The sequence below is a fragment of the Pseudophryne corroboree genome, chromosome 9 (genome assembly GCF_028390025.1).
Source record: "Pseudophryne corroboree isolate aPseCor3 chromosome 9, aPseCor3.hap2, whole genome shotgun sequence".
NCBI classification, from domain to species: Eukaryota; Metazoa; Chordata; class Amphibia; order Anura; family Myobatrachidae; genus Pseudophryne; species Pseudophryne corroboree.
In genome coordinates this window covers 185,270,692-185,342,780 of record NC_086452.1, presented here as the reverse complement: position 1 = coordinate 185,342,780, position 72,089 = coordinate 185,270,692, and positions in this window count along the sequence as shown.

The following is a 72,089-nucleotide window of genomic DNA, read 5'->3' as shown; positions in this document are numbered from 1 at the left end:
GATGACGCACCGTGACCAGCCAGTCAGCTCCTAACTCTCATTTTTCAAATCCATAATGATTGGCTGGTGCGTTATCACCTTCCACTTATCACTTCTTTATCCCTTCTCCAGGTTAATATACATCTGCCCAAATGTTTGAAAAAATGACAGGAGCTGGTTGTTGGGTACTTTATCTCCATCCAATTTATCTCTCTCCAATACATAGACTCCCTAAGTGTTTCTTTTGTTACTTTCCCCAGAGCCCTGCACTTTAGTTTAATTTGAACTGTAACAAACACATCTACAGCTACTGTACATCAACATGACAGATTTTCAATCAAAGCAAAGAGATAAAATGTACAGTACCTTTGTACCTACCACTAAGTGGAATGATGTTTAGTTTCTGGTTATGCCATACAAGTGTACCCCCCTCTGCCTTAACAAATTTGTTAGTGAGGGAGTTATGGAGGAGGGCTGGTTTGTCAGCAGACTTTGTGACATGAGCAGCTTAATGCAAAAACAATTACAAGTCCTGATAGCTTCTGCTGTTAGGTATGAAAAAACATTCGTGTATGACAAGATCAGGAGATAGATTGGTGCTTACAAGCCACTGAAAATACTTGAAACAAAGCTGTTGGAAAGAAGGAAACCAGTAGTTCATAAATAGGAAACTCTGAACATTGGGCGCAAGCTTTTGAGGTATCTCGTCAACCCTCACCCAGCTTTGAAAGGGATCAAAGCTGCAGAGATGACTGATGTTTAAGTAATCTATTAAAATTCCACTCATAAATCAAAGGACCTAAGTCTATTTGTGTGGGAGAAGACCAGCCAGTCGGTGGTGTTTCATCCTTAAAACCTAAAGAGGCTGAGCAGTTTGTCCCTGAGTCCAAGCCATCCTGGGGAGTCTAGGGGAGCATACCTTACTTCCGTACATATGGTGTCACAGAAGCCATAGTACAGATACTGAAAGAAAACACATGAAGGAGACACCAGTGATGTACAGTGAGGTGAAAGGTTCACAAGGGATTTATTCCAAAATATAATGTTAACAAAAATTAAAAAAACCTACTGGTCCTGAGTTTGTTCTGACGTATACCCCCAGGAAACGTGAAAAATCACTTCATGAGTCTCCAATGGGGATAAATAAATAAGAACAACTTACAGACCGGGGTCAAGGTCAAAAACAAATACCAATGCGTTTCGGATCTATCATCCTTCCTCAGGGGTTACATCCCGCATGGTGAGGAGGTCAGTCTAGAGGTGCGAACCTATATTCGAAGGAGGAGTCCTAGAGTTTTGAGAAAATCCCTACCCCAATAGAGGCATTGTTTGGGAAGACTCATAATCTGGACTTTTTAACTTTTAGTAGCACTTGTGGACTACTCTATTTTCCTTTGTATATCTGTGTCTTCTCTTACTGCTGCTAATTGAGCTCTGACTACAGTGCACTTCCTGGTCACATGACACATCCAAGTGTCCATCAGTGCACATGTGTTCCCCCCCAATTTGGGAAGCATGCCTCTATTAGCTCCCTATCTGTGCAGCTTTACTGCATGTGGTGTGGCCCTGCCCCCAGCACTGCAAAACAGTGTCTGACTGTAGAACCGAAGCAGAGCTGTTGCTGCCTCATCTCTCATCTTCCTGCTGTTCCAGGGATCTCCACAAATCTGGTGAGTGTTAGCTATAAAAATGATTACAATGAACATAGCACATACTGGGGCAGATGTATTAACCTGGAGAAGGCATAAGGAAGTTATAAACCAGTGATATGTGCAAGGTGATAAACCCACCAGCCAATCAGGTCCAATATTTAAATTAACAGTTGGGATCTGATTGGCTGCTGCCTTTATCACCTTGCACATATCACTGGTTTATCACTTCCTTATGCCTTCTCCAGGTTAATACATCTGCCCCACTGTATGTACTAGCATGCAGTTTAAAAGTAGAAGGCTCATAACGTATTCACATGTATTACAGGGAGACTTTAATTGGGACACATTTATCCGCTAATAGTTGTAAGAACCACACAGTGAGAGACTCTTGTTTATGACAAACCATAGCCAGTTTATTGAGAGACTGTCCTACAGTATAATGATCACAAATATCACACTACGAATGTAGGCATTAAGATTAGAGTACTGGCCCATTTAATAAGAAAAAGTGTTTGCAAAATCTAAAATAATCTCTAAGGATATATATATATATATATGTGTGTGTATCTATCTATCTATCTATCTATCTATCTATCTATCTATCTATCTATCTTGTAACAGTATTGTTGGGATTGTACTAAAATAACAATACTGACACCAAGGTATATCGTGAAAACAAAACAGTTTTACTAAACCACAGGGTCTTTTGTACATAAAACAAAACCAAGTTGTTCACATCACACCTTGGAGTAACAACAATCTCCCTGGCTGTTTAACATCACACAGCCGCTAGGTGGTTATGGACACAGCATACAGTCTACAAAAGAATGAATCCAGCAGTGTAAAGCTTTTTGCCAACAGCACTACTTATAAACATACACAAGACAGTGTCCTGGGTTATAGTCAACAGTGCGTGCAGCGTCCCGCTTCCATGGAAATGCATCCTGACAGGAACCACTGATACCGAAGTCCCTTCAGGCATACACAGTCTTCCAGACCCCTGACACTATCCCCCCTTACAGGCCCTAGCTTCTTGCGGCTAGTCAGCATCAGAGGTCCTGCACCTGTGAAACCTTCAGCCCTATGTAGGTATCCTACAGGTGCACAATTACTCAGCCATCCTGGCTGCAGAACCCACAAGACCTGTACTGACCTTTGTGGATGGGACCCGCCCTCTTCTCCCATCCACCCCCAGGGACCCATACTTGCTTTCTACAAATCCAAACTACAGGAGCTAAAATAGTTCCTGCTGTCTCCCTGGGGTTTTTCTAAAATCTGCTGTAGGCATTTTCCAGGTCGTCGCAAAATATGGAACGGATCCCATTTCCTTTTTGTGAGGCTCCTTTCGACTGGTCTGGCACTCCACTTCAGACCATCTGGTGTCTCTCTCATCACAAACCCTCCCCCTACGCTTTTCCTTACTAGGGAAAGGGACTTTACTTCCAGGGAATATACGGTCTCGTAGTGCCTGGACAAAGCGACAGCATTTTTGTGACTGGTTCCAGGTCTATGTTCTACCTTGAACTTGAATTGATGAAGTGCCAAAAACCAACGTGTTACTTTAGCACTGACTTCCTTATTCAACTGCATCCAACAAAGCAGAGTGTGGTCTGTTACCAGGATGAATTCTCGGCCCAGAAGATAATACTTAAGAGACTCAACTGCCCATTTAATGGCGAGACACTCCAACTTGACAATGGCAGTTCTGTAAAGGGTAAGGCTCGGGCAGCAAAGTTTTCTATGAAGCGCCTATAGTACCCGACCAGTTCCTGAAATGTTTGCACTTTCTATTTGGTGGTAGGTTTAGGACACGTTCTCACGGCTTCCACTTTACTTCCTTGGCGTCTGACTTCTCCTTGACCTATGATGTACCCAAGGTAATTGACCTCAGTCAGTGCCAACTTGCATTTAGCTGGGTTGGCAGTTAAACCATGTTCACTTAGAGAGGTTAGGACTGCCTGCACTTTTTCCAGGTGGGTATCCCACGTATTTGTAAAGATGACTCATCGAGATATGCCGCCGCATACCCCCGCTGTGGTTTCAATAGTCGGTCCATGGCTTGTTGGAACATGGAGCCCAAACAGAAGCATCTTATACTGAAATAGTCCATCTGGAGTGGCAAAAGCAGTTTTCTCTAGCGCAGCTTTCGCTAAGGGAATTTGTCAATACCCTTTTGTTAAGTCTAGCGTAGTATGGTACCGACTGCCCACAAGGTTAACTCGTCGACTCGCGGCATAGGATATGCGTCAAAACATGATACTTGATTAAGTTTTCGGAAGTCATTGCAAAACCGAATTGTCCCATTTGGTTTTGGTACCAATACTATGGGACTGGACCAATTACTTTGCGATTCCTCAATCACACCCAGGTCCAGCATTTCTTGGACTTCTGTGGCGACAGCTTCCCGTCTTGCCTCTGGTATCCGATATGGTTTTTGGCTTCCGATAACTACCGGTGGTGTATAAATTTCATGCTCGGTCAGAGTTGTTCTTCCAGGCTTGTATGAGAAAACATCTTGATTCCGAACAACCAGAGCTCTCGCCTCCGCTTCCTGTTGTCAAGTTAGAGTTTCTCCTACAGGCACTTCGGCCACCTCTGGTTAAGAAGCAGCCACAGCTGATGTGGATTCCTCTTCTAACCAGGGTTTAAGTAAGTTGACGTGATAGACCTGTTCTGGGTGTCTTCTCCAAGGTTGTTTGACCTTGTAATTAACTGGACCCACAGCCTCTATGATTCCATAGGGTCCATGCCAATGAGCATACAACTTACTCTCCAGAGTTGGAACCAGGACTAGCACCATATTTCCCGGGTGGAACTGCCTCGCTTTGGCAGTAGCATCATAATATCGTTTCTGGCGGGTTTGGGCTTCAATAAGGTTTTCCCGGACGATAGGAGCAATCATGTGAAGTCTCTCATAGAGCCGGGCTACAAATTGTATCACACTGGGTTTTTCTGGGTGTTGTCTTTCCCAACTTTCCTTTATTACATCCAGTACGCCTCTAGGCTGTCTCCCGAAGAGTAGCTCAAACGGGCTGAACCCTGTGGAGGCCTGCGGGACTTCTCAGATGGCAAACATTAGGAACGACAGTACTTCATCCCATTCTCACTAACAGCTCGTCTTATCATATTCTTCATGGTTCTATTGAACCGTTCCACAAGACCATCCATTTGCAGGTGTAGACTGAGGTATGCAGCCTTTTGATTTGTAGTTTCTGGCACAAACTCTTTGAGAATTTGGGACATATATGGGGTGCCCTGGTCCGTAAGGATCTCTATAGGAAAGCCAACCCTGGTAAATAGCAACAGTAGTTCCTTAGCAATGGTTGCAGTTTTTGTGTTACAAAGAGGAAAGGCTTCAGGGTACCGCATTGTATAATCGAGAATTACCAAGACATGTTGGTTTCCTTTTTTCATTTTTACCAGTGGACCTACTAAGTCCATCGCTATCCTCTCAAAGGGAACCTATACAATAGGTATAGGTATCAAGGGAGCCCGCAAGTGGGGTTTTGGACTGGTCCGTTGGCATGTTGGACACCGCTGGCAGTACACCTTTACATCTGCGTATATTCCTGGCCAATAGAAACAGAGTAATATTCTCTCTTTTTTTTTTTCTTTGCCTAGATGTCCACCCCAAAGATGTGTGTGTGCAGTGGTAAGCACCAGTAGTACATGTTTTCAGGGTACTAATAACTGCTCTAGTTCACTCCCTTGGTTAATAATCACCCGATATAGTAAGTCTTTTCTCAGAATGAAATAAGGAGACCCGTCAGGCGGATAGGGTATATTAACCCTCCCATTGACATCGACCACCTTGTCCTTTATATTATCTATAGCGGCATCATTCTTTTGATTCCTTTTGTTTCAGGTCCACTTGCTGTAAGTTTTGGGCCCACTCTGGAAGATGAACTGGGTGCTCTGGCACTTCCTTTGGGGAAGTCTGCTCATCACCACCTTTGCCCACAGCAACCACCTCAGATGATGCAGTAAGAGAGTGCTATGGAGGGTCATCAGATTTGTCCTCTGTCGGAGCAATAAGTTTACTAAAGCCTGGGAAATCCCGTCCCAGGATTAACGGATAGGGCAGTTTAGGTCCAACTGCCACTGCAACATAATAAATCTGGCCATGTACTATGATAGGTAGTATGACACGGTGATACTTCTCCATAGTCCCATGCACACACAGGAGATTGGCTGATACCGACAGTTGCTCCACGTTCTTTGGCACGACGGCCGCTGAGACCAATGTTAATTCAATGCCGGAGTCCACCAAGGCCATCAATTTCCATCCTCCAATTTGCACTGGCTCCCATATCAGAGGGGCTCGCCCTTGTGAAGACAACATAGGGCAGAACACCATGTTCTCTTCTGTGCCTTTTGCAACACTACAATTCATGGGCTCTTTTCTTCTGGGACACATGCGTCTGTAGTGGCCAGTTAAACCACATTCATAGCATAATGGGGAGGGGCTCTCCTCAGGAGAGAATCCATTATTTCTAGATGCAGGGACAGTAGGGGAGGACCCCCGTGGTCGCAGTCCTGTCCCCAGTCTGGGAGAACAAGTCGTAGGTATTGCCTTCACTAGCCGCCCAGCCAGTGACTTCTGATCAGGGCATTTAGCCATTTCGCCAGCTGTCTCATATCTCTCTAGGGTGATTGCCAACGCCTCCACATTTTGAGGGGCATCATGGATTACCCATATTTGGGTGTTGTGATCCAGGGTGCAGATACACTGGTCCACAATTACCATCTCTACTATCTGGTGAGAACTGTTCGCTTCAGGCTGTAGCCATCTGCAGCCATAACTCTGCCAATTGTATCCTGACAGGGATCCAGACTGAAAAGTCCACTCCTTGAAGTGCTGTGCTTTACTCGCGGCGGTTAGGCCCAGCTGGGCTAAGATAGCAGCCTTTACTACTCCATAGTGTTTCGTTTGTTCCATAGACAAGTCGGCATATGCCTATTGTGATATTCTGGTCAGATATGGTTCTAACCGGTCCGCCCACGTATCTAACTCCCATTTTAAATGCTGAGCTTTTTTTTGAATATTAGAAGGTAGGCTTCTGGATCATCTGAGGTGGTCATTTTATATCGGCTTATTTTCAGGCACCCGATCCATCAACAACTGTGCCATCTGCTCTTGGGTCTTTTGCTATGCCACCTCAGCAGTGGTCAGTGTACGCAACAGCTCCTCCATATTGATGTTAGAGGGGTAGAACGCAGGGCGTGTTTGTGACGTCAAATCCGGAACTGAATGGTCTGAAGGGATCGTAAGCGCTGAGTAGGTCTGAAGCTACTCTAAAACTGCACAAAATTATTTTGCAGCCGTTATGCGATGCATTCGTTCGCACTTCTGCTAAGCTAAAATACACTCCCAGAGGGTGGCGGCTTAGCGTTTGCACGGCTGCTAAAAACAGCTAGCGAGCGATCAACTCGGAATGACCCCCACAGGCAATAGTAACTCTGGAGATTGGTCTGGAAACCAATAGCAATAGATTCACACAGTCTGTATATATGCACAAGACCACAAAGCCAAGCAAGGCCAAAGCAGGAGACAGTTTGTAAATTGCAAGCTGGTTGTTTTAAGTGCCAGATGGATTAGCACAGTGCTGAACGCAGATAAACAACACACAGCCTGTAGTTCCATGGAGACACTGGAGCAAGGAAATCACTGGAGACAGGAGACTGGAGCCAGGAGACGCTGTACACTGGATGTGACGCATTGTTCAAGGCGATGAGACTGAGCCGATGTTCTGGATTTATACCCCCTGGTCAGCAGGCATTGGATGCTTGAATCATGTGTGCAGACACAGCGCAAAATCGGGTGTATGCAGGTCGTCTGACCGCAAGTGTCATGGTGGCGCCCATGCTGCACAGATGGTGGGTACACACTAGAAGGACTTCAGGGTTAAAAAATGACAATGGGCACAATGCCCGCGGACAGAGCATTCATGCACCCAAATACTGGGGCCATGACCTCCGGAGGCCTGCACACCAGCGCGCTGGTAAGTGAGATGCCACTGAACACCGATTCCTGACAGTACCCCCCTTTATGGGTGGGCAAGGAATACCCATAAAGGGGGGTACCCATGAGGCTTGGAAGGAAAAAAGTCTAGGAAAAGCTTGAACTAACCGTGGAGCATGTACATCAGTTGCATTAATCCAATTCCTCTCTTCAGGACCATACCCAGACAAGTCAATCAATCAGATACTGTAGACAACCATACCGATGTCGGGAATCCAAGATCTTCTCAACCTCGTCCTCTACACCCCAATGAGTTTGAACTTTTAGAGCCGGTGGAAGAGCTTTCTGGAAATGGTTAAGAATCAAAGGTCTGAGGAGAGATATATGAAATGAGTTCAGGATTTTTAAATAAGGAGGTAACCAGCTTGTATGCCACTGGATTGATGACACATTCAACAGGAAATGGACAAATGAACCGTGGAGCAAACTTCATAGAAGGAACTCTGAGATGGAGGTTACGCCTGGATAACCAGACTTTATCACCTGGCTTTAAACTTGGAACTTCTCGCCTTTTCCGATCTGCAAAGACTGGTTAGATGCTTTCTTAGGGAGAAAAGGTGAATCTTTTTCCAAATCTGAGAGAACTGCTGAACTGAAGAAGCAGCGGGTACATTAACAACAAGAAGATCTTGAAAATCTGGAATTCTGGGATGTTGACCATAAACTGCAAAGAAAGGAGTAGTATCGGTGGCTGAATGATAACTGAAGTTGTGAGCAAATTCAGCCCAGGGCAACAAATCCAACCAGTCATCTTGCAAAGAAGAGATGTAGAGTCTTAGAAAGGTCTCAAGCTCCTGGTTTACTCTCTCTGTCTGCCCATTCGTTTGCAGATGATATGCTGTGGAAAATTTGAGTTTGACTTGTAAGGCGGAACATAAGGCCCTCCAGAATCTTGCCACAAATTGAACTCCATGGTCGAAAATAATCTCGGTTGGAAGTCCATGTAATCTAAAGATTTCACGTAAAAATAATTGTGCAAGTTTTGGAGCAGAGGGCAAGCCAATGAGAGGAACTAAGTGGGCCATCTTAGAGAACCTGTCGACCACTACCCAGATGGTATCGTACCCCTAGGAGGCAGGTAGATCTGAAATAAAATCAATTGACAGATGAGACCAGGGATGACTTGGTATGGACAGTTGACCAGCAGCAGCTTGACGAGGAATTTTATGCTGGGCGCATTTGGGACATGAAGCTACAAATTCCTAGATATCGGTTTTCATATGCAGCCACCAATAGGGTAGCGATAAGAACTTATAAGTTTTGAGGATTCCAGGATGACCAGTGAACTTGGAAGCGTGAGCCCAGAAGATTTGGACGAAGCTCATGTGAAATGAACATCTTGCCAGGAGGCGGAGCTGGAGACACATTAGTGGAAGCAAAAAACACAGGATTGAGAACTGTTCGAGAAACTTGTTCTGAAGATTCTTCATTAGCGCTCATGGAGCGTGATAAGGCGTCCGCTTTGACATTCTGAGAGCCAGGATGAAACTGCAACTTAAAATTAAAATGGGAAAAGAATAAGGCCCACCTTGCTTGTCGAGGATTCAGACACTGTGCTGCCTTCAGGAAATTGAGGTTTTTGTGGTCTGTATAGATGGTGATGGGAAACTTGGCGCCCTCTAACAGATACCTCCATTCTTCGAGGGCCAGTATAATTGCTAGCAGGTCCTGGTCTCCAATGGAGTGGTTCATCTTGGCGGGTGAGAATCTATGGGAGAAGAACCCACAAGGGTGAGTCTTACCATCAGCGCCTGCTTGGGACAAGACTGTGCCAACGCCAACTGTCGAGGCATCCAACTCTAAAACGAAAGCCCTGTTGACATCTTGCTGCTGTAGCACAAGAGCTGAAACAAAAGTTTGTTTAATTTTTTGAAAGACAGACAGTGCTTCTCCAGACCACTGGGAAGGACTCGCCCCTTTCCGAGTGAGGCAAGTAATGGGAGCTATCAATGTGAGGAATCCTTTGATAATTTTTCTATAATAGTTGGCAAAGCCAATGAAACGCTGAATTGACTTGAGTGTAGTGGGAAGAGACGAGTTCTCTATGGCTTCCAACTTGGCTGGATACATTTGAAGATCAGAACCGGAAATTATGTACCCTTGGAAGGGCACTGAAGAAGTTTCAAAAGTACATTTGGACAGTTTCCCATAAAGATGATTCTGTCGAAGAACCTCTATCAGTTGTTGGCGATGGGAGACCAAGTCATGGGAGAAGATCAGGATGTCATTGAGGTAGACTACCACATAATTGTACAATATGTCTTGGAATATTTCATTGACAAGTTCTTTAATACCGCCGGGGCATTACTTAGGCTAAAGAGCATCACTAGATATTCGTAGTGGCCATCGCAAGTGTTGAAGGCGGTTTTCCACTTATTGTCACTTCGGATCCTGATGAGATTATAAGCCCCACAGAGATCCAGCTTGGTAAAGATACTGGCACCTGACTCTGTCGAATAGTTCCATGATTTATGGCAGAGGGTAGCTGTTCTTAATAGTAATATCATTTAAACCTCGGTAATCGATGCAGGGGCGTAATCCTTCATCTTTTTTCTTGATGAAGAAAAACCCTGCCCCTGCTGGAGATGAGGAAGGACGGATGAACCCTTTCTGCAGATTTTCTCTTATGTACTCACACATAGCGAGGGTCTCAGGAACGGAGAGAGGATATGTGCGTCCTTTGGGTGGGTTTTACCCCAGGAGGAGATCAATGGGACAATCCCATTCTCGATGGGGAGGCAGAACAGCAGCGGCCTTTTCACTGAAGACGTCAGCAAAATCCTTGTGGGCCTCAGGAAGTCCAGACTGGGGTTTTAACCCTGAAGATCTCACAGGACAGATTTGAGCCAAACAGGAATGGAAACAATAAGGACTCCATGCTGTGAGCTGTAGTGTGGACCAGTAGATTTTTGGGTTGTGTATTTGAAGCCAGGGCATGCCCAGTATGATCTCATGAGTGGCTTTAGGGATGATCAAAAGTTCAATGAACTCGGAATGGAGGATGCCCACTCCCAGGACAACTGGCTTAGTCTGCTGGTTTATGGAACCCTCGGCTATATGACTACCATCCACGGCAGTGAGGTAGACTGGGCAAGACAACTTTAAAACAGGTAGATGGATCTTATCAACTGCAGCTTGTGTAATAAAGTTCCCAGCATCACCACAATCTACTAAAGCAGAAAAGGTATGTAATCCATTCTGTGTTTCCAATGTTACAGGGAGGATAAGGTCTCGAGAAGAAGGAGCTTTGGTTGAAATTCCTAACTTGACTCCTCCTTTGCAAGTTAGGATCTGGTGTTTTCCAAACAAGAAGGACAGTATCCAATCATGTGACCAGCAGCAGCACAATTCTTCTTATTATTATTATTATTACTCTTGTGGGTGACCCCAATTAACTTTGCGGTCTACCGCAGACCACAAAGTTCCCATCATTGGTTACAATGGAGCTGCGCTAAGCTACATTCTAACCAGTGCGCTCCTCCTGATTGACAGGGCAGGAGCGCACAGCCAACCAGGAGAGCGCCATGACATGGTGCTCCCTGATTGGCTGGCGGGACCTTCATTGACAGAAGTCACGGGGGGTCCCGCCATTCGGGAAAAGTGGTTCCATGTGTAAACATGGAACCCCTTTAGTAGCGTGGCACGAGTTTTTCGGTTTGTTTTTTTTAACAAGTCCATGGATTACGTCAAGAAAGAAGAGGACAGATCTACACTGGATTGGTTGTAAGTATAATTTTATTTTTACAGGTAAACCGTGGATTCTACTGGACAAGTGGACGTGAATCACAGCATTGGAGGTAGGTAAGTATGTGAGTGTCTAAGTGTGTGTTATTAAAATTGTACTTTCACGGTGTCTGTGTAGTGTTTATTTGGGGGGTATTTTTTTGTAGTAGAACTACAGGTACCAGCGGGCCCATTATTTTCCCGCATGCTGGTACTTGTGGTTCTCCAAGTACCAGCTTGCAGGGAAGGCTTGCTGGGACTTGTAGTTCTTCTACAAAAAAACAATATTCTTTATTTTTACACAAATGCTATCAGCCTCCCATCCACCGCCCATGGATGGGAGGGACAGCCTCAAGCTTCACCCCTGGTCATTGGGTGCCTGGAGGGGGGAACCCCTTGATTTAAAGGGTCTCCACTCCTCCATGGAACCCCGGCCAGGAGTGACTAGTTGGGAGGTAATGCCACGGACGCAGAGACCTATATAAAAGTGTCCCCGGATGTGGCATTCTCTCTCTGGCTAGTGGAGCCCGGTGCTGGTTTAAAAATACGGGGGACCTCTACATCTTTTGTCCCCCGTATGTTTTGAACCAGGACTGGATGCAGAGCCCGGTGCTGGTTGTTTAAATATGGGGGGACCCTATGCATTTTTCCCCCTGTATTTTTACAACCAGGCCCGGTTTAAAGAGCCTGATGCTGGTTATGCTTAGGAGGTGGGACCCCACGCAATTTTTTTCTTTGATTTTTCACACTTTCACACCCCTACCCACAGATAAGCATGCACGGATCTCACTGATCCGTGCATGCCTATAAGAATACGGATAAAAAAAAGCAGGTCTATTTTAAAACTACTTTTTTTTAAATGAATTCTATGATTTACCGGCAGTGTTTGGCTATTGCCAGCAGTGATTGTGAATACGAATTCTTAGTAAATTACCGATTTGTATAAAATAACAGGCGTATTTGACCGATGGTGTATTCATTCGGATTTGTGAACTCTGCCGTTAAAACAAATACAAATGCCCTCATCACTGCCGAGAGCTGTGTTTAGTAAATTCCCGAGATGACTCTTTGGAAAAAAAAAAAAAACTCGGCAAAAATCGGGACCTTAGTGAATATATACCCCACAGAATCTCTGTTAGAGTGTGGCCTCCATTGTGAACGATTTAATGCCTGATTTTGCACATAGTTCATTGACACCCCCTGAGACACTACCATATTACGCCCATCTCCATCCATCTGAATAGCCACCTACCAGTCATTACCAAAGAACGCCCAGCACATTTCACACACTGTGGGTGATATTCAATTGTTTGAAAAGTCAGTTGAGTGTCTGTTTTTTCCTGTCTAATGGATAGGAAAAAACAGACACCCAACTGACTTTTCAAACAATTGAATACCCCCCTGTCTCAGTCACTACTGTACATACACACAGCATAACTTATGCACTGTACAAGTTTTTAGGGATTCTTGTCCATAAGCAATAAATTAATTTATAATGTATATATGTAGATCAAAATCTTTTCCTGCATCTGATATATAAATGATATCCCTTTGAACATAAAAACATAATTTGACGGCAGATAAGAACCAATTGATCCATCTAGTCTACCCCTTTTTTAACCTTATTGTTACAGTACCTCAAACCCTATTTGAACATATTTCTTTATAAGGATATCCTTATAGCTATCCCATGCATCTCTAAATTGATCTATTGTCTTAGCCTCTACCACCACTGTTCGGAGGCCATTCCAATTGTCCATTACCTTTTCTGTGAAATAATTTTCCCCAAAATTTCCCCTGAACCTACCTCCCTACAGTTTCAGTGCATTTCATTGTGTTCTAATACTTCTCTTCCTTTGAAGAATCTCCCTCCTGTACTTTGTTAAAACCATTGGTATATTTATTTGAAATTTTCTAGCATATTCCCCCTTTACCTTCTCTGCTCAACACTATAAATATTAAGATCCTTTAGTTTTTCCAGGTAAGTTTTGTGGTGTAGACCTTGTATCATTTTAGTTTCCCTTCTTTGTCTCTAATGTGTGTGTACATATATATATATATATATATATATATGATTTAGGTGGCACCTCGATGTACGGGATGCTGGCGGTCAGGATACTGGCACTGTCTGTGCCTGGGCGCGCCCCCCTAGGCACGCCTATTGCCATGTCTGGGGCATGTGCGTTTGGGACACGCACGTGCCCCATTAACTTTAACGGGAGCACCTCTGTGCACACTCATAGCGGTGCTAGGCGCCAGATCACCTAGTGCCGTCGGGAGTGCACGCCTGCGATGGAGCCGCACTAGATGGGTGCGGCTCCATCTGTATCTGGGGGAGGTTATGCCTTGGCTGAGGGGGAAAGTTTAGGGTTAGGCTGCTGGGGGAGAGTTAGGGTAAGGTTGCAGGGAGGGAGGGTTATGGTCAGGGGGAGGATTAGAGTTAGCTTCTGTTCTTACCCCTGTCAGGATTTTGCCAGTCGGGATGCTGAGGTCTGTATTTTGACCACCGGCATCCTACCTGCTGGTCTCATGAACCCAACCCCCATGACTTTGTCTCTCAAAATATATATGCCTGTAACTGAGTCCATGATATTGATGGATCATGCACTAGTATGGTATGAAACAGGTGGAATCAATATCCTGTTTGACTTAAAATAGTACAAATGTCATTTACACATATCCAAAAAATTCTGGAAAGAGCATGGAGGGATTATGAAATAATTAATTAAAAACATTTAGAGTCTCTGGAACACAACTAAAGGAAGTTTGAGAGGAAAAATGATTTCACATGCTAGTAGGCATTATAAATTCAGACAGTCAAGGAATTTAAAAGATTTAAAAATAATTATTAACCACTGCTTTTAAAAACAGGAAAACTCATCCTATTCCCGAATGTAAAAAAAATATCTCAACACCAAAAAAATCTTTGTTTGACAAGATATTATCCAAGTGTAATCTATATCTGTGAATGCAATTAAATGCATGCTACTTAGATCATGCTTACCGACTTTCTGGCTGTCCCATGCGGGAGGAGGCAGCCAGGTCAGTAAAACAGGGAGCGTAGCCTCATCAGGGGTGGGTGGCATGGGGGCGTGGATGCACAATCTGGCATTGAATATCGGGGGGCAGGACTATGATGACGCAATTCAGAGCGAATTGCGTCATTTGCCTTCACAGAACGCCCACTGAGGGGTGGGGTGTGGGAGGCTGCGGGTGGGGGGAAGGTGGTTGGGGGGAGGCCAGCCTCCAGGAGACTACCTCCTTTCTGGGTGGCTGGGAGTGCCACATGATTTTCGAGAACCTCCCAGCAATTATGACTCAGGTGCTGAATTAATATAGGGTTTCTGCTCTGGCTGACTAAGAGGACATATAGAACTTAGGTATAAAAATGGTCACCAGGATGTAGAAAATTTGCAAATGTTATAAAATGTTTTCAGTCAGAATCCACATATGAGGACACCTAACAGTAAATTGCACTACGTACGTAAAGCCTCTGAGCATAAGATTTGGTCATCTCTAATCCAGTCACTAAAGTGGTGGTCTTAACAGTTATAAAAATACATAAAATCCTCAAGTCACCTGGATCAGAAGGATTCATTGGATCATTGTTACGCTTATGGAAATATATGGTTCAGCATTTACAGGATTTCTTTAATGATAACTTGGAGTCCCAAAATATTCTGAGATAATGTAATTGAGCACAATGTAGCCACATTATAAATACATAGTAGATTGTTGTAAATAATGTATGTATATAAATTAATATGTAAAATTAATATATACAGTATATATAAGTGTGTGTGTAACAAGAGTTAATTTGCGTATGTAACTACATAGATTGTACTGGAATATATACTGCTCAAAAAAATAAAGGGAACACTAAAATAACACATCCTAGATCTGAATGACTTAACTCTGCCATCTATCCTGGATCCTACATCTTTTCTGCTCACTGGGATAAACAGCTTACCAGTACCATGAGTTTCCTGAGTGCTGAGTTCTCTGCCTGGAAGGTGAGAGTTAACGAGCTGTTGATTAACCTTCTGTGAATCTGAATTCAGCAAGTCTATGCTGTGCCTACACAACAATCATTGTTGTCATTATACTACAAGCCTCTCTGACTCCAGTGGTCACCAGATACATTCTCCACTGTGCTCAGCAATCTGGAGTTTAGGCCTAAATGCCAGCATCCTCTGTTCATTTGTAGAAGTTCAGGCTTCAGTGTTTTTTCGGCCTGCAAGGCCTCACTCCACATCAGAGCCTAACCTGAAGTACTGACGTGACAGGGTCTGATCACCTGATCCGGAGCTATCCAATCCTGTGCCAGCCTGAGACTCTATGAATAACCTGACTCTGTTCACCAATCACCAAGGACCAGGAAGTATAAGTAAAGAGACTTGTGTTACAGAATCTGCCAGTTCCTTGTGTTACACAACTCTGTGTGAACATCGCAGCTGAGCTCCCTAAAAGGTAACACTTTTACTTTGGTTCCTGTAAAACTCTGCTCTTTTGCTACCCAGTCTGGATTAGAGTTGTGTTACCATCCAGTATCAGTCTCATCTTAAAGCCACAGCCGCAGTATTCTTCAGTCTTGTCTTAAGGCCAGAGCTTCAGTATTCTTCAGTCTTGTCTTAAAGCCGCAGTATTCTTCAGTCTCATCTTAAAGACACAGCCGCAGTATTCTTCAGTCTTGTCTTAAAGACACAGCCTCAGTATTCTTCAGTCTCATCTTAAAGACACAGCTACAGTCTTCAGTTCTTCAGCCTCATCTTAAAGTCACAGCTACAGTCTTGAGTTCTTCTTCAGCTTTGTCTTAAAGTCACAGCCACAGTCATTGCTCTACTTACAGTTGCGTTTCCAGTTATATCCAGTACCAGCCCGCATTACAGTTGTGTTCCAGTATACCGGTAAACAGCCTGGTTCACAGTGCGGTTCTCAGTCTCACTAGTAACCAGTCCGGTTCAACGTCTTCAGCTCTCCTCCCAGTTCTAAGCCACTCCAGAGAACCTATTTCATAGTAACCTTGAGTACACAAACATCTACTCCTGTGACAGTATTTCCAGTTCATTCTCCCCAATACATTCACCATCCTGCTATCAACACCAATTCCCTGGTGATCCAGTGGTCAGGATATGGCTCCATCTGCCGAGGCCCGTGTTCGACCCCCGGTCAGGGATGGCTCCTTACTACTTCATCTTACTGAATCCCATAGACAAGAAAAATATACACATAGTCCTCCAGTTATCTGCACAGACTTCACATACACGCTGTTTTTACAATAAAAAACACCAGTCATGACAGTAGGAACAGGCCCCATGAACCCGGCCGAAAGTGTTTGTCTGACGTGGCACCTCCTAAGCAATATTGCAGGATGCTTGGAGGGTTTCGGAGTTGACTCAGCATCAATTTGGCACAGTGTCTACAGATGAACTCCTCCAGAGATTCTCGAACTCTCTGTACTCATACTCCTGACCAGCTGTGGATTCTCTACCAGATGTTAATACAGTTACAAGAACTTTTGACTAGTATTCTTTCTGTGATGCCTAAACTCATCAGGAATACCACCAACGCTGTTGATCCTGTTTTGTCCCATCCAGTTACTAAAGTCTCTTCCTCTGTGCAAGGATAAGTTGTTCATCAGAGCTATCCACGGCCCAAGCTCTCTGAAGCTAAACATCAGCGGCGTAGGGAGCTACACCTCTGTTTTTACTGGGGAAATTCTGGTAATTTTGTTAAGGATTGTATTCTTTGCAAGCCAGGAAATGGTGACAAATCTCAGTATCATAGCACTCATGTCTACAAGTCATCTTTAGTAGCTGGTCCTGCTACTGCTGATGGGGGTGTCAAGAAGGCTCATCAAAAAGAGACTCAAATTTATGACTGGGGTCCTGTGATTAAAAGACCCTATTCCAAGTTGGGTGTCCATAAAAGAATGTTCAAGCCATTTAAAGTCACAGGGGCGTCTGTCTCCGTAGCCCAAGGAGGGGCGTCTGTCTCCGCAGCCCAAGGAGGGGCGTCTGTCTCTGCAGCCCAAGGAGGGGCATCTGTCTCCGCAGCCCAAGGAGGGGCGTCTGTCTCCACAGCCCAAGGAGGGGCGTCTGTCTCTGCAGCCCAAGGACGGGCATCCGTCTCCGTAGCCCAAGGAGGGGTATTCAATGTTCAAGATCTAGTGGGGGCATATGAGTCTTCTCAAAAAGGAGTTTCTGATCTGTCAACTCCAGGAGGGGTGCTGGAAATAACAACCCTGAGAGAGGTGTCTGATTCGTCAACCCCAGGATGGGTCACCAGAGTTTCAGCCCCAAGGGAAGTATCCAGAGGCAAGTTACCAGATGGAAATCTTTGTGCTACAGATGCAGTTATGAACTCCTGTTTGCCATCTTCAGAGAGCACCACCATGTTGGCATCCAGCATGGTTAAGGTCCAGGATGGGCCATCTGAACACTTGGATTCTACTCACTCTGGTTCCAGCCAGAATCTGCCTCCTTCGATCCCAACTGATTCAAATTGCTCTGGACTCAATCTGGTTCCATCCTTGGGTCCAGGGATTCCTCCAGTCCCAGCAGGTTCAAGTTCGTCTGGACTCAATCTGGTCTCATCCATGTGTCTGGTTCAGTCTCCTCCAGTTCCATCCGGTCCAGCAATACCCCAGACCCAGCCTGGTCAGTAACTCCTGGTTCTAGCCGGCTCAGCAATACTCCAGGCCCAGCCTGGTCAGTCCGTCCCAGTTCCAGTCGGTCCAGCAGCAATACTCCAGGTCCAGCCTGGTCACTCTTCTTTGGTTCCAGCCAATTCAAGTATCCTAGGATCCAATCCAGTCCTACTCGTCCATCCAAAGACTTCTCCAGTTTCAGCCACTCCAAGTAAAAATGATTCATTCAGTAACTGTTGAGCATTCTAGTGCTACAGAGCTGGACACCAATTTGTGTACAGCTTTCTCAGCTTTGTCCCTAATCTTTCTGCTGATCTGGATAAAGGACTTCAGGCTAATGTTGCTGAGAGAGACACTGATGTTGCTTCCTCAATCCAGTCACCAAAGTTGTTTGCCTCAGTCGCAGATGCAAGTGTTGCAGCTTCAGGGAGAATTACTAGAGTCTCCACCCTGAAGGACATTTCAAGTTATTTCTCAGTTGAGGATTTCAGCCAGACAACTTCAGAAAGGATATTTTTTCATCAGTCTGATGTCCCTCAAACTAACTCCAATCCAGCTTCTGAGAGTGCGTCATCAGTTTCAGCCTTTAAGCTTTCGTCCGATTGTTTTAGCACCTATTTACTTTGATGGTGATTTATTGCAATATGCTGCTCTAGTTGATCGATTTCTCTCTGATGTAGTCAGATCCTTCGGGTGCAGTAACTCCATCCAACGTTACTAGATATCTGTTCCTGGCATTCAGAGGAAGAGCTTTGGAGTGGGCTAACACGCTTTTTGAGAGTAATGATCCTGTGATCCATGATTTACAGACCTTTAGTAATGCAGTGATTAAATAATTTAGTCCTAAACCTTCAGAGTCTGACTTAGTTAAAAAATCATGCTCCAAAAATAATTCAAGTTCTTCTTCAGTCAAACTACAACAGTCTGATACTAAAGGTAAAACAATACTGTCTATAAAGATAAACAATTCAGAGAGCGCATGGATGCAAAGAAAAAGAATAACAATTTAATATAGAATGAATCAATTAAAATGCAATATTCCTATATATTAGAAACATGTATCATAAAAACCGCACTAGTGGAGACCTCTGAACTAATAGTAGGAAATGTTTATAATTCCAGATAAATCCGATGAGGGAAGAAGTCCTCAATTGAAATAGTGAAGCAAAGTTCAATGTCCCACCAATCAGGTGATAATGCTTAAATGACACAATAGAACCGTAGCAGGTCCACTTAATTCCTCTTAAACGGAGATGGTGAAGTTCTTTAATTTAAACATGCAGAATGGAACTGATGCTTCCCACAGCCTGTGGTAAGGCTGCAAACCCCCCACCGCTATCCGACAAAGATGGTATCTCACCGGAGCAGATGTATTGCCCTGCCGCTTCCAGAAACCCTGGGCAAATGCGGCTGTGTAGATGAGACAGTCAGAAGCGGAGAGTCCTGATGGATAGGGGAAGAGGAGGGGAGAACCTTGAACCACGGCCAGGTACTGAGTGCTCCGTGTGTAAAAACCAGCGCTGCGGCTGTTTGCTATAGTTGTCTGGGCTCCAACAAGTGCGGTTAAAATCCCTGAACCTTAACGCGTTTCTCCGACATAGGGCAAGTCGGTTTCATCAGAAGGTAGGTAACAAGCTCAAAAGTTGCACTATTTAAAGTGATTGGTAACCAATCAACATTCTCCACATCATACTTGTAATTAAAATAACAGGTGTATAGGTGCACAGCACTTTCAAATTACTCCAAAGACACAAAAAATATTTACCGCTAAAACAGCTCAATTAGAGTCTCTGGCTATCCTATTAAATAGTCACTTAACATATAGCTAAATAGCTATCATAAATGAAGAATAAAAATGAAATGAAATAAGGCATCACAGAGAGAAAAAAATTATTTGAATAGACAAAATAAAACAAAACATAACAAAAATGGATGTGAAATATACCATCCAACTAACTACCAATAATGACAGATTGTGTGGCTCACCACACTAATACCAAATACAGCAAAGAGCAGTGACCCGGGTTCGAGTCCCACTCCACAACCAAATATTTTTCAAAAAATGTTTTGCTTAAGATAAAAATAAGAATGAATAATAATAATAATAATGATGTATCATTATTTATTTATAATGTGCTAAGCACACATTAGAATCTAAAAAGAATAATGAGACGGAATAATGAACATAGACCTGTACATATACACATGTATACATACATGCATATACACACACAACCTAAATAGGTAAAACATGGGTCTACTAACCAAGGAACAGTTATAAAAGACATTAATTAGATATGGATCATTAACTATAACCTAATTCGAGTAGCATTCATCAATAGTACACCTATCTAAAATGTTAACATATGCTTTGATAACCAAACATATGAATACATCTAGGACTAAACTGTATAGATATACATACAAATATAGAGAACAGGGATCCTAATAAAGAGATATTCCATATGCTCATTCACCATGATAGATCCAATAAAGTATAGCAGAGGAATAATAGTCCAAATAAGTAAATTGGTGTATATTCTAGATATTATTCATCTCTATACAGTCATTAAGACCTCTAGGGAATAAGGTACCCAAGGTATATATCCAAAAAGCCTCCCGTTTACATAATTGGTTGTATCTATCTTCTCCTCTGGTAGTGGGCTTGATTTGTTCTATGCCTTGTATTCTGATACATTTGATGTCCCCACCATGTTCTTGTCTCACATGCCTCACAAGACTATGTTGGCTTGTACCCCTCCGTATATTATTTTTGTGTTCTAGAAATCGTATATGTAGCATACGTGTGGTACGTCCCACATATTGAATGTCACACGTACAACTGATGACATATATAACATAACTAGTGCGACAATCAATCGCACTCTGTAGATCAAAGAACGTCCCATAGGTTGAGGAATAAACCTTAGTGGCTTTATCCATAATAAAATCACATGTAATGCACCTCTTTTTTCTACATTTAAAACATCCCTTCATTCCCTCCCCTTTATTTTTAATATTAATATTCTCTGGATTTTCCTGTAGCGAGGAGAAATGACTAGGTGCTAGAAAGGTCTGTAAACTAGAAGCTTTCTTAAAAACAACACACGGATCATCATCCAATACAGTGGATAGGATCCTGTCCGTTTTTAAAATAGGGACATTTTTTCGAATAATATTTTTAAGTATACTTCTAGTTTACAGAAATGTCCCTATTTTAAAAACGGACAGGATCCTATCCACTGTATTGGATGATGATCCGTGTGTTGTTTTTAAGAAAGCTTCTAGTTTACAGACCTTTCTAGCACCTAGTCATTTCTCCTCGCTACAGGAAAATCCAGAGAATATTAATATTAAAAATAAAGGGGAGGGAATGAAGGGATGTTTTAAATGTAGAAAAAAGAGGTGCATTACATGTGATTTTATTATGGATAAAGCCACTAAGGTGTATTCATCAACCTATGGGACGTTCTTTGATCTACGGAGTGCGATTGATTGTCGCACTAGTTATGTTATATATGTCATCAGTTGTACGTGTGACATTCAATATGTGGGACGTACCACACGTATGCTACATATACGATTTCTAGAACACAAAAATAATATACGGAGGGGTACAAGCCAACATAGTCTTGTGAGGCATGTGAGACAAGAACATGGTGGGGACATCAAATGTATCAGAATACAAGGCATAGAACAAATCAAGCCCACTACCAGAGGAGGAGATAGATACAACCAATTATGTAAACGGGAGGCTTTTTGGATATATACCTTGGGTACCTTGTTCCCTAGAGGTCTTAATGACTGTATAGAGATGAATAATATCTAGAATATACACCAATTTACTTATTTGGACTATTATTCCTCTGCTATACTTTATTGGATCTATCATGGTGAATGAGCATATGGAATATCTCTTTATTAGGATCCCTGTTCTCTATATTTGTATGTATATCTATACAGTTTAGTCCTAGATGTATTCATATGTTTGGTTATCAAAGCATATGTTAACATTTTAGATAGGTGTACTATTGATGAATGCTACTCGAATTAGGTTATAGTTAATGCTCCATATCTTATTAATGTTTTTTATAACTGTTCCTTGGTTTGTAGACCCATGTTTTACCTATTTAGGTTGTGTGTGTATATGCATGTATGTATACATGTGTATATGTACAGGTCTATGTTCATTATTCCGTCTCATTATTCTTTTTAGATTCTAATGTGTGCTTAGCACATTATAAATAAATAATGATACATCATTATTATTATTATTATTATTATTTTTTATTCTTATTTTTATCTTAAGCAAAACATTTTTGAAAAATATTTGGTTGTGGAGTGGGACTCAAACCCGGGTCACTGCTCTTTGCTGTATTTGGTATTAGTGTGGCGAGCCACACAATCTGTCATTATTAGTAGTTAGTTGGGTGGTATATTTCACATCCATTTTTGTTTTGTTTTGTTTTATTTTGTCTATTCAAATAATTTTTTTCTCTCTGTGATGCCTTATTTCATTTCATTTTAATTCTTAATTTATGATAGCTATTTAGCTATATGTTAAGTGACTATTTAATAGGATAGCCAGAGACTCTAATTGAGCTGTTTTAGTGGTAAATATTTTTTGTGTTTTTGGAGTAATTTGAAAGTGCTGTGCACCTATACACCTGTTATTTTAATTACAAGTATGATGTGGAGAATGTTGATTGGTTATCAATCACTTTAAATAGTGCAACTTTTGAGCTTGTTACCTACCTTCTGATGAAACCGACTTGCCCTATGTCGGAGAAACGCGTTAAGGTTCAGGGATTTTAACCGCACTTTTGGAGCCCAGACAACTATAGCAAACAGCCGCAGCGCTGGTTTTTACACACGGAGCACTCAGCACCTGGCCGTGGTTCAAGGTTCCCCCCTCCTCTTCCCCTATCCATCGGGACTCTCCGCTTCTGACTGTCTCATCTACACAGCCGCATTTGCCCAGGGTTTCTGGAAGCGGCAGGGCAATACATCTGCTCCGGTGAGATACCATCTTTGTCGGATAGCGGTGGGGGGTTTGCAGCCTAACCACAGGCTGTGGGAAGCATCAGTTCTATTCTGCATGTTTAAATTAAAGAACTTCACCATCTCCGTTTAAGAGGAATTAAGTGGACCTGCTACGGTTCTATTGTGTCATTTAAGCATTATCACCTGATTGGTGGGACATTGAACTTTGCTTCACTATTTCAATTGAGGACTTCTTCCCTCATCGGATTTATCTGGAATTATAAACATTTCCTACTATTAGTTCAGAGGTCTCCACTAGTGCGGTTTTTATGATAGATGTTTCTAATATATAGCAATATTGCATTTTAATTTATTCATTCTATATTAAATTGTTATTCTTTTTCTTTGCATCCATGCACTCTCTGAATTCTTTATCTTTATAGACAGTATTGTTTTGTGTTTTTTGGTGTTCAGAACACCTTATGAGAGCAGCTGCTACTAAAAATACATGTGTACGAGATAATTTGAGTTTAATTAATGTTTAGGAGCGCCTGATACGTCCTTTTTGATTGAGGATTTTTTTGATACTAAAGGCAGATTGTGCTGTCCTTCCAAGGATAATCCAAGTATCTGCTCCCGTAAGAATCTGGTCATTAAAACTGGTTATCTAGCGGTCACTCCTATCCCGATACCAAGTTCTCTGCCACAGCCACAGTATTCTTCATCCTTGTCTTAAAGACACAGCTACAGTCTTCAGTTCTTCAGCCTCGTCTTAAAGTCACAGCTACAGTCTTCAGTTCTTCTTTAGCCTTGTCTTAAAGTCACAGCCACAGTCATCGTTCTACTTACAGTTGCATTTCCAGTTATATTGGGTACCAGCCGCATTACAGTTGCGTTCCAGTATACCGGTTCACAGTGCGGTTCTCAGTCTCACTGGTAACCAGTCCGGTTCAACGTCTTCAGCTCTCCTTCCAGTTCTACGCAACTCCAGAGAACCAATTTCATAGTAACCTTGAGTACACAAACACCTACTCCTGTGACAGTATTTCCAGTTCATTTTCACCAATATATTCACCATCCTGCTATCAACACCAAGTCCCTGGTTATCCAGTGGTCAGGATACAGCTCCCTCTGCCAAGGCCCGTGTTCGACCCCGGTCAGGGATTGCTCTTTACTACTTCATCTCACTGATTCCCATAGACCAGCTCCAGTTACCTGCACAGACTTCACATACATGCCGGGTTCACAACAAAAACCACAGTCATGACAGTAAGCTTCAAGAGTATCCATGCACACAGCTGATAGAGACCCTCATGTGGCAGTTGACATTTGTAGTAAGGGCGTGGTCAGCTCAGTAGGTATATAAAGAGTTCCTACAGCGGCAGTTGGCAGTCTGCAGATCCCCCTGACGAGCACACCTCAGCACCACTTGCCACTGCTAACAGGGAGTGGCCACTGCACATGTGTATCTGAGAGCTAGGACCAGGAAAAACAGATGAGGCAACCAGTGTATAGAGCCGTAGGAGTGTTGACATCAAAACTATGCATTACACACTGCCTCTCCCAATCCCAGCACAGAGATTAGCATAGAGCAGCCCAATGGCGGTTTCTGAAACCCAGCTTTCAGCTTAATTACATAACCTAGCAATGCTGATCTAAAGTGAACAGGGGAGCAGTGACAGTTATAGCCAATATAGAGAGACTGTAAACAGCGCTCTGTATTGCAGGTGGATAGATTAAAAGACTTGTACCTAGTAATACCAGTACAGATTTATCCTGCCACTAGTGGTTCATATATAATATAAAGGGACATACAGCCATGTTCAAAAGTTTTAAGAATGACACTTTGACTTTGACACTTTGAGAATGACAAGTATTGGTTTTCACAAAGTTTGCTGCTTCAGTGTTTTTAGACCTTTTTTGTCAGATGTTACTATGACATACTGAAATAAAATTACAAGCATTTCATAAGTGTCAAATGCTTTTACTGACAATTACATTAAGTTTATGCAAGCATCTAAACCCGACTAAAGTAATGGGTGTGATCGTGAAGAGACCTCCGATGGAAGTGAGCTGAAATTAAGTTGTTGCGCCCATGAGCAGTAACATTAGAATACCGCCAGCCGGTGCGATAGGGGGTGGGAGAGATGGAGGAACATTTGAATCTTGCCCATAGATTTAATATTTGTAGTGTTGACTCTTCTTTTTCAAGACCTCTGTAATTCACCCTGGCATGGTGTCAATCAACTTCTGGGCATATTGACTGATGGCCACCCATTCTTGCCTAATCAATGCTTGGAGTTTGTCAGAAATTGTGAGTTTTTGCTTGTCCACCCGCCTCTTGAGGATTGACCACAAGTTCTTGAATGGTTGGTAGAAGTTGCTCTTGGAGGATGTTTTGGTACCATTCTTTATTCATGGCTGTATTCTTAGGCAAAATTGTGAGTGAGCCCACTCCCTTGGCTGAGAAGCAACCCCACACATGATTGGTCTCAGGATGCTTTACTGTTGGCATGACACATGATGGATGGTAGAGCTCACGTTTCCTTCTCCAGACAAGTGTTTTTCCAGATGCCCCAAACAATCTGAAAGGCGATACATCAGATAAAATGACTTTATCCCAGTCCTCAGCAGTCCAATCCCTGTACCTTTTGCAGAATATCAGTCTGTCCCTGATGTTTTCCTGGAAAAAAGTGGTTTCTTTCCTGCCCTTCTTGACACCAGGCCATCCTTCAAAAGTCTTTGCCTCACTCTGCATGTAATTGCACTCACAACTGCCTGCTGTCATTCCTGAGCAAGATCCGCACTGGTGGTGCCCCGATCCCCCAGCTGAATCAACTTTCGGAAGCCCTGGTGCTTGCTGGATGTTTTTCATGACATTCTGGAGTATATGCAAATTGTGATCATAAAAACTGAGACAGCAGACTTTGTGAAAATTAATATTTGCATCATTGTCAAAACTTTTGCCCATGGCTATAGTCTGGTGAATACTTACTATTTAACAATGAGTTATGAAGGAAGTTTTATAGAAAGTCATTAAGGCATAGGCTGAATTAGAAGCATAACTCTAAAGGTGGCCATACACTTATTTGACTTCCCCAAGGGAAAAGTCGCATAAGATTTCCCTGGAACCGCACGGCAGTTTCCCGGACAGCAGGATCGCATACGATACATCGTATGCTGTCCTTTTGCATACAATGTATTTTATGCAATCCCAGCCATGCCTGCGAGATGCGATTTATCTATAGTGCAGTATTTGTGATCTCCGGCTCCAATCTGATGCACACGGGGCCGTGCATCGGATCGGAGGTAAACACATGCGATTTGCCAGTTTTCATCTGATATATCGGCCCGAAACATCGGAATCGGGCAAAATCGTACTAGTGTATGAGCACCTTAAGACTGAGCAGATCTGAAACTAAAGAAGTATTTATATTTGACTGACAGCTAGAAAAAAACAACAGCAGCAATTACGAGAGCATAGTATATAAACTGTATGAGTAAGTAACAATTTATATTTTTAACCCAAATTCAGTTGCTACTGAAGTTTCAACTGGAGAGTGCAGGATTATAACTTTGTTTCATAGTAAACCTTGCCCTAAATATAAAAGATCTTGGTAACAGTGCCATCGTTTGGACATTTAAGGATTGCCATCCAAGTGCATATCCATTAGAGCCTTTTATGAGGACTATAAAAGGAAAAGACACATATTGTAGTGGGGAATTCAAATGTTTGAAAAGTCAGTTGGGTGTCTGATTTTTCCTGTCTATTAGATTTGAAAAAACAGACACCAAACTGACTTTTCAAACAATTGAATTACACTCAGTAAGTCTGAAAATATCAGAGGCAAGTTTGTTTATAATACTCAGAGAGGAACCCCAGGACTGAAGGGGATACTATATATATATATATATATATATATATATATATATATATACATACACATACATAGTTACATACATACATATATATATACACACACACACACACACACACACACACACACACACACACACACACACACAGTGGACAAAAAAGCAGCAGCACTCCAGGCTTTGATAACAGTGACAAAAACTTGTATTATAAAAAACATCACATACTGTACAGACGTTTTGGGGCCCGTAGCTTCTTTGTCAAGGTGTGAACAAAGTGTAATACAGCCTGCTTACCTTTTAAAGACCGTGAGACCCCACATGTGAAGAGGTTTTTAAAAGTTACACTTTGTTCACGCCTTGACAAAGGGGCTACAGGCGGGTGGTGAGTTCAGGTGTGCACCCCATTTCTGGGTATGGCAAGTGCAGTGGTTTCCTGTATATGTATATATGTGGTTAATTTTTAATTAACCTTTTCTGTGATCATATCTTTCTCATGCACCACTTCTAAACTCATTTACTCTTAAGCTGTGTAAGCTACTTCCCTAGTGGTCATTTGTAAGCTGTGTAGGTGACTGACACTTTTAAAAGCCACAAGTTAGTTGGCAGGTGAGCTGTAATCCTAGAAGCACAATTTTTATTTGTCTCTGATGTGATAACAACGGCCAGGTTTTAAAAGTCAAGGTGATAGAGTAGGACTTGCAGTGAGATGGAGTCCCATGAAGTTGGGCTGCAAGCTTAAATGCATTGTACAATCCATGAACTGAAACCCCATTATTTATTTATGTTCTGATGTATACAGGTGAATGAACTTACTAAGGTGAGTGCTGGGCTCCCAATGCAATATATATATATATATATATATATACAGGTTGAGTATCCCATATCCAAATATTCTGAAATACGGAATATTCCGAAATACGTACTTTTTTGAGTGAGAGTGAGATAGTGACACCTTTGTTTTTGATGGCTCAATGTACACAAACTTTGTTTAATACTAAAAGTTACTAAAAATATTGTATTAAATGACCTTCAGGCTGTGTGTATAAGGTGTATATGAAACATAAATGAATTGTGTGAATGTAGACACACTTTGTTTAATGCACAAAGTTACAAAAAATATTGGCTAAAATGACCTTCAGGCTGTGTGTATAAGGTGTATATGTAACATAAAGGTATTCTGTGCTTAGACTTGGGTCCCATCACCATGTTATCTCATTATGGTATGCAATTATTCCAAAATACGGAAAAATCCCATATCCAAAATACCTCTGGTCCCAAGCGTTAAGGGATACTCAACCTGTATATATACACACACACACACACACATAGATACATACCTCCCAACTTTTCCCTTCTGTAAAGAGGGACACACGCGTGGTGAAGCAGCGCGCGCTCCCGGAAAGGGGGTGTGGCCTATGAAAAGGGGCATGGCTTCTCGGGAGGACCTGCGATCGCGAACCACGCCCCCATTTTCGTCACTGAAGGGGCATGCCCAGCGCTCTGTGAGCTGCTGGCATGCCCCCTCTCCCTCTGTCTCCAATGAATAGACGCTGTGCGCATGCGCACAGCGTCTATTCACTGCTGCTCAGCTAAGCACGGCAGTGAGAGACAGAGCCTCCCAACTGCCCCCCCCCACCACCACCACCGCGGGACACTGCGGCCCGCGGGTGGGACAGCGGGACAGTCCCCAAAAAACGGGACTGTCCCGCGAAAATCGGGACAGTTGGGAGGTATGTAGATATATATATATATATATACACACATACACACATCATAGATTGTTAACTACAACTACATACAATAATTAACCACTTAACTTACAATTAAAAAAAAATGCTCAGAAATTGTCATTTATTTATGATTAATTAGGTGTAGAACGTGTATTTAACCTTATCCAAAATGATTTTAGTGAAACAAAAAAAAGTTTTTTTCCTTTTTATTTGTAACAAAAAATAATTCTCCCCAAAAACATCAGAAACATCGGTCTGCACCATTGGAACATCAAAAACATCCTGACCATTGTGCCATTCATTTTGACAGCCTGGACAGCCACCAGGTACACAGAAAGATTGGGGGGGGGGGGAGGGGGGGTGTAAAGGCCCATATAGACGGGCCGATGCAGGTGAGATGTGTGCTGAGCGAACCGCTCAGCACACATCTCTCCCGCCGCTCAGCACAGCGCGATCTGTGCTGAGCGTGCGGGGGGAGACGGGGGCAGGGGCAAACGCAAGATTTTCAGGGGGGGTTCTATATATACGTTTATTCTGTACTTTCAGACACAGTGGATGTGTAGTGTGCACTTTGTATATAGTTTTGTCCACACGTGGGGTGATGTCTGTACTTGAGGAACTGCCGGGATTTTGCATTACAGTACTCCAGAAGGTGAAACCCTCACTCATACTGATACAGAAGTGGAATCCATTCTGTTTAAAAAAGATCTTCTTACCATAGCGGGAGCAGAATCACCTGACCAGTTAATTGCACAACTCTGTAAACTCAAAAAAAGAGAAGTCGACTATTTGTTACATGGGGTTACTCTGATTATTTCAGAGCTAAACGTATATCCCGAGGTTTCAGGATCAGAAACATTCCGACCCTAGGTCACCATAATCCTGATTTCTGTAGAAAATGGGCGGCTGTTCTGAATCATTGCTCGTTTGATTTAATGCTATTGGTTATAGCAGAATCAAGACGAGAACTGACCATTACAAAAGAGAAAATAGAGGCGTTTGAAAAGGTCAACTTGCTACAAATACAAACAACTGCACCGCCTGATTGGCTAGAACAGCTGACTGCTCAGGTTGACAAATATCAAGCAGACCTGATTACGTTCAAAAAATCCAAAAGAGTGACGGTAGATAGGGATTACGCCTCAAATCAGGTGTATAACTGGGTTTTCCAGAAAGGCACAGGGCCCTCCAGGAATCAAAGGTTCCGACGTAAACCCAGAAAATTCCCTTTGGAAACAGAACAGTCCAGCACCGCTTTGTCATCTAGTGACACAGAACGTGCTTCTACATCTGCTACCAAGCATTCTGCCACAGGAGTGAATACTCGCTCAAAAAACGAGCACACAAAAGAGCCCGCACGCGCAGGGAGGGCCAAAACCGCAGGGAAGCCATAAAAAAGGCTTCAAAGAAAACATAGTTTTCAACTTATCATCGAGGCAACTCACCAGTGAGGAAATGCGTGTACTGAACCGAGGCTTGTCATTTGTCCCTACGCATACACCCGATGAATTTACCAATAAAGTGGACTTGTTCAAATTAAACAGATGCATGAAATTAAAAGAATATTTTGCATATAAAACGACCACAGTTGATTCGATCCCAGTCTACAAGAAATCTACCTTTAATCCAACATCAAACAGCAAAAGTATCAAAACATTTACCAACTGCCTTGAGAGCTATATTGAAGATAAATCCTTTAATTCCTACAAAGGTCCGCGTAACCTTACCACGCAGGAGCATGCAGCACTAATGAACCTGGGCAGCTATAAAGATATTACAATCCGCCCTGCAGATAATGGGGGAGGGATTGTAATTCAGGACTTGTCAATCTATAAAAATGAGGTATACCGCCAACTGAATGACCAAGGAGTCTATGAATTATTACCAGAGGATCCAACACCACAATATAAGATTGAGCTAGATGGAATTCTAAGTCAAGCAGTACAGGATAAGACTATCACTATTCAAATCAAGGATTCGTTGTGTGAACTTTGTCCGACAACTCCAGTTTTCTATACCATACCTAAATTGCATAAAAACCCGGTTGATCCGCCAGGACGCCCTATCATTGCCGCCAAAAATTCTTTATATTACAACCTTTCCAGATATTTGGATTTTTATTTACAGCCATTGAGTCAAGGCCTTCCTTTGTGTCTTAAAGACACCACCACTCTCATCCGCACTTTACAATCGATATCACCATTACCGACAAGCCATCTGCTGTGCACGATAGATGTCGTGAATTTATATACCAGTATCCCGCACGACAGAGGACTACAGGCCATGGACAGATTTTTGAACAGTCGTTCAGACTATACCGGTCCGGACATCAAATTCTTCTTAAAGTTACTGGAATTAACACTTGGAAGAAATTACTTCCTATTTGACAAAAAGATATTTCGCCAGCGAACTGGGTGCGCCATGGGATCATGTGTGGCACCCAGTTTCGCCAATGTCTTCATGAGCGATCTGGAAAAACATTTGTTTTTCGAAGAAGAATTTGCACGTAAGATAACACTATTCCGCAGGTACATAGACGACATTCTAGTGGTCTGGTCGGGTATAGAACTTGAGTTTAGAGAGATGATGCGGATTGTTAATTTAAAGGACCCTGCCATTAAATTTACCTTTGACTGCAGCAATGAATTAGTCCACTATTTAGATGTCGCCATTTCCCAGGCCGTAGATGGTTCGATTAACACCAGTATCTACATTAAGCCGACTGATAGAAACACCTTTTTAAGTGCAAGTAGTCATCACCCTGAACCCTCCAAATGGAGTCTGCCATATTCTCAATTCTTGAGGATCATCCGCATCTGTAACAATCTGGATGATGCTAAACAACAAATTCAAGATATGGCTCAAAAATTTCTATCTAGAGGATACTCTTCTGAGACTTTGGATAAGGCTAAACAAAAGGCATTAGCCACCCCCAGGGAAGTGGCCCTTTCCCCAAAGGTTCCTAAGGAACAACAAGACTGGATGATTTGGACACAGGAATTTACCACAGCAAGTCCTTGCTTGTCCCAACAAGCTAAACGCATCTGGCCAGTAGTCTCCAGGGATAAAGATCTTGGTTGCTTCCAGAATACATCCCTGAGGACCTCCTACAAACGGGGGCGTAACATAAAGGACATCATAGTCCACAATGATATCTCTGACTTTGGTCCTACCCGACCACTGCATTTCCTGACACGCAAACCAGGGAACTTCAGGTGCACAGGGTGTACCACCTGTAGTTGCCTGGAGGTCGGGGATACTTTCTTGCATGCTAGGTCAGGAAAAACCTATTTGATTAAACATGCCCTGACCTGTACCAGCAAATTCATAGTTTATTACATCAAATGCCCGTGTGGCTTATTGTATGTTGGTAAAAGCATTAGGCAATTTAAGGAACGTATTGCCTTACATAGATCCAGTATTTGCGCTGCTCTTGAGGACATAGGCAGTGATTTACCGGACGCCAGACACTTTAAAAACAATAATCATAGTCTGGCCACAATTAGGTACAAAATGATTGACCACGTCCCGGCCAATAGAAGGGGAGGTGATCGGGGTAAGATTCTGCTACAAAAGGAGGCCTGGTGGATACATAAGTTACAAACTGTGCATCCCCAGGGCCTCAATGAATCTTTAAGCTTTAACTGCTTTTTATAATCAAGTTTAGCTTTCTGCTAGCTAGTTATGCAAATGGGTTAGGTTTTCTGTATTTTGCATGGGCTATATTAGCATAATATGTAGTACTCGCGCTTTAGCATTTTCATCAAGCATAGCTCATGTCGTATTGCAATTATAGACACATCGTATATAGCGCTACGGTTGTCATCATTTGTATGGTCAGGAGCGTATTACTAGCGGTGATGTTCCTCATTATCTGTATAACTGTCTTTGTGTGTTATTTTTTATTGATGTGCACAACTTGTTTGTTTAGGTTGCCTGGCAACCGCACTCTGACACGGGCTAGCTGCGCCCCCTACCCGACTAACAATGATTCCCGGTGCTTAGTCGCGCAGGTGACGTCATCGCAACTCGGCAGGACGCGGCGGCCTGAGATCCACGACGGGTGTTTGGCGAGTCATGTTCTTGTATATATATTTGTCTTTTTGTATATGCTGGTCGTGTCTTGATAAAAGGGATCCGTCCCTGAAACGTCGACCTATCCAGCGGTGTGTCGTCTTTTTCTTTCTGAGTGCCTCCATTGGTTCCTTTTCTGCATGTTCTGCGAGAGGTTGTGCACCAGAACAAGCTGTTTGAAGTTGGTTAGTGAGTGCCGGACAAAGGGTATCTATATATCTATTAGTGATGTGCACCGGATATTTTTCGGGTTTTGTGTTTTGGTTTTGGGTTCGGTTCCGCGGCCGTGTTTTGGATTCGGACGCGTTTTGGCAAAACCTCACCGAAAATTTTTTGTCGGATTCGGGTGTGTTTTGGATTCGGGTGTTTTTTTCAAAAAACCCTAAAAAACAGCTTATATCATAGAATTTGGGGGTCATTTTGATCCCAAAGTATTATTAACCTTAATAACCATAATTTCCACTCATTTTCAGTCTATTCTGAACACCTCACAATATTATTTTTAGTCCTAAAATTTGCACCGAGGTAGCTGTGTGACTAAGCTAAGCGACCCAAGTGGCCGACACAAACACCTGGCCCATCTAGGAGTGGCACTGCAGTGTCAGACAGGATGGCACTTGAAAAAAATACTCCCCAAACAGCACATGACCCAAAGAAAAAAAGAGGCGCAATGAGGTAGCTGTGTGACTAAGATAAGCGACCCAAGTGGCCGACACAAACACCTGGCCCATCTAGGAGTGTCACTGCAGTGTCACGCAGGATGGCCCTTCAAAAAAATACTCCCCAAACAGCACATGACGCAAAGAAAAAAAGAGGCGCAATGAGGTAGCTGTGTGACTAAGATAAGCGACCCAAGTGGCCGACACAAACACCTGGCCCATCTAGGAGTGGCACTGCAGTGTCACGCAGGATGGCCCTTCAAAAAAATACTCCCCAAACAGCACATGACGCAAAGAAAAATGAAAGAAAAAAGAGGTGCAAGATGGAATTGTCCTTGGGCCCTCCCACCCACCCTTATGTTGTATAAACAGGACATGCACACTTTAACGAACCCATCATTTCAGCGACAGGGTCTGCCACACGACTGTGACTGAAATGACTGGTTGGTTTGGGTCCCCACCAAAAAAGAAGCAATCAATCTCTCCTTGCACAAACTGGCTCTACAGAGGCAAGATGTCCACCTCATCATCATCGTCCGATTCATCACCCCTTTCACTGTGTACATCCCCCTCCTCACAGATTATTAATTCATCCCCACTGGAATCCACCATCTCAGGTCCCCGTGTACTTTCTGGAGGCAATTGCTGCTGGTGAATGTCTCCACGGAGGAATTGATTATAATTCATTTTAATGAACATCATCTTCTCCACATCTTCTGGAAGTAACCTCGTACGCCGATTGCTGACAAGGTGAGCGGCTGCACTAAACACTCTTTCGGAGTACACACTGGAGGGAGGGCAACTTAGGTAGAATAAAGCCAGTTTCTGCAAGGGCCTCCAAATTATCTCTTTTTCCTGCCAGTATACGTACGGACTGTCTGACGTGCCTACTTGGATGCGGTCACTCATATAATCCTCCACCATTCTTTCAATGGTGAGAGAATCATATGCAGTGACAGTAGACGACATGTCAGTAATCGTTGGCAGGTCCTTAAGTCCGGACCAGATGTCAGCACTCGCTCCAGACTGCCCTGCATCACCGCCAGCGGGTGGGCTCGGAATTCGTAGCCTTTTCCTCGCACCCCCAGTTGCGGGAGAATGTGAAGGAGGAGATGTTGACGGGTCACATTCCGCTTGACTTGACAATTTTCTCACCAGCAGGTCTTTGAACCTCTGCAGACTTGTGTCTGCCGGAAAGAGAGATACAACGTAGGTTTTAAATCTAGGATCGAGCACGGTGGCCAAAATGTAGTGCTCTGATTTCAACAGATTGACCACCCGTGAATCCTGGTTAAGCGAATGAAGGGCTCCATCCACAAGTCCCACATGCCTAGCGGAATCGCTCTGTTTTAGTTCCTCCTTCAATGTCTCCAGCTTCTTCTGCAAAAGCCTGATGAGGGGAATGACCTGACTCAGGCTGGCAGTGTCTGAACTGACTTCACGTGTGGCAAGTTCAAAAGGTTGCAGAACCTTGCACAACGTTGAAATCATTCTCCACTGCGCTTGAGTCAGGTGCATTCCACCTCCTTTGCCTATATCGTGGCCAGATGTATAGGCTTGAATGGCCTTTTGCTGCTCCTCCATCCTCTGAAGCATATAGAGGGTTGAATTCCACCTCGTTACCACCTCTTGCTTCAGATGATGGCAGGGCAGGTTCAGGTGTTTTTGGTGGTGCTCCAGTCTTCTGTACGCGGTGCCTGTACGCCGAAAGTGGCCCGCAATTCTTCTGGCCACCGACAGCATCTCTTGCTCGCCCCTGTTGTTTTTTAAATAATTCTGCACCACCAAATTCAAGGTATGTGCAAAACATGGGACGTGCTGGAATTTGCCCAGATGTAATGCACGCACAATATTGCTGGCGTTGTCCGATGCCACAAATCCCCAGGAGAGTCCAATTGGGGTAAGCCATTCTGCGATGATCTTCCTCAGTTGCCGTAAGAGGTTTTCAGCTGTGTGCGTATTCTGGAAAGCGGTGATACAAAGCGTAGCCTGCCTAGGAACGAGTTGGCGTTTGTGAGATGCTGCTACTGGTGCCGCCACTGCTGTTCTTGCAGCGGGAGGCAATACATCTAACCAGTGGGCTGTCACAGTCATGTAGTCCTGAGTCTGCCCTGCTCCACTTGTCCACATGTCCGTGGTTAAGTGGACATTGGGTACAACTGCATTTTTTAGGACACTGGTGACTCTTTTTCTGAGGTCTGTGTACATTTTCGGTATCGCCTGCCTAGAGAAATGGAACCTAGATGGTATTTGGTACCGGGGACACAGTACCTCAATCAAGTCTCTAGTTGGCTCTGAAGTAACGATGGAAACCGGAACCACGTTTCTCACCGCCCAGGCTGCCAAGGTTTCAGTTATCCGCTTTGCAGCAGGATACTGCTGTGATATTTCATCTTCCTCGCAAAGGACTGTTGGACAGTCAATTGCTTACTGGAAGTAGTACAAGTGGTCTTCCGACTTCCCCTCTGGGATGACGATCGACTCCCAGCAGCAACAACAGCAGCGCCAGCAGCAGTAGGCGTTACACTCAAGGATGCATCGGAGAAATCCCAGGCAGGAGAGGACTCGTCAGACTTGCCAGTGACATGGCCTGCAGGACTATTGGCATTCCTGGGTAAGGAGGAAATTGACACTGAGGGAGTTGGTGGGGTGGTTTGCGCGAGCTTGGTTACAAGAGGAAGGGATTTACTGGTCAGTGGACTGCTTCCGCTGTCGCCCAAAGTTTTTGAACTTGTCACTGACTTAAGATGAATGCGCTGCAGGTGACGTATAAGGGAGGATGTTCCGAGGTGGTTAATGTCCTTACCCCTACTTATTACAGCTTGACAAAGGCAACACACGGCTTGACACCTGTTGTCCGCATTTGTGTTGAAATAATTCCACACCGAAGAGCTGATTTTTTTTGTATTTTGACCAGGCATGTCAATGGCCATATTCCTCCCACGGACAACAGGTGTCTCCCCGGGTGCCTGACTTAAACAAACCACCTCACCATCATGATCCTCCTTGTCAATTTCCTTCCCAGCGCCAGCAACACCCATATCCTCATCCTGGTGTACTTCAATACTGACATCTTCAATTTGACTATCAGGAACTGGACTGCGGGTGCTCCTTCCAGCACTTGCAGGGGGCGTGTAAATGGTGGAAGGCGCTAGCTCTTCCCGTCCAGTGTTGGGAAGGTCAGGCATCGCAACCGACACAACTGGACTCTCCTTGGGGATTTGTGATTTCGAAGAACGCACAGTTCTTTGCTGTGCTTCTGCCAGCTTAAGTCTTTTCTTTTTTCTAGCGAGAGGATGAGTGCTTCCATCCTCATGTGAAGCTGAACCACTAGCCATAAACATAGGCCAGGGCCTCAGCCGTTCCTTGCCACTCCGTGTCGTAAATGGCATATTGGCAAGTTTACGCTTCTCCTCAGATGCTTTTAATTTTGATTTTTTTTGGTCATTTTACTGATCTTTTGTGTTTTGGATTGTACATGCTCTGTACTATGACATTGGGCATCGGCCTTGGCAGACGACGTTGATGGCATTTCATCGTCTCGGCCATGACTAGTGGCAGCAGCTTCAGCACGAGGTGGAAGTGGATCTTGATCTTTCCCTATTTTTTTAACCTCCACATTTTTGTTCTCCATATTTTAATGCGCACAACTAAAAGGCACCACAGGTATACAATGTAGATGGATGGATACTATAGTATACTTATGGACAACGAGTGACGACACAGAGGTAGGTACAGCAGTGGCCTACCGTACTGCTATATACAGTATAATGGACCTGGTGGACACTGTCAGCAGACTGCGTTTATAGAATAAAAAAAAGACACCACAGGTATACAATGTAGATGGATGGATACTATAGTATACTTATGGACGACGAGTGACGACACAGAGGTAGGTACAGCAGTGGCCTACCGTACTGCTATATACAATATAATGGACCAGGTGGACACTGTCAGCAGACTGCGTTTATAGTATAAAAAAAAAAGACACCACAGGTATACAATGTAGATGGATGGATACTATAGTATACTTATGGACGACGAGTGACGACACAGAGGTAGGTACAGCAGTGGCCTACCGTACTGCTATATACAGTATAATGGACCTGGTGGACACTGTCAGCAGACTGCGTTTATAGTATAAAAAAAAGACACCACAGGTATACAATGTAGATGGATGGATACTATAGTATACTTATGGACGACGAGTGATGACACAGAGGTAGGTACAGCAGTGGCCTACCGTACTGCTATATATAGTATAATGGACCTGGTGGACACTGTCAGCAGACTGCGTTTATAGAATAAAAAAAAGACACCACAGGTATACAATGTAGATGGATGGATACTATAGTATACTTATGGATGACGAGTGATGACACAGTGGTAGGTACAGCAGTGGCCTACCGTACTGCTATATACAGTATAATGGACCTGGTGGACACTGTCAGCAGACTGCGTTTATAATATAAAAAAAAGACACCACAGGTATACAATGTAGATGGATGGATACTATAGTATACTTATGGACGACGAGTAACGACACAGAGGTAGGTACAGCAGTGGCCTACCGTACTGCTATATACAGTATAATGGACCTGGTGGACACTGTCAGCAGACTGCGTTTATAGTATAAAAAAAAAGACACCACAGGTATACAATGTAGATGGATGGATACTATAGTATACTTATGGACGACGAGTGATGACACAGAGGTAGGTACAGCAGTGGCCTACCGTACTGCTATATACAGTATAATGGACCTGGTGGACACTGTCAGCAGACTGCGTTTATAATATAAAAAAAAGACACCACAGGTATACAATGTAGATGGATGGATACTATAGTATACTTATGGACGACGAGTAACGACACAGAGGTAGGTACAGCAGTGGCCTACCGTACTGCTATATACAGTATAATGGACCTGGTGGACACTGTCAGCAGACTGCGTTTATAGTATAAAAAAAAAGACACCACAGGTATACAATGTAGATGGATGGATACTATAGTATACTTATGGACGACGAGTGACGACACAGAGGTAGGTACAGCAGTGGCCTACCGTACTGCTATATACAGTATAATGGACCTGGTGGACACTGTCAGCAGACTGCGTTTATAGTATAAAAAAAAACACCACAGGTATACAATGTAGATGGATGGATACTATAGTATACTTATGGACGACGAGTGACGACACAGAGGTAGGTACAGCAGTGGCCTACCGTACTGCTATATACAGTATAATGGACCTGGTGGACACTGTCAGCAGACTGCGTTTATAGTATAAAAAAAAGACACCACAGGTATACAATGTAGATGGATGGATACTATAGTATACTTATGGACGACGAGTGATGACACAGAGGTAGGTACAGCAGTGGCCTACCGTACTGCTATATACAGTATAATGGACCTGGTGGACACTGTCAGCAGACTGCGTTTATAGAATAAAAAAAGACACCACAGGTATACAATGTAGATGGATGGATACTATAGTATACTTATGGATGACGAGTGACGACACAGAGGTAGGTACAGCAGTGGCCTACCGTACTGCTATATACAGTATAATGGACCAGGTGGACACTGTCAGCAGACTGCATTTATAGTATAAAAAAAAAAGACACCACAGGTATACAATGTAGATGGATGGATACTATAGTATACTTATGGACGACGAGTGACGACACAGAGGTAGGTACAGCAGTGGCCCACCGTACTGCTATATACAGTATATTGGACCTGGTGGACACTGTCAGCAGACTGCGTTTATAGTATAAAAAAAAGACACCACAGGTATACAATGTAGATGGATGGATACTATAGTATACTTATGGACGACGAGTGACGACACAGAAGTAGGTACAGCAGTGGCCTACCGTACTGCTATATACAGTATAATGGACCTGGTGGACACTGTCAGCAGACTGCGTTTATAGTATAAAAAAAAGACACCACAGGTATACAATGTAGATGGATGGATACTATAGTATACTTATGGACGACGAGTGACGACACAGAGGTAGGTACAGCAGTGGCCTACCGTACTGCTATATACAGTATAATGGACCTGGTGGACACTGTCAGCAGACTGCTAAACTAGTATAAAAAAAAGCCACAACAGGAGTGTTTTTCAGGCAGACAAACGTATACTGGTGGTCACTGTCAGGAAAACTGCACTGTACTCCTGCTATAACTGCTCCCCAGTCCCCACAATTAGGCAGTGTGAGCACTCAGCACAGATATATGTCATGCAGCACACTGAGCACAGATATGGTATGGAGCGTTTTTTTCAGGCAGAGAACGGATAAAAAACTAGCAAAACTCTGCACTGTACTCCTCCTAACAGCTGCTCCCCAGTCCCCAATCCTCCCCACAATAAGCTAAGCAATCAGATCAACTGTGTAGTATACTATTAATAATTAACTATATAAACGGAGAGGACGCCAGCCACGTCCTCTCCCTATCAATCTCAATGCACGTGTGAAAATGGCGGCGACGCGCGGCTGCTTATATAGAATCCGAATCTCGCGAGAATCCGACAGCGGGATGATGACGTTCGGGCACGCTCGGGTTAGCCGAGCAAGGCGGGAGGATCCGAGTCTGCTCGGACCCGTGTAAAAAAAGGTAAAGCTCGGGTGGGTTCGGTTTCTCGGAAACCGAACCCGCTCATCACTAATATCTATATATATATATATATATATATATATATATATTGTCCAAAGCTGTCCGGCACTCGTGGCTAATACTGTAGAGATTGCTATGGTGCCCTCCTTGTGGGATATGCAGCCCACTATGCAGCCTGGAGGGTTGTGTAGGCGGCACTCATCAGTCTGACTTCCATGGATTCATGCAAACATGGTGTTTATTCACAAAGCCGACATGTTTCGGAGTAAAGACTCCGTCCTCAGGGCCAATACGTATTGGCCCTGAGGATGGAGTCTTTACTCCGAAACATGTCGGCTTTGTGAATAAACACCATGTTTGCTTGAATCCATGGAAGTCAGACTGATGAGTGCCGCCTACTCAACCCTCCACGCTAATATATATATATATATATATATACACACACACACACATTTATATATTTGCATGTAGATGGGCACTCAATAAAACAATGCTTGTATTGCCAGGGCGCCTTCCTTTGGGTATTTACATGACTGTCAGAGCCCCTGACTTCGAAGGATCAGGCGGCACTCCATGGACTTCTGAACATGAAGTGAAATTTTTCCGTATCAACATTTCAAGACGTAAACGGCCTTTTCATCAGGATATACCATAAAATATGTTTATTATGTATAAATGATATAAATCCTGATGAAAAGCACATTTAGGTCTTGAAACGGTGATATGCTGGAATAAATGTAGTTGCATGTTCAGAAGTCCATGGAGTGTTGCCTGATTCTTGCAAGGCAGGACATCTGAAAAAATAAATTATATATATATATATATAGTACAAGGATCCAGCACTTACTTCACCAAAAATACAGCCTGGGTGCCATCACAGCACTCGGAGTAATTATACATATATATTATTAGATTATTTTATATTATTATATATTATTAAATTTATATTATATTTATATTATACATATATAGATAGATAATTTTTTTTATTTTATTTTATTATTTTATTTTTCTTGTCACACACACACACACACACACACACACACACACACACACACACACACACACACATAACATACATGCACACAGCATATTTACAAACACACAAAAGGCATACACGCACGCACAGCATGTCCACACACACATACACATGGTATACACACACATCATATACAACACATTCCGGTTTCCTACTGCGGCTACTGGAACATCAGATAGGGCTTCCCCACCCACCCTCACCCCTCTGCTCCGCTCCACTCCACTCCCGTCGTGGCCGCCAGCACCCCTGACACAGGAAACACACACCTGCAGTGTCAGCCTCATCCGGCCGTCAAAGCTCCGATTACAGCCAGCAGCAGCACTGCCTCGGCTCTTTACGGACCAGCCTTCTCCCTGCGCTCCACATTTTTAAATAAATAATAATGTAACCTGCGCCAATGGAACGGCGGGCGGGGGGGATTCCAGGTACTCGGAAACCCCCCCTGCGTGCGCGTATGGGGGGGCCGCTCACTTCACCCAGCGGGTGAAGTGAGCGACCCGCTAGTATTGGTCTGCATGCAGGCCAATCTAGCACCAGCGATAGCGATGCGCGGGCTGCTCATCGCTATCGCTGTTAGGGCTACACACGGAGCGATCTTGCTGAAAATCTAAGCAATCTAGTCAGATTGCTTAGATTATCGCTCCTTGTGTACCCCCCTTTACTTTACACATCTCCAGCAGCTGCTGGGTGGGGGGGGGGGGTCATGCCATGATGACTGATCAGCAATGGTTGGCAGCATGGCAAACACTGGGGGAGGGAATGCAGAGGGACCTTGACAGCGGCAGCAGAGGGAAGTTTTTCTTCCCCGTAGCCACACACACCATCTATCGGACAGATAATGCACTTGTTGTTGGTGTGGTCTCATCATTGGATGCGACCATGCCAGGCAAGTGGTTAAGGGCCCAAACTGAGGACAGAGACTGAGTGTACCAAGTTAGAAAGACCATTTTTTCCCATAAAGGGTTTCTTTTTTTTGTATTGCATGCAAATATATTGCAATTTATCTTTATGGTTCTAATATCTATATAAAGCAACACAACTTTTGCTTATGTTGGTAGTTTATTTTACGTGTTATTTTATGTGGAATTGCCTATGTCAAGTATAAATATAAAAGTATATGCAATTGTTGCTCATCATTATTAATGTAGAGGAACGAAACACCTGTTGAAGGGAGGGAAACCAGGTATCAAGTACTATTAGTAGTAGAAATAGTAGTAGTAGTAGTAGTAGTAGTAGTAGTATATTTACTTACGTATTATTAAGTTGACCACGGCATATCACACTACATTAAAATAGACTTAGGCTGTTCCAAGCTGGCCTAGACAGAAGCCCCAACGTTACAGTAGCTTGAGTGGAGGCAGAGCTGGTACTACACACTCAGCAAGTGTATGCAAAGCAGGGAAGCGCCAAGCTGAAAAGGCACTCTCTCTGCTCTGCTACACTGCTGCCGCTTCTGCACCTGTCAAACTGGATTACAGCGGCACCGGCAACGTGTAGCAGAGGAGGTGCGGAGCCAGCTGAAGCCTCCTGCTAGTGGCGTAAGTTCATCCCAGTTGCCCAGAGGCAAGATAAATATTGGTGCCCCCCCCCCCATATATTGACAAATATAGGTATGTATCTATAAGTGTGTGTGTGTGTGTGTGTGTGTGTGTGTGTGTGTGTGTGTGTGTGTGTGTGTGTGTGTGTAGGTGTGTGTAGTGTTCTGGAAAAAAAAATAAGTATATTTCATTGTCCTTTTTTTATATCACACATTTCTTAGCAGTCACTCCCAGGATTAGTACCCACCACCTGTTACACTGAAGGCAGACAGCTTACTGCTAGAGCTATTTGCTCCTGCATAGCAAGCTTGCAAATTCTAAACTATATGAAGCTACTAGTTAGAATTGTCAGTTCAAAACCATTGCAACTACGCAGGTCTATGCAGTGTGCAGGCACACACTACATAGATCTGCTCAGTCACTCACAGTGCTGGTTATTTCACTGACAATTATTTTGCAAGTGACTTATGCAGGATTAGAACCCACAACCTATTACACTGGAAACAGGCACCTTACTGATAGAGATATTTGTTCTTGTATAGGAAGCATGAGAATTCTAACTATATAAAGTTACTTGTAATTGTCAGAAAGTAACTTCATATAGTTAAGAATTCTCAGGCTTCCTATACAGGAGCAAATAGATCCATCAGTAAAGTGTCTGCTTCCAGTTTAATAGGTCATGGGTTCTAATCCTGGGTATGACACTTGTAAAATGTGCATCTATAATAAATAGGGTGTGACTTGTAAGGTGCAGGGACTAGTGGGGGAGTCTGCCATGAAGAGATAGCGGCAGCTGTCAATTAATTTTATTGAATGGCGTTGCTGAACACACAGTATGGTAGGAGAGGTGCCCCCCTTTAGGGCATGAGCCCAGTGGCAGCTGACTCCATTGCCTCCCACATCTCTGGTGTCCAAAGATTGTAGATCCCAGTGGGAAAAGTTGTTTCTGTGAACAAATCCTGCTCTGATAGTTGATGATTTAAAGTCTTAAAGCAGTTTAGCTGAGCCTCCTAAATAGTTTGTAGGTAAATACCTACAGGTCCACAGGAGGTAAGTGAGTGAAGGGTTTTGCTGGCAAGAACAGGTTAAAGTTGCCTTTGAGAATCGGCACTGTACTTGCAGCACTGTACTTCCTCCCAACGCATTTCTTCTTCTTGCAAGGCTTCTTCAGGGAAATGGGGAATGCAGTGACCCTATCCACTGTTCCCCTTTTTAAATAACAGAGGGGGTCGTTGCACGGTGTCATCAGCAACATACACACTGGGCGATATTGCAAACAATATCACTCAGGAAGTTAAAAATGAGCGATATCGTTTACAAAATCACCTAGTGTGTACGGGCATTTAATCTAGATTTGAAAGGAAAGACAATCAGTGTTTCACAGAGGAGATCCCAAGGTATCTGTTCAAAGCCTTCTCTGTGGTCCACAATTCTATCACATTTTTTATCCTACTTGTTAATATGTACTAAGTGCTGGATTGCAGTCAGTAGTTTGACGCTGAGTCTCTAGCCTCATAAAACAAAGTTAACTTGTCTCCGTCAGTAATAAATGGTTCAATAGTTTTATTATTTTTACCAAACATTTTCTGAATATTTAGTAATCCACATGTAATAGAGATTTTGGGGCAGATGTAATATCCCTTGGAGAGTGATAAAATGGAAAGATAAACTACCAACCAACCAGCTCCACTAAGTTCAAACACAGCCTGTAACATGGCAGCCTAAACCATCCTGGGAACCTCCCTTCCCTGCAGCCTAACCCTCCCCAGTGGTGCCTAAACTTAATCCTCCACCTCCCTCCTCGCAGCCTTACCCTAACCCTCCCTTTTCTGCAGCATAACCCTAACCCTCCCAGTGGTGCCTAAAGCTAAAACCCTGCTACCTACCCCTAACAGTCCCGGTATACACATGATCGGGATGCCAGCTGAAGATATTCCGGCATCAGCATTTTGAATGATGTCGGTATTCAGGCACCTATGTTCTTGCCGTGTGTCAGGTTTCCCGGTGCCGGGATTTCGACTGCCAGAATTCCAGCCAACAGCATCCTGAATGTATCCCGTCTAAATGTATATACTGATGGAACTACTGAGTTTCCTCCAACTTTAGAAATAAACTTTTTTGTAACCCCCCTCTTCATCCCAAACAAAAGGGTTAAATTAATAAGATTGATAAAATCCGAGATGAAATGGTATGCTCTAACTCAGCCAGTGACCTGCTCAAATCCCTATCTGGACCCTCTGGCACTTTCTCTTCATTTGATCCCACAAGTCAAGATGAAGTATCAACACTCTTTTCATCCTCCTACTCCACTACCTCTCCTCTTGATCCTATACCCTCACAGGTCAGCAAAAGTTTGTCTCCTGTGCTTATCCCAACCTTAACTAAAATCTGTAATCTCTCTCTCTCTACTGCAGGGGTGGGCAATTATTTCAGCTGAGGGGCCACTTGACATTTCCTGTCAGTATCCGAGGGCCACATACAAAATAGCAGCTCGCCCCACTTGCCAAAAATATAGGGACGTGCTTCATGTGGAAGGGGTGTGGGCAATAAATAATACAGATTCATATTAGTCTGCACAATAGTCTCCATTATTCAAATTGCGCCACACAGCGCCACTTACACACATTACACCAGGTAGAGCCCCTTTTACACACATTACGGCAGGTAGAGAGCCTTTTTACACATTAACATTTTATTTAGGATAATTATTGTGCAGCAAGCAAATTATCCAGTGTGTTATGGCCCCTGGGGAAAGGTGTGACACGGTGACAGAACACGGTGGGGGTGACACGGTGACAGAACACGGTGGGGGTGACAGAACACGGGGGGTGTGACACAGTGACAGAACACGGTGGGGGTGACACGGTGACAGAACATGGGGGGGTGACATGGTGACAGAACACGGGGAGGGGGTTTGACAGTGACAGAACACGGGTGTGTGACACGGTGACAGAACAAGGTGGGGGTGACACGGTGACAGAACACGGGGAGGGGTGACAGTGACAGAACACGGGTGTGTGACACAGTGACAGAAAACGGTGGGGGTGACACAGTGACAGAACACGGGGAGGGGGGTTGACAGTGACAAAACACGGATGTGTGACACGGTGACAGAACACGGGGGGTGTGACACAGTTACTACTTTTGGGGACTAACCCCATAGGAAATTCCTTTTTGGAGCACTCTTTTAATGAAATGATTATAAAAATAATAATAAGTAAAGATATGATTTTTATAGTTAAAACATAGCTTTTATTTCTTATCAAGATAATATAAATGGGGAAGAGAAAAAATAATAAAAAAATTATTCTTTATTATACATAATTGTATCCCCTATCGTAATGAGAATCATACACACAGGTGAATTTCGTTCCTGACATGGAGCGATTAAAACCACAGCTCTCCACCTAAGTAGAATCACTGAATGCGTACCCCGATGTGACCTAAATAGCATAGGTTTTAAATCACATTAGGTAGACTCTTGCAGAGTCTTACTACAAAATAGTGAAAAATAACACTAGTGCAATATTGCAGACTTGCATTCTTTATAGATTCTCAATCACATAAAATAAGCAATTTGCAGAGTGTTAGGGCTTCCTACACAACAGTGTATGACGATATGTCTACAATATTTTAAAAAAACTCTTGCATTGAAATGCTACGCAATTAAAGGCAGACAGTAATACACGTTTGCAATTCAAATAATAAATGCTTCCATATATAGATCCATCTGACTAGTTTGTTCAGAACATATAAGTGATAACAAGATTTATCAGAAATTAGATAGAAAGCATTAGTACAGCATATTTTGCAGATACCCCCATCTACTGCCCGTCCTCATCATGAGAGCGGAGAATGGGTGAGAGTAGGGATACTGCTATGCTGAGAGAAAAATAAGTAAAGCCCCAGTGTCTCTCCAAATCCCCGTTTTTGGTGTTAGGAAAGCCCTATTACTGAATGCATTGCAGGGCTTCAATGCGCCACGGGAACGGAGGGACACCTGTGAAAAAGATCAGCTCAGGGAAAAATATATGAATGATTAATCAGTCGCGTGGTGAGGGACTAATACAAATTGCTTCTGCTTTTTTTAAAGTTAAAAATGAAAAAACACAATCTCTTGCATTGCCAATAATGAATGCTTCCATATATAAATCAGTATAACTCGTTTGTTCAGAGCATATAAATGAGAACAAAAATTATTATCAAACAAATAGATAGAAAGCATAGATAAAAGGCATTAGTACAGCACATTTTGCAGATACCCCCATCTGCTTCCCATCCTCATCATGAGAGCGGAGAATGGGTGAGAGTAGGGATACTGCTATGCTGAGAGAAATAAAGCCCCAGTGTCTCTCCAAATCCCCGTTTTTGGTGTTAGGGAAGCCCTGTTACTGAACGCATTGCAGGGCTTCAATGCGCCACGGGAACGAGGGGACACCTGTGAAAAAAAAGAGAGATCAACTAAGGAAAAGGTATGTGAGTGATTCTTCAATCGCGTGGTGAGCGGCTAATATAAATTGCTCCTACTTTAGATAGGAACACACAATGTTAGACTCAATAGGGCTATTTACCGTGCACAAGAAAAAACGGGGTTAAAGGGACATATAATACCCAGCCGCCGGCCGCGGCTAATGTGTAGTTGTGCGCGTACACTCCGTTCGTGTGTCCCAGTTGGAGTGTTCTTCAGCGTCCTCCTGCAGAGAGGAGCTGTATGGAGAATCAAGAGCACATCGGCTATCAGCTGGACGTACGTTTCACCTTCTGGGCTTGATCACCAGCCTGCCGTTACAGCCCTGTGATCGCTTATTTAAAGCGTCACGGATCCATTCAGCTGACAGTGTTTAAATTAGATTAGGGGGAAGAGTCTCATCCCCTGTGATTATTGCTGCTGAATGACTGAAAAGAAAAATCTTGAAATTAAACACGTTTAAATCCATCGCATGCCATAATTAGAGATAGGTGAATTATACACTAGTGCACACTTAATGTGCCTAGTGTATATTGTTTGTGAGTTACTTGAATTGGTCATTTGAATCAGTATTGGCAATTAAATTGAGACTCATTGTTACTACCAAATGTATTTCTCAAATTATGCATCGCGTAAGCATATGATAATATCTCTCCACTTAACCGCTCCTGTGGAAAACAGTCTATAGGCTATAATAGTCAGCTTTCTAGTACGAAAAAGTGTAGAGTTCAAAAGTGAGCTCATCAATCAAATTACTCATTCCAAAAATCTATGCTGATTCATCACATTGACCAGCTGATACTTAGCTCATATATACACTGTATAGGAACATTTTTTTGTATGAACACACAATTTACTTAGGGAATAGACATTATTTTCAAAGTATATATGGATCAGAAAAAAGATTTATATAAAATTGAATGGAATAAAACTAATAAAAATGTAAACAAATAAATAAATAAATAAATGGACTGCAGGTCATGCTCACTCGGTATAAGCAAATTCTGCACTTCAAAGGATGAATTATATATTTATACAGCGTGGTACTCAGAATAATCTCAGTCAGTAGTCTGAGTTGTGAAACAGATTGGATCATCGGTAAGTGATTTAAAATAAAATAAAGCGTGCCGTGACATCGGTGTGACAAATGTGCTATGTGACTGGATAGATTGAAAGTGTGTTGTAAAGGTGCCTCGGGCGCACCAGTGAAGCACTATGATATCCACAAATTATATGGGTGATGAAAAACTTAATGACGTGATTGGAAAAACTAGTGAAGGTGACTACCAAACAAGGTATATGAGTGAGGTGCAACATTCGTGCAAAAATATGTTTGTTGAAGAAAAGAGGGTTCACACCCAAGAGGAAGATGCACTATATGCATACCTGAATTAAAAAATGAATAAGTACTCCTAAGGGTAGGGCAAACAGTGAGTTTGAAGTAAATGGATAATTAGTGAGTGAGATGGAGACTATATTAAGTAACTATAATACAGAAAAAGAGGAAAATGAGCATGACAAATCATATCATTGTCATATAATAATTTGATCAGAGCATTTTTTTAGAGTATATAAAGTATCAATTGATTACAAAAAATATTGATAATCATTGATATTAAATAACTTTTAATACAGGAATTTATAACATGGAGTGAGCATGTCAAATCGTATTATTGTCATACGGTAATTGATCAAAAGATTGTTGTTATATATAAGGTGTAAATTAACTGCAAAAAAATATATATATTTTTTATTACTGGTCCTTAATATAGTGTGGTCCTGCGAATGCTTCCATAGTTTTTTCAATACTCCAACAAAGAGGGATTTATAGGAACACAGTGTAATTTATGTGTTCATTCATTCCATTCGGGGCCATACATCCTAACCTGAAGGTCCACTCGCTTTCCTTCTTAAGGAGCTCCTGCATCGCATTACCTCCTCTAATGCCTAATTTAATTTTCTCAAGGCCAAAGGCCTTCATCTTATGTGTGCCATCATTGCGATGCTTGTAAAAATGTTTTGCCACTGTGGTAATTTGTCTGAAATTCCCAATATTCTTAGCTGCGTTTCGAATAGTCCCTGCATGTTCCAGTATCCTTGTTTTGAACATTCGAGTAGTAATCCCAACATAAAGTTGGCCACAGCTACAGGACACACAGTAGACAACATTAGTTGTCCTACAGTTAAAGAAATCGACAATTCTGCATGTGTTCCCATATTTATCTTGAATTTCTTGTATGGGTGTCATGAAGTCACATGCTCGGCATGATCCACACGGGAATGTGCCTCTAACCGTTGGTGGACTGGGGACTTTCCTGTTGTAGTGGCTTTGGACCAATTGGTCTCTTAAGTTTGGAGATCTCCTCCAGCTCATTGCTACCTTGTCCCCCAAATTGGTAGCTAGGTCTGGATCTGAGAGTAGAATGTTCCAGTGTTTCTGAATTCCATCCTTAAGTTGTCTCCACTCTTTGCAGAAATCCCCCACGAACCTCATCTCTTCATGTGATTTCCTCTCAATTTTCTCTGTGAAAATCAGTTTGTTTCTATTCATCCCAAGAACCGATTTTTTGGCCTTTTTAATTAAACGGTGACTGTAGCCACGTTCTCGTAGGCGTGCAACCAATTTGTCACTCTCTTGTTGGAATACTTGTGAATTGGAGCAATTTATTTTCAACCTGAGGAGCGGTTAAGTGGAGAGATATTATCATATGCTTACGCGATGCATAATTTGAGAAATACATTTGGTAGTAACAATGAGTCTCAATTTAATTGCCAATACTGATTCAAATGACCAATTCAAGTAACTCACAAACAATATACACTAGGCACATTAAGTGTGCACTAGTATATAATTCACCTATCTCTAATTATGGCACGCGATGGATTTAAACGTGTTTAATTTCAAGATTTTTCTTTTCAGTCATTCAGCAGCAATAATCACAGGGGATGAGACTCTTCCCCCTAATCTAATTTAAACACTGTCAGCTGAATGGATCCGTGACGCTTTAAATAAGCGATCACAGGGCTGTAACGGCAGGCTGGTGATCAAGCCCAGAAGGTGAAACGTACGTCCAGCTGATAGCCGATGTGCTCTTGATTCTCCATACAGCTCCTCTCTGCAGGAGGACGCTGAAGAACACTCCAACTGGGACACACGAACGGAGTGTACGCGCACAACTACACATTAGCCGCGGCCGGCGGCAGGGTATTATATGTCCCTTTAACCCCGTTTTTTCTTGTGCACGGTAAATAGCCCTATTGAGTCTAACATTGTGTGTTCCTACCTAAAGTAGGAGCAATTTATATTAGCCGCTCACCACGCGATTGAAGAATCACTCACATACCTTTTCCTGAGTTGATCTCTCTTTTTTTTCACAGGTGTCCCCTCGTTCCCGTGGCGCATTGAAGCCCTGCAATGCGTTCAGTAACAGGGCTTCCCTAACACCAAAAACGGGGATTTGGAGAGACACTGGGGCTTTATTTCTCTCAGCATAGCAGTATCCCTACTCTCACCCATTCTCCGCTCTCATGATGAGGATGGGCAGCAGATGGGGGTATCTGCAAAATGTGCTGTACTAATGCCTTTTATCTATGCTTTCTATCTATTTGTTTGATAATAATTTTTGTTCTCATTTATATGCTCTGAACAAACGAGTTATACTGATTTATATATGGAAGCATTCATTATTGGCAATGCAAGAGATTGTGTTTTTTCATTTTTAACTTTAAAAAAAGCAGAAGCAATTTGTATTAGTCCCTCACCACGCGACTGATTAATCATTCATATATTTTTCCCTGAGCTGATCTTTTTCACAGGTGTCCCTCCGTTCCCGTGGCGCATTGAAGCCCTGCAATGCATTCAGTAACAGGGCTTCCCTAACACCAAAAACGGGGATTTGGAGAGACACTGGGGCTTTACTTATTTTTCTCTCAGCATAGCAGTATCCCTACTCTCACCCATTCTCCGCTCTCATGATGAGGACGGGCAGTAGATGGGGGTATCTGCAAAATATGCTGTACTAATGCTTTCTATCTAATTTCTGATAAATCTTGTTATCACTTATATGTTCTAAACAAACTAGTCAGATGGATCTATATATGGAAGCATTTATTATTTGAATTGCAAACGTGTATTACTGTCTGCCTTTAATTGCGTAGCATTTCAATGCAAGAGTTTTTTTAAAATATTGTAGACATATCGTCATACACTGTTGTGTAGGAAGCCCTAACACTCTGCAAATTGCTTATTTTATGTGATTGAGAATCTATAAAGAATGCAAGTCTGCAATATTGCACTAGTGTTATTTTTCACTATTTTGTAGTAAGACTCTGCAAGAGTCTACCTAATGTGATTTAAAACCTATGCTATTTACGTCACATCGGGGTACGCATTCAGTGATTCTACTTAGGTGGAGAGCTGTGGTTTTAATCGCTCCATGTCAGGAACGAAATTCACCTATGTGTATGATTCTCATTACGATAGGGGATACAATTACGTATAATAAAGAATAATTTTTTTATTATTTTTTCTCTTCCCCATTTATATTATCTTGATAAGAAATAAAAGCTATGTTTTAACTATAAAAATCATATCTTTACTTATAATTATTTTTATAATCATTTCATTAAAAGAGTGCTCCAAAAAGGAATTTCCTATGGGGTTAGTCCCCAAAAGTAGTACCTATGTGAAGTCTCTTCATAAATTCCAGGAGCACCTCCAGCCCAAATATTTGTCTAGGATTTGCCGTTTGATGTATACTAGCTGGTTTCTACTTTAAATTAAATTATTTATATTTATGTATAAAAAAATTATTTTCTTGTCTGGTGCAGGATTAAAACTTTTGGTTTAGTTGTTAGTCTTTCCTGAGTCTTTGTACTCAGATTCATATCCTAGCACAGACTACCGTAAATTTAAGGGGACAATCACTATCTGAATCCCGGTTACTCTTTGAAATTGGCTTAATTTCTTCTTACCAGTATAGGGTGATTTCCAAACAACTTGATACACACTAGAACACAACTGTGGGAATAAGATGGCAAACTTTAAACTAATGTCAGAATTATCTTCCAAACGTAAAACAGAAAATCTGGAAGATATTTTTTCACATACTCCTGGTCCTTTGGAACCAGAGTCAAACTGGGAAAGTGACTTTTATAAATTAAAAAAACTTTTACAGAAACAGGTTAGAACAAACTGGGATCTAACCAGTCTAGAGAACTATCTCAAACAAAAAATAGTCCCTAGAGGCTTACGCCCTAGAACCTTTCCAGCTTTTGAATTGATAACAGACAATCTGAGAAAAGATTGGGAAAACGCTTTGTTAAAATGCTCATCAGAACTTATGGGCATTTTGATAAAGCATAATCATCTCATCCTTGAAGAATGTGAAAGGGAAATTAACACCCTTGGTAAAAAATTAGAGGCATGGGAGCAGAACACTATCTTTCAAAAATGTTTTGAAGACCAAAAGAAAGAATTGCATCAATATGAAACAATGATTATTGAAAGGAAGAGGTCTAAATTCAATAGGGACAGAGTGGACTTTGCCTCAGATAGGGTATTTAAATGGCAGAAAACCACGGATAGACACTCAAGGAGAAATACCCAGGCAGGAAACTATACATCGTCTGAAATTGACTCATCAGAAAATGAGGATGATAGTGATCGTGGACCCAGGACTGATGTCCCCACTAGAGGAGACTCAAACATCAGGCAGAATTTTTTAGAGACTGGCCGGATTTATCGTGGCCGCCCCCCAAGAGGAGGAAGAGGAGGGGAGGCCAAAAGAGGAGGAAACAGGCAAAGGTGGGAATCAAGGTCTCCCACAAGATACTCCCCCCGATTTTACAAAAACAAATGAGTAATACCACCAATCTCAATATTATTAACCTGTCTGATAACATCTTAACAGAAGACCAGATACAAGTCCTCATTAAAGGTTTGTCCTTTTCGCCATCGAAAACATTCAATCGATTCATTTGGGAAAAAAATCTGCAATTGTTTGGAAGAAAACTACTTCTCAAGAAATTCTTTGCTACCAGAAGCATGGACGATGCACCAATATCAACCCCCGACATCTATGGTCAAATGGGCAATACTCAAATGCCCTGGTCCACCCAAGAATTAGAGGCTTTGGAAAATCTGGAAGATCTTCAGGAGTTAGGAGGCGAAAGAACCTCCATGACTCTAAAAACAAGAACCAGATGCAAAAATAAATCCACTTTTTCTCCCCCTGACAGTATCAGTCCTGAAACCAAAGTATTTCTTAACCTGGTCTCTAAAGAATTTGACAAAATTCACAAAAAATCAAGATATTTCAAACTTCCCAAAAATATAACTTACAAAGAAAAAATGGCTTTGGATGAAATCAAAAGCTGGGAAGATGTGGTTGTCAAGCCTTCAGACAAAGGCGGAAATACTGTGTTGTGGCCCAAAACGATGTATGCTAAGGAAGCCTACAAACAACTGAACAATAGCCAATGTTATCACAGGTTATTACTCAACCCCACCCCTAACTATATGGAAATCTATAGTAGGATGATTGGAGGAGCTTTCACTAACAACACTATCTCCAAAGAAGAATACAACTTCCTCAAAACCGAAAATCCTCGGATCCCCACCTTCTACTTACTCCCGAAAGTACACAAACACCTTGAAGAACCCCCTGGACGCCCAATTGTGTCTGGTATAGGAGGGCTATCAGAGAAAGCCAGTATTTTTGTTGACACGCACTTAAGATCATATGTCACACAACTGGCCTCATATGTCAAGGACACACCTGATGTACTCAAAAGACTAGATGACATCAGTCTTGAGGAGAGCCATATACTAGTAACTATGGATGTTGAGTCGCTATACACCTGCATATCCCATAAATTGGGCTTGAAAGCAGTTGAATATTTTTTGAACATGGAAGGAATGGGTGATTTTCAGATATTTCTACTTCAACTACTTGATTTTGTCTTGAACAAAAATTATTTTGTGTTTGACGATCACTTCTACCTCCAAGTAAGAGGAACAGCAATGGGGGCGGCGTGCGCGCCCACATATGCTAACCTCTTCCTTGGATGGTGGGAGAGGGAGATTGTTTTCTGTGATAAGAACAACAAACTTTTGGAACATGCAGTAATATGGCTTCGATACATTGACGATGTGTTCATGATCTGGGATGGCTCAGAAGCAGATCTTCTGAAGTTTGTGGAAATCCTTAATACGAATGATCTTAACATTAAACTTACTATGGAATCCAACAAACAGGAGATCTCCTTCCTCGACTTAAAAATCTATAAAGATGAGACAAATAAGTTGGCCACCAAACTCCATCGTAAAACAACAGCCACCAATAGCATACTACACAATTCCAGCTCTCATTTTCCGCCGACCATTTCCAATATACCCAAAGGTGAATTCCTCAGGTTGAAAAGAAATTGCTCCAATTCACAAGTATTCCAACAAGAGAGTGACAAATTGGTTGCACGCCTACGAGAACGTGGCTACAGTCACCGTTTAATTAAAAAGGCCAAAAAATCGGTTCTTGGGATGAATAGAAACAAACTGATTTTCACAGAGAAAATTGAGAGGAAATCACATGAAGAGATGAGGTTCGTGGGGGATTTCTGCAAAGAGTGGAGACAACTTAAGGATGGAATTCAGAAACACTGGAACATTCTACTCTCAGATCCAGACCTAGCTACCAATTTGGGGGACAAGGTAGCAATGAGCTGGAGGAGATCTCCAAACTTAAGAGACCAATTGGTCCAAAGCCACTACAACAGGAAAGTCCCCAGTCCACCAACGGTTAGAGGCACATTCCCGTGTGGATCATGCCGAGCATCTGACTTCATGACACCCATACAAGAAATTCAAGATAAATATGGGAACACATGCAGAATTGTCGATTTCTTTAACTGTAGGACAACTAATGTTGTCTACTGTGTGTCCTGTAGCTGTGGCCAACTTTATGTTGGGATTACTACTCGAATGTTCAAAACAAGGATACTGGAACATACAGGGACTATTCGAAACGCAGCTAAGGATATTGGGAATTTCAGACAAATTACCACAGTGGCAAAACATTTTTACAAGCATCGCAATGATGGCACACATAAGATGAAGGCCTTTGGCCTTGAGAAAATTAAATTAGGCATTAGAGGAGGTAATGCGATGCAGGAGCTCCTTAAGAAGGAAAGCGAGTGGACCTTCAGGTTAGGATGTATGGCCCCGAATGGAATGAATGAACACATAAATTACACTGTGTTCCTATAAATCCCTCTTTGTTGGAGTATTGAAAAAACTATGGAAGCATTCGCAGGACCACACTATATTAAGGACCAGTAATAAAAATATATTTTTTTTTTGCAGTTAATTTACACCTTATATATAACAACAATCTTTTGATCAATTACCGTATGACAATGATACGATTTGACATGCTCACTCCATGTTATAAATTCTTGTATTAAAAGTTATTAAATATCAATGATTATCAATATTTTTTGTAATCAATTGATACTTTATATACTCTAAAAAAATGCTCTGATCAAATTATTATATGACAATGATATGATTTGTCATGCTCATTTTCCTCTTTTTCTGTATTATAGTTACTTAATATAGTCTCCATCTCACTCACTAATTATCCATTTACTTCAAACTCACTGTTTGCCCTACCCTCAGGAGTACTTATTCATTTTTTAATTCAGGTATGCATATAGTGCATCTTCCTCTTGGGTGTGAACCCTCTTTTCTTCAACAAACATATTTTTGCACGAATGTTGCACCTCACTCATATACCTTGTTTGGTAGTCACCTTCACTAGTTTTTCCAATCACGTCATTAAGTTTTTCATCACCCATATAATTTGTGGATATCATAGTGCTTCACTGGTGCGCCCGAGGCACCTTTACAACACACTTTCAATCTATCCAGTCACATAGCACATTTGTCACACCGATGTCACGGCACGCTTTATTTTATTTTAAATCACTTACCGATGATCCAATCTGTTTCACAACTCAGACTACTGACTGAGATTATTCTGAGTACCACGCTGTATAAATATATAATTCATCCTTTGAAGTGCAGAATTTGCTTATACCGAGTGAGCATGACCTGCAGTCCATTTATTTATTTATTTATTTGTTTACATTTTTATTAGTTTTATTCCATTCAATTTTATATAAATCTTTTTTCTGATCCATATATACTTTGAAAATAATGTCTATTCCCTAAGTAAATTGTGTGTTCATACAAAAAAATGTTCCTATACAGTGTATATATGAGCTAAGTATCAGCTGGTCAATGTGATGAATCAGCATAGATTTTTGGAATGAGTAATTTGATTGATGAGCTCACTTTTGAACTCTACACTTTTTCGTACTAGAAAGCTGACTATTATAGCCTATAGACTGTTTTCCACAGGAGCGGTTAAGTGGAGAGATATTATCATATGCTTACGCGATGCATAATTTGAGAAATACATTTGGTAGTAACAATGAGTCTCAATTTAATTGCCAATACTGATTCAAATGACCAATTCAAGTAACTCACAAACAATATACACTAGGCACATTAAGTGTGCACTAGTATACAATTCACCTATCTCTAATTATGGCATGCGATGGATTTAAACGTGTTTAATTTCAAGATTTTTATTTTCAGTCATTCAGCAGCAATAATCACAGGGGATGAGACTCTTCCCCCTAATCTAATTTAAACACTGTCAGCTGAATGGATCCGTGACGCTTTAAATAAGCGATCACAGGGCTGTAACGGCAGGCTGGTGATCAAGCCCAGAAGGTGAAACGTACGTCCAGCTGATAGCCGATGTGCTCTTGATTCTCCATACAGCTCCTCTCTGCAGGAGGACACTGAAGAACACTCCAACTGGGACACACGAACGGAGTGTACGCGCACAACTACACATTAGCCGCGGCCGGCGGCTGGGTATTATATGTCCCTTTAACCCCGTTTTTTCTTGTGCACGGTAAATAGCCCTATTGAGTCTAACATTGTGTGTTCCTATCTAAAGTAGGAGCAATTTATATTAGCCGCTCACCACGCGATTGAAGAATCACTCACATACCTTTTCCTGAGTTGATCTCTCTTTTTTTTCACAGGTGTCCCCTCGTTCCCGTGGCGCATTGAAGCCCTGCAATGCGTTCAGTAACAGGGCTTCCCTAACACCAAAAACGGGGATTTGGAGAGACACTGGGGCTTTATTTCTCTCAGCATAGCAGTATCCCTACTCTCACCCATTCTCCGCTCTCATGATGAGGATGGGCAGCAGATGGGGGTATCTGCAAAATGTGCTGTACTAATGCCTTTTATCTATGCTTTCTATCTATTTGTTTGATAATAATTTTTGTTCTCATTTATATGCTCTGAACAAACGAGTTATACTGATTTATATATGGAAGCATTCATTATTGGCAATGCAAGAGATTGTGTTTTTTCATTTTTAACTTTAAAAAAAGCAGAAGCAATTTGTATTAGTCCCTCACCACGCGACTGATTAATCATTCATATATTTTTCCCTGAGCTGATCTTTTTCACAGGTGTCCCTCCGTTCCCGTGGCGCATTGAAGCCCTGCAATGCATTCAGTAACAGGGCTTCCCTAACACCAAAAACGGGGATTTGGAGAGACACTGGGGCTTTACTTATTTTTCTCTCAGCATAGCAGTATCCCTACTCTCACCCATTCTCCGCTCTCATGATGAGGACGGGCAGTAGATGGGGGTATCTGCAAAATATGCTGTACTAATGCTTTCTATCTAATTTCTGATAAATCTTGTTATCACTTATATGTTCTAAACAAACTAGTCAGATGGATCTATATATGGAAGCATTTATTATTTGAATTGCAAACGTGTATTACTGTCTGCCTTTAATTGCGTAGCATTTCAATGCAAGAGTTTTTTTAAAATATTGTAGACATATCGTCATACACTGTTGTGTAGGAAGCCCTAACACTCTGCAAATTGCTTATTTTATGTGATTGAGAATCTATAAAGAATGCAAGTCTGCAATATTGCACTAGTGTTATTTTTCACTATTTTGTAGTAAGACTCTGCAAGAGTCTACCTAATGTGATTTAAAACCTATGCTATTTACGTCACATCGGGGTACGCATTCAGTGATTCTACTTAGGTGGAGAGCTGTGGTTTTAATCGCTCCATGTCAGGAACGAAATTCACCTATGTGTATGATTCTCATTACGATAGGGGATACAATTACGTATAATAAAGAATAATTTTTTTATTATTTTTTCTCTTCCCCATTTATATTATCTTGATAAGAAATAAAAGCTATGTTTTAACTATAAAAATCATATCTTTACTTATTATTATTTTTATAATCATTTCATTAAAAGAGTGCTCCAAAAAGGAATTTCCTATGGGGTTAGTCCCCAAAAGTAGTATCTATGTGAAGTCTCTTCATAAATTCCAGGAGCACCTCCAGCCCAAATATTTGTCTAGGATTTGCCGTTTGATGTATACTAGCTGGTTTCTACTTTAAATTAAATTATTTATATTTATGTATAAAAAAATTATTTTCTTGTCTGGTGCAGGATTAAAACTTTTGGTTTGGGTGTGACACAGTGAAAGAACACGGGGAGGGGGGGTGACAGTGACAGAACATGGTGGGGGTGACACGGTGACAGAACACGGGGAGGGGGGTGACAGTGACAGAACACGGGGGGTGTGACACAGTGACAGAACACGGTGGGGGTGACAGTGACAGAACACGGATGTGTGACACGGTGACAGAACACGGGGGTGTGTGACACAGTGACAGAACACGGTGGGGGTGACAGTGACAGAACATGGATGTGTGACACGGTGACAGAACACGGGGGGGTGACACAGTGACAGAACACGGGGAGGTGACACAGTGACAGAACACAGGGGTGTGACAGTGACAGAACACGGGGGGTGACATAGTGAGAGAACACGGGGGGGGGTGACAGTGACAGAACACGGGGAGGTGACACAGTGACAGAACACGGGGGTGTGACAGTGACAGAACACGGGGGGTGTGACATAGTGACAGAACACGGGGGGTGACAGTGACAGTACACGGGGGAGGGGGTGACATAGTGACAGAACATGGGGGTGACATGGTGACAGAACACGGGAGGGGTTGGTACAGCGAGAGCTAAAGATCTCTCCCCCAAACCTAAAAACAGTCTGACGCCACTGCCCGCACACACAAATACACACACAAACACACACACACACACACACACACACACACAGTTTCTTTCACTTTTCCCATTACCTTACTGATCTGGCTGGCAGTGGCAGGAAGGATGGATCTGTAGCAGTCTGGCTCTTGTCCCGTGTAGCTCCGCCCCCTGAGGTCCCATGTAGCCCCTCCCCCTCACCGGCACATAACCCCGCCCCTTCTCAGCTGAACACAGCCGTTGTCACTGGGGACTCTGGAGGAGGCTGCTACAACGCAGCAGCAGGGGAGAAAGGCGCCGCTGGCAGCTTGGAGGTACTGCAGTGCAGAGCAATGACAAGCAGCTCAGCCGGTCGGGCCGCTTGTCATTGCTCGCTGGTGGGAGGCAGTGGGCCGGGCAGGATCGGTTTGCGGGCCGCATCCGGCCCGCGGGCCGTATTTTGCCCACCCCTACTCTACTGGCATCTTTCCATCTCTGTTTAAACATGAAGTGATTACTCCCATTCTGAAAAAACACAACTCTGACCCAAACACACTCTCTAACTACCGTCCCATTTCTCAGCTACCCAGTCCCTCCAAGCTACTTGAGAGACTTGCCTACACTCGCCTTTCTTAACTCCCACAACTTACTGGACCCACTTCAGTCAGGCTTTCGTGCTTAACACTCCACGGAGACGGCACTGACCAAAGTAGTGAATGATCTGGTCACTGCTAGATCAAAAGGCCATTACACACTACTTATTCTTCTAGATCTCTCTGCTGCTTTTGACACTGTTGACCACTCTCTTCTCATACAAACACTAGAGTACCTAGGTCTTCAGGACACAGCCCTTACTTGGTTCTCGTCCTACCTATCTAATCGATCTTTCAGTGTTCGCTTCTCTGATTCTACTTCCTCTTCTCTACCTCTATCAGTTGGAGTACCGCAAGTCTCAGTCTTAGGTCCTCTGCTTTTCTCAATCTATACCTCCTCTCTTGGTAAACTAATCAGCTCCTTCGGATTTCAGTATCATTTGTACGCTGATGATACTCAAATCTACCTATCCTCCCCAGATTTATCACCATCTGTATTGGCTCGTGTCACTGGATGCCTGTCTGCCATTTCATCTTGGATGTCATCTCGCCATCTCAAACTCAACATTTCCAAAACAGAATTAATTATTTTCCCACCAGCTAAGGGTAGTTACCAACCTGATATTGCCATAACTGTTGACAATGCAATTATCCACCCTACCCCACAAGCTCGCTGCCTAGGTGTCATCCTTGACTCTGAACTGTCGTTTGTTCCACACATTCAATCTGTCTCTAAATCATGTTACATGCACCTTAAAAACATATCCAAAATACGCCCTTATCTTACACAAGACACTGCAAAAACTCTGATCCATGCACTCATCATCTCCCACATTGATTATTGTAATAGTCTCCTTACTGGTCTTCCCAAACATAGGCTCTCACCACTTCAATCCATTAAATGCAGCTGCGAGGCTAATCTTCCTCGCCAGACGTTCTTCGTCTGCTGATCCGCTCTGTCAGTCCCTCCATTGGTTACCGGTATTCTACCGTGTCAAATATAAAATACTTTTACTTACATACAAGGCTATTACCCAAACTGCACCATCATACATCTCCTCACTCATCTCAAAATTTCTCCCTACCAGACCCCTCCGCTCTGCACAAGATCTGCGTCTCTCATCCAGATGTATTACCTGTTCCCACTTAAAATTACAGGACTTTACCCGGGCTTCACCCACTCTGTGGAATGCCCTCCCACGCACAATAAGACTCTCCACTAGTCTCCAAACCTTTAAACGTTCCCTGAAAACTCATCTCTTCAGACAAGCCTACCAAATTCCTGACCCACACACATAACCTTCAATGCTTCCCTATCCAGTTACATTCCCTCTGCACAGTCCCCATAACCTCACATTTTGTCTTCCAACATTGCTGGGTGATCATATTATACAACCCACTAAGAACCTAGCAATCTGGGGAAACATTATGTAACAGGTTGCATCTATCCTTGTGTATCAATACCTATTTCCCTATAGATTGTAAGCTTGCGAGCAGGGCCTTCCTACCGCTATGTCTGTCTTTGCCCTGTTTTGTTCTATAACTGTTGTTCTAATTGTAAAGCGCAACGGAATATGCTGCGCTATATAAGAAACTGCTAATAAATAAATAAATAAATTAATTAATTAATAAATAGTGCCTCCTCCCATGGCCGGCGCTAGGGTGTTTGGCGCCCCTGTGCAAATGATAAAATAGCGCCATCCCATATGTGAAAAAGGGACAGCGTGCACTACAAAAAGGGGTGTGGTCTCACAAGGAAGGGATGTGGCCACACAATACTAACTCCAAATCACATTATGCCACACAGCAGTACAATCTTATTCACATTAACCCAAACGTAGTGCCCCTGATTCATATTACCTCACACAATAGAGCCCCTTATTTATGTTATGCCACAAAGGAGAGCTGATTATGCACATTATGTCACACAGGAGAGCTGCTTATACACGTTATGCCATACAGAAGAGCCACTTATACATATTATGCCAGGTGGAGCTGCTTATACACATTATGCCAGGTAGAGCTGCTTATACACACTATGCCAGGTAAAACTGCTTATACACATTATGCCAGGTAGAGCCGCTTATACACATTATGCCAGGTAGAGCCCATTTAACACATTACAGTATGCCAAGTAGAGCCAATTGTTCACATTATACCAGGTAGAGCATTTTATACATGTTATGCCAGGTAGAGCCCCTTATACACATTTTGCCAGGTAGAGCATTTTATACACATTATGCCAGGTAGAGCATTTTATACACATTATGTCAGGTAGAGCCCATTATACACATTATGCCAGGTAGACAACCCCAAACTCACACCCTACTGTAAATCCTACACCCCTGTTCCTTATACACATAATGCCCACGGTAGTAGTGCCACACCTGCTGTGTGGCCCAGGTAGAACCCTCCTGCAACCTCCACTAAAACCCGGTCCTAGGCTAACTCCTTCCAGGCCACTGTGCAGGAGGGTGACAGGTAGCAGCACCCCACGGACACCCCATATAGGTCGCCTACTCCCCTGGCATTGGCATGCCTGTATACGGACACCCAGCTGCAGAACCGGGTAACCCTCCGCCCAGGAGAGGGTAAAGGGGCCTGGGAAGGGTGCATAATGGCCCGGGGACAGCAGCACTCATTCCCTCCACAGCATGGCATACTGTCTGTCTCAATGAGCTCTCAAGTTAAGTGTGCCACCAGTGCCCCACACTCTGTAATGCTGTCACTGCTGTCCGTCTCAGCAGAGCAGCAGTCCAGGGTCGGATGGAGGGGGAGCAGGGGCTGCTCTCCTCTCTTCTCTTAGCTCCTCCCCTTTGCTATGTTGCCGCAGCTTTTTCTCTTTTTCTGGAACGGATGGAAGGAGGAGCAGTGTGGCAGACACAGAGCCATTACCCTCCGCAACAGCAGCCCACATAGTAGCCACGTGACTACGCCACCAGGTAGGGAAAAAAAGACACTGAGGTGCAGCAGATCAATTTAATTTAATCCTAGAGTTTTAGACAGCTCAGCTGAATCCCCCCCCCCTTTCCTATCTAATGTACTACCTCCTCTCTTGGTGCTGGCTGCAGGGATCCGACGTTGCAATCTCATTCCACGGTGTGAAACCCCAACGAGGAGCCACCCTCCACATGCTGAAGTTCTACCATGGTACAGTAGGTGGTAATTAAATGTAATTATATTTGTCATCCACTGCCTTCCACACTCTGCCTTTGCTTATCACCCAATATTGTGTTCAGTTTTGGGCACCATATTAGAAAAAAGATATCGGGCAACTCGAAATAGTGCAAAGGCAAGCTACTAAGCTGATAAAAGGGTCAGAGACATTGGAGTATGAGGAAAGGCTTACTAGGTTAAATATGTATTCCCTTGAAAAGAGGAGACAAAGAGGAGACATTATTAATATCTTCAAATATGTAAAGGGAAAATACAAAGAGTTAGCAGGGGATCTGTTTATTAATAGAAGTCTGTATAGGACACGTGGGCACTCGCTGAGGCTGGAGGAGAGTAAATTCCGTACAAATCATAGGAAAGGGTTCTTCACCATAAGAGCAATAAGGATTTGGAACTCCCTGCCGGAGAAGATAATAATGGCGGACTCTGTAAATGCATTTAAAAATGGATTGGACAGTTTTTTAGCTGAGAAAAGTATCCAAGGCTATAACATTTAATATATTAACATTAAGTATATGGGTGTGATACGACATATAGTTGTCAATAGGTACAAAACCATTATTTCAGCTGGTGCATTATAATGTGCACTGCTTAATACAGAATACAGGTTGAACCCGATGGGCTTTTTGCCTCTTTTCAACCTCATTAACTATGTTACTATGATACTAGCTGTCCACATCACACTTTTTTTCTCCATCACCCACAGCCTCTCCCTTTCAGCTACTCTCCGTCACCCTCTGCCTCTGCCACCCTCTCCCCATCACCAAAAGCTTCTCACCATCGCCTTCTCACTGTCACCCTCAGCCTCTCCTCATCACTCTCTACCTCACCTTATACCCCTCTCCCTGTCACTTCTTTCTCTCCTAGCCACCCACAGCCTCTCCGTTTTACCCATTCTTCATCACTCTCTGCCTGTCACCCTCTCCTTTGTCCCCCACAGCCTCTCCCCATCACACTCTACTGCGCCCTGTCACTCACTCCCCATCACCTTTTGCCTCTCCCTGTCAATCCTTACCTTGCCCTGTTACCCTTTTCCTTTCCCCATCACTCCATACATCACTCTGTCAACCGATGCCATGTGGCATATTAACTTGGAGTGGGACGGAGGAGGGGGCCCCAAAACATATTTTTACGCTTGGGCCCACCGCTCACAACTTCCACCACCGGGCATGTGCACTTATGTAGGGCTTTAAGGGTATTTTATTTGCTGTTTGTTAACTACTGCTACTTTAGAGCAATGATATTCCACACATGATTCTTAGTAAATTATCTATGTTGTATTGTTTTCTGTTGAAAGTACTTGCAAGTTGGTTATTGCTAATACATTTCTAATTTGTGAAACTTTTTTTTTCAAAGTACTTTATTAGACAACTGCATATCAAAAAATACAGTTCAAGATGTAAACAACCTAGAAATCAGTATATATAATAAGAAATGGTATAATAAACATGGATGAGAAGGTGAAGTTTTAAATAAAAATAACTGCTGTGTTTGTGCCACTGCTCTGTTGCTTAGTTTAGCTAGCCAGTCTTTGGTCTATGGGGGTAATTCAGACTGCTTTGCTGCAGGTCCCCATATCCCATTGTGGGAGTATTCAGCCAGCCCAGTGCTCCAACATTTTTGAATGCAGCCGCGGTCCGCCGGAAATGTCCATACAGCCTTATTGGCGGCCGCCCCTTGGACCCACAGGGTCCCCTGAGACCCACAGGGCCCGGATTTAGCCTATTATATATGTATATTTTTGGATTGTGGGAATAAACCCAACCAATCTTTGGGAGGATATTTAAACTCCACACAGGGCCTTAATGAGAATTGAACCCAAGACCTCAGTGCTGTGATGCAGTAATGCAAACCATTACACCAACCATGTTGCAATTCAATTACGTTATTTAATTCACATCACAGTTTTGCAAGTAGCAAATAACATTTTTCTGTGTTTTTTTTTCTTTTACTGTAGCTACTATTTCAGGAAAAAAATAAATAAAATTAAGAGTTTGGGGGTTAGAATGACACTAATTTAGTGCATGTTCATTAGAAGTCAATTACATTTTCAATATCACTCGCAGTCAAATCTACTCATTCTGTATTTGGGTACATAATTTCACATTTCACAATAAGGATACAGTATGCTGTCAACCATAGTTGATGAAACAGGGGGGCTCGCCACCTCTCTAAATATTTGAGAGTTGCCAGTGAATGTACTTGATCATGGGACACAGTGTGGCCACCATCTAGGCTTACCACAACCAGAACACAACTAGACAACCAAGACGTGATTCAAGGATATCTTGGAGGCGCAAAAGATACCGCCAAAGGAAAGAAGTGACAACATCCAACTGCGACAGTGACTTCCATATGGCAGACTCGGACGACCCTTCTACATCCACGTCAGTCCCTTTAGAGACCACTACCAGGGCCAGAGCAGAGGTCCCACCCTCCGGCCCACCCACAGGGGGCGACAAAACCAAAGGGGCAACAAAAACGTTAAAAAAGAAGACCTAATATATAATCTATCCTCACGTATACTTTTTCCAACAGAAATTAAGGTTCTCTCAAAAGGTTTGTCATTTATCCCTACCAATAAGCACTGCGACTTTGAATGGAAAATTGAAAATAACCGGTTTTCCAGATCACTAGGCTTGAAGGAATATTTTCAAAATAAACCAGTATCCGCCATGACTTCATCTTTTCCTACCAAGTTTAAGAGGAACACTTTGATCCCACCTCCCTCAATCCGTCCATTAAAACCTTTTCCAGATTGATGGATGACTCCGTTCAAAAATATAATGCAGCAAAGCCTAAGATCTACCATAACTTAACACCTCAGGAACAAAGGGCTCTCAAAACTCTGTTCAGCTATCAAGACATCATCATCCGCCCAGCTGATAAGAGCGGTGCTATCATCATCCAAAATATCACAGATTATAGAAAAGAATTGGAAACACAACTTTTGGATACTTCTGTATATGAAAAACTACAAAAAGCTGTACAAGAAAAAATCCTGGATCTCTCAACTGCAAAGAAATTAGAACAACCTGCACCCAGAGTTCCAGTGATTTATACTGTTCCAAAAATACACAAAAATGAAAATAATCCACCTGGGAGGCCAATAATATCTGCCAACAACTCACTGTATCAACTAGAGATATGCGGTGGGTACCTTTCGTGTTTTGTGTTTTGGTTTTGGTTCTGCTTCTATCCTCGTGTTTTGGATCTGGATTGGTTTTGCCAAAACCAACCTTTTTGTGTTTTGGTTTTGGATCTGGATGATTTTTTTAAAAAACATAAAAACTGCTAAAATCACAGAATTTGGGGGTAATTAATAACGGTATTATTAACCTCAATAACATTAATTTCCACTCATTTCCAGTCTATTCTAACAGGGTCGAAACTAGGATTGTCACCTGGGGCAAGGTAGTCATTTGGCGTCCCCCCCCAAAAAAAAAAAACAATAAAGAAATAAATAAAATAAATTAATTAATTTAAAAAAAATATATATATATATATTTTTTTTTTCCAGAACTTTTTTACATGAAAAATTGCCTTTTCTAACATAAATTTCATATCCATCCCCTAGCCTCCCATACTTAATCAAAGGGCAGCATGCCTCTACCCCCCCCTTTCCCATGTGCTTATGCAGCAGCCTCACCCTTCTCTTTACCCACTTGTGCCTCTGCAGCAGCCCTCCAATCCCCTCCACCCCGTGCCTCTGCAGCAGCGCTCCACACACACCCATCCTCATCTCTGCAGCAGCCCTACTTTCCCTTCCCAATGTCCTGTACCTCTGAAGCAGCCGATTCCTCTCATGTACCGGCGGCAGGCAGGCAGCAGCTGGCTCCGCAGTGTACACTATTCTCCAGTGCGCTAACGTCATGACGTCAAGTGCACAGCAAAAAAACAAAACTTTATTGTGCCGGGTGATCTCGGGACCCGGCCTCAGTCTACAGTCCTCCGTGCGTTCTGCTTACCCCAGTAGCGCAGGGCAAGCACGGGGAGGTCACAATAGAGGGGACACCAGCAGCCAGCCGGCTCTGCTTCAGAGGAGAGAGAGAGAGAAGGAGAGAGAGACTTCATGCTTCCCCATGCACAGCACACTGCACACAGGAAATTTAAAGTAAACTAAAGCTCCCGAGGGCTGCTGGGAGCTGTAGTTTATTTTCAGTTTAATCACAGAACTGCGACAGCTCCAACGGCTCTAAGCTGCTACCATTGACAAATAGGGAGAGGGTGTTAGGGGGTCTCGGCGCCCCCTCCAATCCGGCGCCCAGGTCACCTGCCCCCCTAGCCCCCCCCCCCTAGTTACGGCCATGATTCTAAACACCTCACAATATTGTTTTTAGGCCAAAAGGTTGCACTGAGGTGGCTGTATGACTAAGTTAAGCGACACATGTGTGCGGCACAAACAACTGGCCCATCTAGGAGTGGCACTGCAGTGGCAGACAGCATGACAGATTTAAAAAATAGGCCCCAAACAGCACATCATGCAAAGAAGTAAAAGAGGTGCAATGAGGTAGCTGTATGACTAAGCTAAGCGACACAAGTGTGCGGCACAAACACCTGGCCCATCTAGGAGTGGCACTGCAGCTGCAGACAGGATGGCACTTAAAAAAACTAAGCCCCAAACAGCACATCATGCAAAGAAGAAAAAGAGGTGCAATAAGGTAGCTGTATGACTAAGCTAAGTGACACAAGTGTGCGGCACAAACAACATGGGACATGCTGGAATTTGCCCAGATGTAATACACACACACAATATTGGTGGCACAGGAGAGCGTTACCCCTAAACCACACACACACACACACACACACACACACACACACACACACACGGCAAAGCCTGTAAAATTAATCTGGATAATAATAACCCTTTTACTTGGAGCTATTATAATAATATGCAGCACAGGCGAGCGTACCACTACACCACACAGGGCAAACCCTGTAAAAATTATATTTGGATTAAATGTTAATAACCCCTTTATTTGGAGTAAATAATATACAGCACAGTATAGTCTGATGCAGGACAACACAGCAACACTGTAAGGGACTTATTATACAGCAGCACTGGACATATGGCAGCAGAGGACACAACCACTGTGACTGGTCACTGGACTGACTGATGCACAGGACACTACCACTGGTCTGATGCAGGACAACACAGCAGCACTGTAAGGGACTTATTATACAGCAACACTGGACATATGGCAGCAGAGGACACAACCACTGTGACTGGTCACTGGACTGACTGATGCAGCTAAAACACTACACTGGACTGTGCAGCACAAGACAGCACTATAATTGCCACCCCACTTTCCCACCCGCATAGACACTGAGGACGGAGACACGTCCTCTCACTACACTCTCCAGGACTGGAGTGAAATGGCAGCAATGCCCGGCTCCTTATATGGAATCTAAACCCTGTGAGAATCCGACAGCGGGATGATGACGTTTTGCCTCGTTCTGGTTTCCGAGTCCGGCTGGAAAACCTGAGCCGGGCTCGGATCCGGACTCGGAAGGCAACGTTCGGTAGGGTTCTGGCTTGGGTAGTGAAGTTCGGTAGGGTTCTGAGAACCGAACCCGCTCATCTCTAGTATCAACCTATAGCTCAATTTTTGGACAGTCTCTTACAGCCATACATTGTTCAACAAACTACATATCTAAAAGATACAACTTCTTTGCTAATCAAATTACAAAGTCTACAACCCTTACCTCCAAATGCAGTACTGTGTACACTAGATGTACACAGTCTTTATGCTGTCATTCCAGAAGACGAAGGCTTACAGTCCGTGAAATCATTTTTGCATACACAAAATTTTAACAGCTTGGACATTGACCTCTTTATGAAGCTATTAGCCTTAACACTCAAGCAAAATTATTTTCTATATAATATAATTTTACCTGCAAAAAAGACGATGCTCTATGGGATCGAATGTACCCCCGTCCTTTGCAAACATATACATGTTTCAACCAATCATTTTTTTTTTCTTATTCAGTAATCACCAATCAACTTATATTATAGACTCGTTACATCGACGATCTTCTCATAATATTGGAGTGGAGCCGTGATTATCTATTGGAGGTGAATAATAACATTAATCTGCACCATTCCACAATCAAATTCACCTGTAATCTCAATGATACAACACTACATTTCCTTGATGTTAAACTATCTATTGTTGATCACAGGATTCAAACTTCAGTTTATGCCAAAGACACAGACCGTAACACCCTATTACTGGTCAATAGCTTCCTTCCCCAGCGCTCAAAAAGGGTCTGGCTAAATCTCAAATGATGTTGGTAGCATGCATTACTAGTGTTCCTGAAATGGTTGAAATAGAAATAGATAACATCATTCAGAAATTCTTACAGAGGGAATACAATCATAAATTGCTACTATAACAAAAAGCTGAAGTCTTAAATTATACCCGTCAACAATTACTTTTTCCAACCAAAAAAGTTCAGATTCATGAAATAATAACATTTGTGACTGAATATACTCTGTCAAGCCCAATTATCTCCAAGGCTACAAAGGCCTTGTGGCCAATAATTGCAATTGATAAAGATCTCCCAGGACTACAAAACCATAAACCCCTCATTAGCTACCGCAGAGAACGGAATATCAGAAACATGGTGGTTAAGACAGACATCACTCCATTAACACAACAACCCCACACCATGTACAAAAAACCTGGGTGTTATCGATGTGTCTTCTGTACCACTTGTAGCCGCCGTGATGAGAGCTCCACTTTCAACCATCCACACTTGGGAAATAAATACAAAATTAATTTTGTTTTAACGAGTACAACGCGTTTTGTGATATGACAGTAATACAAGGATTCCTGCGCACTTTCCAATGAGGTAAACTTTAAACGCAATTAATCAGATGTTTATAATCATCACTCAGTTCTCTACAGTTCTCTATGGAACAGTAATGCAGCAATGTTGGAAGTCAATCTTTGTTCAAGCAATAAAAGTATAGTTAAAAAAAACCTGTTCACTGTGCATGGACCGATTCAGTCATAGTCACACAGAATAAAAAGTCACTTCATCACAGCATATCTCTGGTTCCTCCAATCCTGGTAATACATCCACTGGGTCCACTTCCTTCACATTTAATTTATCGACCTGTTAAGGTGAATTTTATGCAAAACAAAAAGATGGAGAGACCATAGTGTACACCATAACACATTTATTATTAAAAGTTGAAAGAGTAATAAAACATGCATACCAAATAAAACCTTCTAAGGAAGGCACAGAACAAAGCATATAGGGGTATTTTTAGAAGCTTCCCCTACTAAGCTGTATCTCCTTCCAGTCACTGGTATCGAGCAGTCAGAACACTAACGCGTTTCAACCAAAATATGGTCTTATTCAAGTTGTGATTCAGAATTAGAAGGACTGGATATTTACACACTTCCTGTTACTAGGGGTGTATTCAGAAAATTGTTCTAAAATCCAAGATAAAAAAACTATTTAAAATGACTAAAGATACTTAAATAAAAACTATGCTTAGTCCAAAATATATGGAGCCCAAAAATACATATAAAACTCTTTTTCTTTTTGCTCAAAACAAGCATTACCGCCAAAGTGTGCTCCACCTGTGGACCACACAGCATCACTTCCGGTTCCGCCATAAGTGATCTCGCAGTGCCAGATTTTTACTTTCAGCATAATTTCCACATCAACGATGCGTTCCACGGTTGCCGTCACTTCTGGTTCTGCCAGAAGTGACGTATATAGCTAATTAAGCACAATTTCCGCATCAACGATGCGTACCATGGTTGACTTCACTTCCGGTTCCGCCGGACATGACGTCTCTACCTCAATATCCCCATTTTCACAGATAGGAGCAATTTATTTATGCAGTATGATTCCGGATTCCGCCGGAAGTGACATAAAATTTACCAGTATGCGTTCCACTACCCGGAACAATGTTAAATCCATAGTGACACTACCTTTTGCTCCATATAATAAAGAAAACACATTTTACTTAAGGATTAGCTTCTAAAAATATTCACATAGTGAAGAAAGACATGCATAACTAATAAAAACAGCAAGTAGGAAGAATAAAAAATATTACTACAAAAACCATTTTAACTCAAAATCCGTGTTGAGTCCCCATGGATCTAAAGTTTATATTTCATGAATAGATCTCAGTTCAGCCTTTGCTAGAAAGGTTTCTACTCCTTTAGTACGCCAATTCCCTTCTATTTTTTTAATTCCTATTATATTTTTTATATTGCTAATGGAACATTGAGGTTTTAACAAAGAATCCCTTTTTAATATTTCTAAGGTGCTCAGTCCAATGTTCTCTTAATTTACGAGAGGTCTTACGTATGTACTGAAGTCCAAAACTGCATTCTATGAGGTATATGCAGTTGGAACTATTGCAGGTCAGAAATTAATTTATTTTGAACACCTTTTTTGTGGCATATGAAGCAAATTCCTTAACTTTTGACACCTACTTTTTATGCGAAGTACATATAATACATGAACCGCAAGAATGAAATACTTTAGTTTTTATTCCTCCTGTTCATTTTTCTGGAATCGCACTTTTAACGACTCTATTTTTCACATTGGGAGCTTTACTATATACAAATTGAGGTCTAGACGGTAGAATATCCATAAGAATAGGATCTTGTTTTAGTAAATACCAATTTTTTCTAATAATAAATTCTACTTTTCTATAATCACTATTGAAGGTAGTAATGAAAGGAACTAAAGGTTTTTCTATGGTTTTGTTTTTTTGTTTTATAACTCAAAAGATTTTCCTGAGGTATTTCTCTGGATTCTTCAATTATTGTTCAAATATTTATTTTATTTTACCCCTTGCTCAGAAATTTCTTCTTTAACCCTCCTACTTGTCCATTATAGACCTCCGATTTTGTGCAATTTCTTCTAATTCTCTGGATTTGGCCTTTCAGTATACGAATTGCTATCTGTAGGCTTGGAGAAGTTTCAGGTTATTAAACTCTCTCCTTCTTTATAAATGACCAAATCTAAAAAATTGATTTTATGAAAGATTGATGTTAAAGGTTAATTGTATGTTATATGTATTTGTATTGAGTATTTCACAAAAGAAGTCTAAACTCTTCTGATCACCAGTCCAGATGAAAAATGTCATCTATGAAGCGA